The sequence below is a fragment of the Pagrus major genome, chromosome 24 (assembly GCF_040436345.1).
Source record: "Pagrus major chromosome 24, Pma_NU_1.0".
NCBI classification, from domain to species: Eukaryota; Metazoa; Chordata; class Actinopteri; order Spariformes; family Sparidae; genus Pagrus; species Pagrus major.
The window spans coordinates 1191757-1263845 of NC_133238.1; the positions used below are offsets into that span (position 1 = coordinate 1191757).

General features: G+C 41.7%; 1 protein-coding gene and 1 long non-coding RNA gene across 3 annotated transcripts; one reads left to right on the top strand and one right to left on the bottom strand.

Moving 5' to 3' along the window:
- Positions 1-19569: 19569 nt before the first annotated feature.
- prmt1 (protein arginine methyltransferase 1) lies at positions 19570-27716 on the bottom strand. Of its 2 annotated transcripts, none has more exons than XM_073462496.1 (10): positions 27643-27716; positions 25916-26011; positions 25665-25820; positions 24820-24883; positions 24551-24693; positions 24031-24118; positions 23617-23732; positions 23308-23458; positions 21150-21271; positions 19570-21026 (listed from the first exon to the last, which is right to left on the bottom strand). In XM_073462496.1, exons 1-10 carry the CDS (start codon positions 27667-27669, stop codon positions 20943-20945), a joined length of 1047 nt encoding a protein of 348 aa, XP_073318597.1. In that variant the 5' UTR covers positions 27670-27716; the 3' UTR covers positions 19570-20942. The 2 variants fall into 2 exon arrangements, with proteins under 2 accessions (XP_073318597.1, XP_073318598.1); XM_073462497.1 differs by having other exon boundaries at positions 20842-21026; positions 25916-26002; positions 27643-27693.
- A 9908-nt stretch (positions 27717-37624) lies between these two features.
- Positions 37625-39256, top strand: LOC140992323 (uncharacterized). Its single transcript, XR_012178018.1, has 2 exons — positions 37625-37709; positions 38058-39256. It is a non-coding gene; the product is annotated as an uncharacterized lncRNA (long non-coding RNA).
- Positions 39257-72089: the final 32833 nt, after the last annotated feature.

Sequence of the window (72089 nt, forward strand, 5' to 3'; positions counted from 1 at the left end):
ATCCCCTTCTTGTACACAGCCTCGGTATTAGATTTCCAGTCCAGTCTGTTGTCGATCACCACTCCCAGGTACTTGTAGTCATCCACCTCTTCCACCACCTCCCCCCTGATCCTTAGTGGCTGTGAAGGCATCTTCTTCCTCCTGAAGTCAATCACCATCTCTCTGGTCTTGTTGACATTCAGCCTCAGGTGATTCTGTTCGGACCACTCAACAAAGTTGTCTACCAGTGTCCTGTACTCCCCCTCCTCTCCCTCTCTTACACACCCGACAACAGCTGAGTCGTCAGAAAACTTCTGCAGGTAACACGACTCAGAGTTGTACTGAAAGTCAGTGGTGTATAAGGTGAAGAGGAAGGGAGAAAGCACAGTTCCCTGTGGAGCTCCTGTATCACTGACCACCACATCGGACAGGACACTGCCCAGACGGACAAACTGTGGCCTGCCTATCAAGTAGTCAGTAATCCAGGAGATCCATGCGTCGTCAACACCCATCACCTGCAGCTTCTCACCCAGTAGCAGAGGTTGAATGGTGTTGAAAGCACTGGAGAAATCAAAGAATGTGATCCTCACAGTGCCTCCTCCACCATCCAGGTGCATATGGGCTCGTTGCAGCAGGTAGATGACAGCATCATCGACTCCTAAATGGGGCTGATAGGCAAATTGCAAAGGGTCCAGATACGTCATCACCTGTGGCCTCAGCTGGGCTAAGACCAGTCTCTCCAGGACCTTCATCACATGAGATGTGAGGGCGACTGGTCTGTAGTCTGCCGGGTCGGATGGTCTCGACTTCTTGGGGACTGGAACCAAGCAGGATGTCTTCCACAGCATAGGGACTTTCTCCAGACTCAGGCTCAGGTTGTACAGATGTGCCAGTACAGGAGACAGCTGGCTGGCACAGGTCTTCAGGATCCTGGGTGTGATGCCATCAGGACCTGCAGCCTTTCGCTGGTGTAGTCTTTCCAGCTGCCTCTTTACCTGGCCTGTAGTCACCGTTGGGCGGGGGTTGGTGCAAAATTTAAGTAATGGGTTTATATTCGGTTTTTACTCATTTGAACATCCAACGCCAGATATGTTAAACTTCAAGGGACTATAAAACGTCCAAATTTCAACTTTCAGTTAAAATACGTGACGCTGGTAATGCTATGGTAAATGTAGTTGTTATTCACCAATGGGTTAAGGCTTATTTTGTAATGTTGATAATTTAGATTTGACACTTTGTACACACACAAATAAATGTACACATTTGATAGATTTGAACCAAAACAGACTTTAATGCATGAACACCTGGTAACGCAACCAGGAAATACTCCGAAGGCTAGACCGTCCCATTTAACAATGGTGGACACGGCCTTCAAGGTCTCTCCGAAGGACCCAGCCTTCGTGGGCCGCAAAGGCTGCGTCCTTGAAGGATGCAGCCCCTGAATTTGGACACAGCCACAGTCTGTAGGCGAGCAGTGGGCAGCGCCGTAATAACAAGGAGGCAAAGCAGCTAGGCGAAGCAAAGCGAAGCCAAGCAGCAGCAATGAGAAGCAACAGTTGAAGCCAAGCAAAGCAAAGCAGCAGTGATTTCCTGCAGACGGGTTAGCGGTTGCTGCTACACAGGTATCTTTACCCTACAATAAAACAACAAATATTAGCAACTTACTGATGGCTGGAGGAGGAAGCTAAGGTCACTGTGCTACATACCGGTCAGGCAATCCCGATCGGCACGGTGCGGAGCGAAGCGCTCGGCTACCTGAGGGCGACCAGCAGCGGACAGCGAGCAGCACACAGCGAGCAGTGAGCAGCGAGCAGCCTGCAGCTAGCGGTGAGCAGCGTGCAGCCAGCAGCAACACCCAAGCAAGCCTCTGAAATAAAATAACCAGAATGAACAACTGGATGGACAGCATGATAACAGACTGCAGTCGCCGCCGCCAGCCTACCTGCCACCAAATGAATGCGGAAGTGGAGGGTGTCAGGAAGTGACGTGACCCAGGATCCGTCAGGCAAGAGGACAACCAGGTGCCTTGGTCTACGTGAGGCTGGGCAAGATGGCAGCCAGCACACAATCTTTGCTGTAAACTCCTCCAAGTTTTGGGCACCATTTGCTCTATAAACTAAGGTAAACTTAACGGAACATCACTTTCAAGAACTGGTATGTGAGGAAAAGGACAATATAAGAACTAAAGTCTAACTTGTTATCGATTTTGGGAAGATACACGGACTTTCTTTTCTCCCTCTTCTTTGAGCTAACGCAAACGGGCTAACTAGCCAAACGCTAAGACAACAACATGACAAAACGAGTGAAAGAAAAAAAGGGGAACATTTTGATGGACTTGAATGATGATTCTCCGCTCAGCTTATGCTCTCCTTTACCTGATACTCCTCTCTCAAGCCCTAACTCCAAGAAAACATGCTCAAGAGATAACGATGAGGTATCCAATGCAGACATACTAAAAGCTGTCCAACACTTAACGAGCAGGTTCATATCTCTTGAACAAAAGATAAGCCAAAACACTGAAGAGATTGTGGCTATCAAAGAAAACATCATATCAAACAAGGTATTGAACACATGGTGAAGACAAACAATGACAAGATGCAAGTGATGAGTCGCCGGCTCAGTGAACAGGATGGAAAAATTGAAGAAGCAGAGCGTTACAGCCGACGCTGGAATCTGAAACTTTTCAACCTACCAGAATCCACCAATGAGTCCACGGAAGATCTAAGAAAACAGATCTTTGAGATTTTTGGACAAATGGCTCCAGATGAAAAAACAAGCTTGGCTTTCTCGTCGACACGATTCACCGAGTTGGACGCCCCAGAGATGACAGGAGCCCTCGTCCTGTGATAATCCAATTCACCATGCGCACCTTCAGGCAGAAAATATGGAAAACTTCGATGACCGCCACCGTGATGAGGGAGAAAAAGCTTCGACTTGCGGAGGATCTGACATATGGGGAAAGACAATGCCGAAAGAAACTTTGGCCGCTGGTTGAAAAAGCCCGCAAAGATGGAAGAAAGACTGCATGGCGTGGTCCAGATGTGATCATCGAAGGAAAGAGAATCACCGCTGACTCAGTGAAAGATGTCTTTTGAGACACCCATAGGTTTGTCCCTATCTCCCCAGCTTCAGAGCTGAATGTTCTCTTTTTTCCATTAAGAAAAACTCGTTCACACTTTTGAGGCATTTGCACAAGCAAGCCTATTTTTTAAGGCTTACATTATCTTATTTCTTTCTGTTCTCCAGACATTGTGCTCTTATATATATTTTTTTTTCATTGAAAATGAATGATTTTAAGTTTAACTCATTGAAAATGGTCTCACTTAATGTTAGGGGATTGAGAAACAATATAAAAGAAAAGCAACGTTCCTCTTTCTTCGAAAAATAAATGCCAATATTATCCTCTTACAAGAAACACACTCTTGCGACTCAGACAATAAGTTTTGGAAAAGTCAATGGGGCGATCAAGCTTACTGTTGTCATGCTACACATAATTCTGCAGGTGTTGCACTACTATTTAATAAATTTACAGCTGATATCTTAGAAACCTACAACTCTGATAGTGGTAGATGATGTATTGTGTTATGCAAACTGGATAATGTTTTTTTCATAATATGTAATGTATATGGCCACAATGGAACCACACAAGCCCGAACTATGTTTACAGAAATCTTGTCCAAAATAAGGGAATTACAAAGTAAAAATAAAGAGGCATTCCTGAATATAGGAGGAGACTTTAATGATGCTCCAAATGATACGATAGAGAGAATTCCAGGGAGAGTTTCTCAAAATTCACTTTTCAAAGCCACACAATTTATGAGCCAAGAATTATCAGTAATAGATGCATGGCGTTTTTTTTAGTCCAGATTGTAAAGAGTTGACCTGGTCTAATACAAGAGGAACATTACAATCCAGAATTGATTTATGGTTAACCTCCTCTTCATGTTTACAATATATTTCAGAAATGAATCACTCATACGCTCCTTTATCTGACCATAATCTTATCTCAATTCATGTAACTGGTTCTAAAGAAAGTAACAAGAAATTAAGGGGATATTGGAAGCTAAATAATAACCTACTTAAAAATAAAACTTTTCAAGACTCAGTTAAATTAATAGCTTTAGATATCTTTCCTAAAAATGATATGAACCATATCCAGAAATGGGAATACTTTCAATTCAAAGTTAGAGAAATGGCCATCCTCTGCAGTAAAAATATCAAAAAAGCTAAAGACAAAAAAGAAAAGGAAATTATGGATGAATTAAAAACTTTTCGAAATAAGGAAAATCTTTCAGAAGAAAAATGAAAATCGATAATTTATATACTGAAGCTGCTAAAGGCGCATTTATTCGTTCTAGGGCAAAATGGTTAGAACATGGTGAAAGAAACTCGAGTTACTTTTTCGCTCTTGAAAAACGTAATCGAAAAAGATCTAACATTTCGGCACTGAGAATAAACAATAATCTAAATACTAATCCCAAAGAAATAGCAGAACATATTTGTGCCTTTTATGAAAAACTGTATAAATCTAAATATGAACCTGAACACTGTGAAAAATTCTTAGACAGTATTAAGGATTATATCCCAATGATCTCAGAAGAATTTAAACAACATTGTGAAAATCCAATCTTGAATCTGGAACTCATTGAAGCTTTAAAACACATGAAAACTGGGAAATCTCCGGGGATTGACGGTTTATCTGCTGAATTTTATAATTTTTTTGGGATATTATTGAAACTCCACTTTTGAATATGTTTAAAGATTGTAATACAAACAAGGAAATGACATCAACTATGAAACAAGGTTTAATTAGCCTTATTCCAAAACCAAACAAAGACCCTTTATGTATAGATAATTGGAGACCCATCACACATTTGAATGTGGATTATAAATTATTTGCATTTGTCTATTCCAGACAATTAAAATCTAATCTTGGAGATATAATAAATGAATGCCAAACAGGTTTTATGTCTAAGCGACACATTAGTAATAACATTAGATTTACTTGACTACTCAGAACATGTGGAGTCACAAGCAGTTATTGTATTTCTTGATTTCTACAAAGCTTTCGACACGTTGGAACACCCTTTTATTTTTTATACATTAAAATTAATGGGATTTGGAGAAAACTTTGTCTCAGTAGTTAAAATGTTATACAAAGATATCAACAGTAATTTAATTATCTATCCTAACACCTCCAAAAGATTTCCGATCAACCGTTCTGTCCGTCAAGGATGCCCAATTTCTCCATTTTTATTTTTAATTGCAGTAGAGCTCCTCTCCCGGCTTTACAATTAATTAATGATTTCTCTAAAGCTTCAGGTTTACATCTCAATATTAACAAATGTGAAATCTTGTGTATTTATGATACAGATTGTGCAAACATATGTAACATCCAAGTTTAAAAAAACAGTGAAATACTTAGGCATAGATATCACTAAAGATATGTCCTCTAGACAACAACTTAATTTCCTCCCCAGACTTAAAAAAACACAATTATCATGAATATGTGGCTTCAACGTGACCTATCTATTTTTGACAGAATTCTCTTATCTAAAGCGGAAGGTATCTCAAGACTGGTATATCCTGCTCTATCATTATTTGTCGAGGATTCATCATCCAAAGAAATTAATAAAATACTTAGCAATTTTACCTGGAAAAATAAGAAACACCATCTGAAGAATGAAATTCTCTCGGCATCCAGGAAACAAGGAGGCTTTGAATTATTAAATTTCAATGATTTAAATAACACTTTCAAAATAAAATGGATTAAGGAATGTCTCAAAACCCCAAACTCAATTTGGTTTTTTATTCCAAATAATATTTTTAAGAAATTAGGTGGTCTACATTTTTTACTCACCTGTAACTTCAATGTTACCAAATTACCTTTAAAATTATCAAAATTTTACCAACAGGCACTCTTAGCATGGAAATTGTGCTATTCCCACAACTTTTCCCCTCACAAAGCCATAATATGGAATAATGAAGATATTACTGTCAGGAAAAAATCCATATTTAAACAGAAGTGGATTGATAAGAACATTATTTTCGTATGTGACCTTTTTGATTGTCATGGTATAATGCTTAGTTATGAACGTTTTCTTCGTCTTAAATCCTTTCCCATTACTAGTAAAGAATTTAATTACGTAACTAAAGCAATCCCTAATGGCCTTTCTCTCCTGATGAGAAGCCATTATCAGTATCAACAAAACAGTAAGAATAAAACCCCTTCTAATGATAAATGGACTTGATGTAATGGATTCAAAGTGCAACAACAAACATATACGTAATACTTTTTATGAAAAGAGGAAAATAACTCCACGAGGGAAAGCATTTTGGGATAACATCTTTATGGACACTGACTGGAAGAAGGCCTGGACATTGCCTTATAAGTATTGTTTTTCCAATAAAATAAAAGAGGTTCACATCAAAATTTTACACACTATATATCCAACAAATTTATATTTCTCTAAATTTTTAAATATTGAAAACAAATGCAGTTTTTGCAATATGGAACCAGAAACCTTAACTCATTTATTCTACCACTGTGCCCAATCTATCAATTTCTGGACTCAACTTGAACAATATATAGTGTGTAAAATCAAGATAAACATCTTAATTGACTGTAGAAGTGTGATAATGTATTTTGTCCATGGAGAAAATGACATCACCGTTATTACAAACCTATTCATTTTGTATGGCAAATTTCACATACACAAATGCAAATACTCCAAAACTCGACCCAACTTTAGAAGTTTCTTGCATGAGTTTAAAGACTACATGAAATCCCTTACACTAATTGACACTAAACAAAGCACCACATCCACAGATATATACGAGAGGTTTTTCAAAGAAGAATAATGTATTTACATTCTGCTTCCTTGTTTTTTGTTTGTTTGTGGGTTTTTTTTGTTTTTTTCCCTTTTCCTGTCATTTTATTTATTCTTTTTTTTATTTATTATCCTCCCTACTTTTTAAGTTTACTGGCATTACTAACATTAACCTTAGTTTATTGTGATTTATTTATTATTTATTTATCTGTGATGTTACATATATATTGGAGCACCTGTCTGCTGTTCTATGTACATTTGTTTGTATGTTCTACCTTTTTAAGTAAAGTTCACTGGAAAAAAAAAAAAAAGACAACCAGGTGCCTTCTGCCTGCCTTTTATAAGGTGCTCTCTCACAGCCATTGGCTGGGAAGAGCCACACAGCTGAAATCCACCACACAACTTCATACTGCAACACATGCTTGTTTGTTATTTGTGTTTGAGTTTGTTTTAGTTTCATAGTTTAGCTGCTGTAGTTGAATGATGGATTTCTGTTGATTGAATTATTATTGATCTGATCAATTTGCTGACATCAATAAATTCTATTATATTATACAGAGCAGTTTTCTGTGATTATTTTGTGCATATGTTTTGTGATAATTACTGGTTGTGATGGTCAGTGCTCGGATTCATTTCCTTCAATGTTCCTTTAATTGTAAATACTTTACAAATATTTACATTTAAAGTGAGACTGTTTTGGTCTGGTTATTGGTCCCTGTTTCCAGGGTGGTGCCCCATTTAAATGATTTGGTTATTAATTTTAATTAATTGTGATTAATTAGAACTATATTAAACCTAAATGGGAAATCTGATTTACCACCTGGTTACAATATTTTAACGACTTGGCATTGCTGTTGTTAGATGAAGCTAAATTTGAGGCTGGGAAACTGCTATACATTTTTGAAGACATTACAAGGTTTATTACTTATGTCTCACTGTAGAAATGACACTGTTAGATATTGTGTACAGTTAGTAAATCATGAACTTCTTGCTCCAGGTATGAAGAAGGAGCAGCTCCGGCTTCTACCCCCATGAAAAAATGACCAGGCCTGCAGAGCTGGAAGATCCTGCTGTGTCAAACATTGGACAAAGTTACAGTGACTTATAGTGAGTTATAGTTATAGTGTCACTATGTGACAATATAAAATCATAAATTTTGTACACAACTGTTCCTTACTTTCTTCCTAAAAGAGGGCAGGTGGCACTGTGATGTGTGTATTATGAGTACTGACATCATCCGAGTGAAATACTGAATAAATCCTGTCTGTAATATTAAAATTAAAGATCCTACTAATCATATGTTACTTGTACAGAGGGCTTTACAAAAAACATTCCAAGCACAGAATTCACACTATATATTTCAGCCTGATCATATTACTATTCACACTATATAATAAACACAACCCTAACATGCTCTAATAAAAACAATGTGTCTGACCTAAACTAATTGCCCTGACTCACTTTTGTTTTTTAGGACCAGAATTCCAGTCCAGCCACCCCCAGAGATGAATTACCATCCTGCCCTTTATTCTCATTTGCAGCTGGTCTCACTTGCTAACACACTAACTTTTGCACATCCCACGATGAAGTGGTTTGCACAAAACTGTACAGCTTTGTGAGTCTAAAACATAAATACCTGCGATAGTATTTGTTATAGTAATTCCTTCATTTATATGTCCACTGTGGCTCTGATATTTTTGTAAATTTTGTAAACTTTGTCATAAATGGCGAAACATGAAACTGAACTTGTTTACACAGACCTGTGTTTGTTATGTATCAATGTACATATACCTCTGAAGGCTTTATTAGCACTTATTATGTAGCAAATGAATGCAACAATGCAACTGAGGAATGGTGAATATATGGGTGAATAAATACACAGGTAGAAGTAATTATTACAGTCTTAACAGTTTTAACAAATTGCAACAATGAATTTGCATAGAAATAAATGAAATATGTATAATAAATAACTAAAAGGGTTTGAACTAAACAATGAGAAGGGGGGAAATACTGCTAAAACTCAGCTGCCTGGCATGCTTGACACCCATAAGTACCTGGATTTGATCATTTGTGTGAAACAATGCATCATTTTTAAATCAGTTTATTTGATCAGCAATTGGATAAAAAAAAAAACACTCATGTAAATGTATGTTTAATTTAATTTTACTTGTACTTTTGATACTAAAGTACATTTATTGCCACAAAATGTATTTTGATACTAAGTTCATTTAATATCAGATAGACTACTCAAGTTCTATATATACAATATGGCTGTCACTCTTCAGTAGTATTTTAACAAATTATCTTTACTTTTACTCAAGTATGACTTTTGGATACTTTATACAAGACTGATTACTGGGTAGCCCATAGTTAGTGTGCAGGCTTTTTGTTAAACAAATGTTGTTGCTGCCAGGCCCTTACAGCAAGGTGGCAAGCCTTGTTCGACAGCATCCATTTTGGTGCTGTAATATATCAACGGCTGCTTTCTGTCTTGGGAATGGCTGGTTATAGACGACAGTGGACTTGTGATTATGCTCTCAAACCAGTAGGCCAAGCTCTGCCCAATTACAATGCGACAAGGAGGCGGAGGATGCATTTCCGCATTGAAAGGGGACTTGCGATCAGCAGGCCCGTATTAACCCCATTTGGTGCCCCTGGGCATTATACCTCAAGAACTATGTGAATCAATGTATTACAGTATTCTGAATACATTCAAAATCTCATTTTTTCCCCAGAAAATTTTCCCATTTTAACATTTTAAAACAGAGACCCTTGGTAAGTGCCAATGGAACAGGCTATTAGAAACAATAAATCCATCATACATGTAGGCATATGAGCGGTGAGCACTACATTCAAATGTCTCAATTCAAAATGTCTATCAATTCAACAAGCACTCAATTCAAAATGTCAAATCAATACACATCAGTGTACACATCAGCCCAGCAGACAAGCCAAAAATTAAACAAAAAACTAAACATTTACATTTTGCATTATCATGACCCAGGGCATCAAAATTTCAAACAGCAGCAGAGCCTAAACAGATCATATCTTGAGTGCAACAAAAACGCTTGGGAATGTGGTTTGGAGGCCATGTCTCTGAAGTTGAAGTTGTAGCATTATCCTGGGAGAACGTGTTTTTTCTTCCTGGACAAAAAGAAATTGGATGAGCTCTTCTCCAAAGTCTTTGTCAAGATCATCTGGGTATTTGGAGGAGAGTGCAGCAGCGCATTTAAGGACACTAACACAGTCTGTGTTAGTGTTAAACAAAACACTAAACAGTTCATTCAGGCCTTGTAGGGCATCGCTTTCTCCTGACTCATCTTGAAAACATTTTCGTTTTTTGACCCTTTTGGTCTCCTCCTCATATAAGCGAGTAACTCCTTTAATATCTTGAGCGGCATTTTCGTACAAACTGATCCCTCTGCGATGCCACATAAGAATGCAGTGACTCCAAAAGACATTCTGCGTCGTCCAAGGTTATGTCATGCTTTTGCAAAGTCTCAGTAGTGGCCTTGAACCTGGTTAGTTTGCTATCACATTTGCCATAATAGCAATCTCCAACTTGTCAAGTTGTGGGCAGAGTTATGTGGCCTCACGTCTGACGTCACCCTTCTCCTCCGGATCGGTGGAAAATCTTCCCAAAGCCTCTCCGGTGGCCTTGTAGTTTTCCCTCAATGCCTTGGTCGAGTCCGCTCTGCATGTCCACCTGGTATTGGATAGGGGTTTAAGAGTCCTGATCACATCTGTGTTGCAAAATATTTTATCCCAGCGGTGTGTGGAATTAGCACAAAACACATAAAGAGACTGAAGCAAGTCAAAAAAATTTCTTGCATCTGGGCAACTGTCCTCTATGCTGTTCACCCCCACAAGATTCAGTGTGCAGCACAGGGCACATAATGAATCAGGGGATTTATTTTTTTTAGATGAACCTGAAGGACATTGTATTTACCGGACATGTTACTGGCGTTGTCATAACTTTGGCCTCTGCAATTTGACAGGTCTAACTCAAGATCACTTGTCATTTTCACGACACAATCAGCAGGGCTTGCTCCCGTGTGACTATATATAGGCTCGAAACCAACAAACTGCTCTACTATTTCGCCTTCATCACTGACACATCTGAAAATAAATGTCAGCTGGTCAGTATGCGACATGTCGGGCGTTGAATCAACGCTAATTGAAAAATATTTGGCATGCTGTAGTTCGGATGCAATCCTCCTCTTTACTTTCTCACCCATTAAACAAATGAGCTCATCACACACGGTAGACGACAGGTAAGATGTAGTGCCTCTTCCCTTTTGACCGTACTTCTCCAAGTGCTCTTTTAAGATGGGATCAAACTCGGCAATGAGTTCTAACAGTCCGAGATAATGCCATTACTCGATGAGCCCAGAAGTTCATCATCGCCTCTTAATGCTAAACCTCTCACACTCAAGAATTTGATGACAGCCACAACACGCCGCAAAACCTCTCTCCAATACTTTCCCACATCATCTCTCTGTTGCCTGAGAAAGGTATCCACTGTGCACACATTCCTTGATCTCCTTAGAGAGGCTAGCATACTTCCACGATGGCTTGCACTCTTTTCATGAACCGAAATTCGCTCAGGATGTTTCCAGTCAGAATAGCCAGATGTAAAAGCATTTTGCTGCAAGCACAGCAATTTGCAAGCAAAGCAATAAACCACGCCTGTTGAAGGCGAGTAAATTAGCCAATCTCTAGACACCACCTGTTTGTTTGGGAGGTAGCATTGCAAAAGATCATTTGAAAGAAATCGCTTTTTACCTCCAATACCAGTGTCCCGTGCAGATGCTGGGTATTTAGGTGCCCGATTATGAAAAGCGGCGGAACCTTTAGCAATAGCCAGTTCTCTCTTTAGCTCTGTTAGATCTCCCCATAGTGCAGATCAGTTGAGATGGTAAAATGATCCCCTGGCTTCGGCTGCACATCTGGCCTGGAGGTGATATCTCCAGCATCCTCTTCCCCCGAGTCTTCCTCGCCACCGTCTCCTTGGAGGGCACTCTCATAAGTGACTTCGACCATATCTCCAATGTCCTCTTCCTCCCCCGAGTCTTCCTCGCTGCTATCTCCCCAATGGAGTGTACCCTTGTCCTGGTGGTCATCGCTGACGCCTTGGCTAACATTAGCAGTAGCGCTAAGGGCTGCAGCATCTCCCCCGCTAGCAGTACCGTCTCCACAGTTAGCTTCGGCTTCGTCAGCACTGCACCTGCTGCTAGTGACCGCTATTCCTCCTCCTAATGTTCTCCTCACAAAAAAATGTTCAATTCCTGGAACATTTTGAATGGTAGCTATACGTCTTTGTTCCTTGTCTTTTTTTATCTTTCTTTTCGCAGAACTGCTCAACTGATGTCTCTCCATTTTGGAATTATCCGTAGGCTAATAAATGATACATTTGCTTGGTGGACCAACTCAACTCTGATCGATTGGGGACGGGGAGTGATAGGGGTCATGTAATCATAATTTATTATTATTGTTGTTATTTTTGTGAAATTAATATTCATAAACGAGTAATGTATGGTCTTTCAACAATTTCCAGTGAATAATATATTGTATCATGAGGTGCCCCCCCCCCCTCCCCGGTTGTCAATGGTTGGTACCCCTGGGCACTTGCCCGATACAGTCTATGGATAATCTGGCCTTGGCGATCAGCACCTGCATTAGGCACCAAACTACAGCAAACCATTTAATTTTTATGTGGCAGAACGTGCAGGGTTTGCTAGTGCTGTGTTGAGGCAGGAAACATACACACAGTTTCCTTCCCAGGTACTCTACCTCCCTTTGGCATAACTGCAACTTCTTACTTATTCACTTTTTGACCTTCTTGTGGTAGAGCCTGCAGGATGGCCACTGTGTCATTTTTTACATTGTCCTTTTGTGGGGCTGCAAATGAGCAGGTCATCTCCATATTGGATCAAATCTACTTATCTACTGTCAATTTTTAAATGATGACTGTTGAACATCGAAAGGCTTTCTTGGGCCAGTCTTGTGTATGTGTATTGTTCGCCTTGATAGGTGAATGCTAAGAGGTATCGGGAGTCTGGGTGCAACGGCACACTGGAAAATGCTGAACACAAATCAAACACTGTACCATTGAGTTTCTCGTGGAATGTTTGACAACAGTGTATGTGGATCTGGCACAATTGGTGGATGACACCAATCAGATCATGAACCAGCCTGTAGTCTTTTCAGAGAAGTTTTCTGGATGGGAAAGATTGTAATGCACGGACTTTTTTTTATCAGAACTCCAGCATACAATAAACCTTCTAGAGTGGGTTTTATCCCCTCAATTGCCTGCGGTGTAAGAGGGCTTTTTGTAGGGTAGGTTTATCCCTGGCTTCAGTTTAATGCACATTGATTGCGCTTATTTCACTAGGCCTAAATCAGTTTTGTGTTTTGACCATAGGCTGTCTGGTACTTGCTGCAATAACTGTGTGTTCAGTTGTGAGTACGATCTGTGTAGTTTCTCTGTCATCTAACTACACCTTTTCAGCTGTGTACTGATCATAGGTCTCCCTTCCTGCACCTGTAGAGCCTTCTTTATCACTGGCCCTAGTTCATGTGATTATATCCATCTACAATCATCAAGGTCACATGTGGTGTGGAATCTTTGACTTTGAGCCATTGCTGTAGCTGGGCTGGCAGTGTGACAACTGCTGCACCTACTGGTGCTGGGATAACGGGGAAAGCACAACCAGGTCTGTTTGGAGCCTCACAAGGAGGCCTGTTCCACACTTTGAAAATATCTTATCGAAACTGTGCAGATAACTTTACTATGCAATTGTTCATAATATAGAATTGACAACTGACATGGTCGACAGTATCTTTAGTGACACTGTGAATTACACTGTACTCGTTCAGGTGTACCTGTTGAGAATGTAGGATGATGCCCACAGGGCATGAGAATGTCTGCTGCAAAGAGCTTAATGCTGTATTTAAAGATAAAACATAAGCATCTTCTAAAAATGATCATAAACATTATGAATCTACAACCAATACGGTACTAGATATAGTTGCTTGAACAAGTTCACAATTGATGTGACTCTTCATCCCGGCTTCGAGTCTTTCTGCCTGCCTGAAACCCTACTCCCTGCAGAATGCCCTAAACATATACTAGCCACTGGAGATGAAGGAAAGAGCTGTGTAAGTTTGATAAGAGAATATCTTTTATTAAGCCTCCATTTTGACAGTGCAGAAACAATATGGTAGCCACTCCCAGTTCACAGTCTTTCTCTATTGCAGCTAGAAAGTAAGTTTAGTTAAAGTAAAGTTTAGCTACTACTATAAAGTAGTAGCTAAAATATGTATATAATGTAATATCGAATCAAAAGAGAGAGAAAGAGAGCAGTGGCTCTCTCTTGAGGTCTCTTTGTGACCATGACATTCATCTGCATTTACTACCAAAATTATAGTGATACAAAGTTCAAGTGTCACGTGGGTCATTCTATGGACATTTTCTGTCCCTAACCATAACAGAAAATTACACCCGAAAAACAACATTTGTAAAAATATTTGATAAGAAAACAATAGGTTATTTGAACAATTACTGCCCCTATGGCCATCAGTTTGGCAATATTATTTTTTTAATCAGTCATTTAACATTCCATATATAGAAGGAAAATGCTGTTTTTTAAGTTCAAAACCATTTCTACCATTTAAAATTAAATAATGTATACATAACTATCAAATATATGATAGAAATTAAATAAATCATAAAATTCCAAATATATATTAGGAAATTATTTAATAAAAGTAATCGTCCCCTGGTGTCGCGTCACTGGTGTTACTGTGTGGAAAAAAGTCTATTATGTTGAAATAAAAATCACACCGATGACATCACTTTACTTCCTTTGACCTATTTCCTGAGGTCCTCCATCCCTCCTATGCAGACAGGATATGGTTATGTCCACAGACACTTAAGCAGGTGAGGCAGATTTTAAAAATAGCGAGCCGACACTCCTCATACACCTGTACCTGCAGTCTTTTGGTTGGTGCTCTGTTGAAATAGAAAACCACAGGCAACGAAAAAAGAACCTTGAAAATACATATGCACATAAGGATAGTAATAAGAGTTCTTTGTATACAACATTTATACACATACACATCAGCCACAACATTAAAACCACTGACAGGTGACGTGAATAACATTGATCATCTCATCACAATGCGATATTCTGCTGGGAAACCTTGGGTGCTGACATTCATGTGAATGCCACTTGACACGCACCACCCATCCAAACACTGTTGTGGACCAAGTACACCCCCTCATCACAACAACACTACCCGATGGCAGTGGCCCCCCAGCAGGACAATGTGCCCTGACACACCGCAAACACTGCTCAGGAACAGCTCGAGGAACACAATAAAGAGCCCAAGGTGTTGACTGGGCCTCCAAATTCCCCAGATCCCAATCTGATCGAGCATCTGTAAGACGTGCTGGAGCAGGTCTGATCCATGGAGGCCCCACCCCCCAACATACAAGACCCAGAGGATCCACTATAAAACGCCCTGGTGCCAGACACCACAGGACACCCTGTGGGGGTGAGAGGTCTTAAGTCCATGTCTTGACAGGTTAGAGGTGTTTTGGCTGCACAAGAGGAACCTTCACAATATTAGGCAGGTGGTCACAATGTTATGCCTGATCGGTGTATGTGTATGAGAGGTGGACTTATGTACATAGAACAGACTTGTTGTATTTATTTCCATCTTTCAATTATTAAATTTATATGATTTCGTACACCCTGTATGTACATCTTGCACTTTCAAAACATTTGCATCCTGGAAATCTATAAACTGCGTTACTTTACTTTACTATTTATGTTCAGTATGTACTGAATGCATTTTTACCCACCTGCCTCTGCTGCAGGACACCAAACATTTCTACAGGCCATGCATTTATGTAGTCTGCCACTTCTGAAATCTATGTAGAACACTTTAGAATTAAAAACACTGATTCACTAGCACATGACAATTATAAATTTTGACCTGCCACAGCTGACATTTATCCTGTATTTGACAGGTGCAAATTTCAGGAGTGTTTATTCAAGAACTGTATTTTGTATACCTAAAATCTGCCTGTGAATAGACATTCACAAATACATAGCTAAACATCCCTGTATTCTTTCTGGTGCTTAGTGTCCTTTTAGACAGTTGTGTGGCCACAGTCCTTTTCCCAACAGAGTTGTCTGTCTTCGGCATGATGTCACACAGGCACTCTGTCTCTCTTGTGGTTGGGTCTATTTTCTGAAAACATACTGTTCACAGAGCACAGCTTTTGCACACCTGAGGATTGACAGGTGTGTAGGAGAAGACCATGGGCTGACAAAATCAGGAAAAAAAACCTCCACTTCACTTGCAAATAAGTTTAATGACAACTTTTAGGTACGGAGACCTTCACCAGGTTATCTCAAGATAACAGCACACATTGTAGATAAGGAATATTTTTCCAAACTGTGCAGTAGTTCCTCAAGTGTGCCTTTTATTTTTTATGGAACCTTGCTAAAAAGTGCCTGCCAATGTGGCTGGAGGGATTAGTAATTCTTGTTGCTGAAGCAAAACATTTGCGATATTTGGTGGATGATGGCTGCGGCCTCCAAAGGAAGGTGATGTTGGCCTCGGCCCTTCTTTGCCAATGCCCACAAATGTAAAATCCAGACCAAGTTAGACACGTATTTTCATAGCTATATCAATGCACATGGATTACCCATAGTTTAGCTGCATATTTCCCTATGGAAACAGTTAGATTATATCATGTACTATCATTAGCTAACCTTACATGAAATGATGCTAATCTACACAATGTAAAATCACATTAGGGGTAACTACACCTTATACGAAATGCAGTAACATTTAATTTAACTGTGGACTAAGTTAACTATTGTTATTATAATAGAAGCAGACAACAAAACTTACACTCATTGTAAGTATGGTAGGTAACTGGACTTAGTTCAGTTTCTTGAAGACTTTCACCTCTCATCCAAGAGGCTTCTTCAGTTCTAACTAACTGGAGAGGAGTTGGCAGGCTTTTAAACTCTGTTTGGGAGTGTCCTTACAGAGTCGTTAAGGACGTGTGAGCTCTGAGTGTCAGAGTTGTTAGGGCCACTTGTGGGTCGTTGGTCAAACCGGCCTTTTGAAGGCGTGTCCTTAACGACTCTGTAAGAACACTCCCCCACAGAGTTTAAAAGCCTGCCAACTCCCCTCCAGTTAGTTAGAACACGCCCTGGCGTACCAGATGGCCAGTCCACCACCATTCCCAAGTATAACAATGGAGCTGGATGTTGATTTTTTGGGAATATCGTTGGCAACACAAATACAATAATGCCGGGCAGACATTTCAGTTTTCATTTGATTCTTAACACATTTTGTTTTAACATTTCACCATGAGGTGACAGTTATCCAGTATAGCATTATCTGACTAAAGTTTGTCATACCCTTAATAAAAGGTGTTTTTATAACAAAATAATTTCATAATAAAAGTCATGTTAGATCAACTAATCTTTTCTCATTAATGTAACTTAAATATATGTTTTATTGATTACATTAAAAAAAGTCTTTATTTTCAGACCACTTCAGAAATTATAAACATGTGTTCCAACTTGAAGTCCTTTGACTTGAAATGATGAGTTGGATGAATATACTATACAATCAAGTCATTAAAATTTTCTAAAGAAACATGGAACTTACCATATTAGCAGACCTCCCAACATGCATTGTTTGAGATTTGAGATAACTCTTCAAAGACTCTTCCTTTTCACAGTTTGAAGGAAGTATATGTGATGGAACTCGTGTCTTCCACACATTTTGAGATAAGTCATGGTTATTTATTTTTACAATAATGAAAACAGTGATATTGGTGAAGTGACATGTCTGCCCAGAACCCATACTAAAATCAAATCAAATCAATTTTATTTATATAGCCCAAAATCACAATCACATTGCCTCAAAGGGCTTTACAATCTGTACAGTGAACGACATCCTCTGTCCTTAGACCCTCGATTCGAAAGACAGCATCTCGTCCAGCCACAGTCTATTCATCCTGCTGCCATCTCACAAAAGATACAGAGGTGTCCGCTGTACCACCATACTAGAGAGCAGCTTCTTTCCTCAGGCTGTCAGACTCCTCATTTTATCCTTCCCATGCCACTCTATAAAGTAGTTTGTTTTTCTTATATAGCATAAAGGGACTTCAACTGAAATTTAGTTCTACAAACCTAGTGTTGTAAAATGACAATTAAATTATCCTTTAACATTGAAAATGCAAACCACACAAACCACATACTTTTAAGGAATTAACCAGGAGTGTTTTCTTCTTTGTACCAATGCTGAAACGAAATGAGATCTCCAAAAGGAGCAGCTACTGCAAAGTCAGGTAAAGTATGTATTTTTGGTAGACTGAAACAGCTTTTTAATTCCAGTTGAAAGAAATTCATTCAACTTAAAATTTTTAGGCAGCCCAAACACTTTTTATAAAGACAAATTGTTTTTTGTTTTTTATTTTACAGTGAAGGGTTTTGGACATTTGGACACAAATTACACACCACCTCATTCGACCATTTACATAGAAATTCACTATAGGGGACCTGTATGTATGAGATGCTGAGGGACTTGACAAAAAGTTGGTATTCGAAGCCCTGGGAATGAGATCGGACTGGAAATAAACCATGCTGCTCAAAGTGTAGTTGTGTCAGAAGTAGGGGTTTTGGCTGCATTACACATGGCCATTGGAGCAGGAGTAGTCCAGGTCACCGGCCACCAGTAAACCTCAAACTAACTTAACTACTTGAAATAACTTTTGTGTGATGAAGCTAAAATCAATTGCACACAGTAATTAAAAATACATATGAATGTAATGGACTGTTCTGCTTTCTTCTTTCTTATTCTAATGATATTTCAGATTAGCCATTTTTTGAATAATAATATTGACTTGAGAGGGGAGAAACGTATGCAGTCTGTTCATTTATTGCTCTTTTTGTTGAGATGTCTTAATGATATATGTATACAGTTTACCTCAGTGTCACATCCTAATTAGATCTGCAGTGATTCAGTTTTGATTTTTGATAAAACCCTGAGGGGGGAGGGCTACTTTTATAGGTACTGTGACAACTCCTTGCTCCCATGTTGGACCATGTTATGTTTGTTAGTCTCTTGTCAAGTTGATAGTATGCATTAGTGTTGCTAAATGTTAGGGTGGGTAAAAAACTCAATGAGGCAATGAAAATGGTATGGCTGCAAGGATACAAGATTTGAACACTGATTGGGATAATCATGAATATATTCACATCAATGACTTGAAAAAGTATTCTAGCTCAAAATTCAGTCATATTGATTTGTGGATTTAATTTGAATTGCCACAAGGATACGCCTGCATTAGTTATTCCAAAAATCCAAAGCTTGTCACCATGGCTGAGATGGGAGATGTGTGGAAATTCTGTGGATAACAATAATTTGTTTTATGCAGGGGGACCCTAATGATTTACAGCTACCTTTTTTAAGATCGCTTTTCACTATAAAAAGGGTGCTCACTAAATCTGCAATTCAATCAAATGTTTGTTATTCCAATAGACTCCAGCATGTTTAAATGTACATTTTGATTATCAGGATAATATTGTGAATGACAATTTAGCCAGGATAATTGTGACATGAAAATTTCATAATGTCCCCACGACTAGTATGTGGTGAGAATCCTTAGAGAAAAATGCTGCTTGGTAAACACCGCACAGCTCAGAACACTTTGAAGACCAGCCAAGAAGTTACATTTAGTTTATTTATTAAAAAAGAAAAATCAGACAAATAAAAAAAATTGAAGTGTGGTGAGTCAAAGCCATCTCTACGCAGTGCCAACATGGTTACTACTGTTCAGATTGACTCAAACCTCTTCAGACACATTGTATCAAGACAAACGCACAGATCCCAGGACAGTGACAGAAACAAAGAAAATGGAGACACTGCTCACAGCTGAAAAACATTACGATGAATTGGTCGTGAGACGGCTCCAAAAAAATCTTGGGAAACAAAATGTGTTTAATATTTGGAAAAACACTTTGTATTTAACATTCTATCATTTCCTGTTGGTATAAAATGATAAAATACATTGATATTTTGTGCACCACATGCTTAGACATTTCTGGGCAAAAAAAAAAATGACTTCATAGTTTAGTTTACTTGTATTTATTGCAATCCAAAATTTCATATCGAGAGGATAACTTTTTTTATCCCTCGCTTTAACAACCCTGTCAACTGGAGCACTGGTTATAGTTAAGTAAGCAGTGGGGGTGTCACTGCTGACAGCTCCAGCAAAACCCCAGTTATTGAGCAAAAAATAAAAGATACAGTCCTAGTTTTTGATTCAGCACAGTCTATTGCTATTCAGCAACACTGTCTGCCTGGTCTAAGACCACTGAGTGCATACTGTGCATTATTTTACCAATTATACTGTGTACCTCACAAGCACCAAGATTCTGCTGTGATAACTTCAGAGAATTACCTGCTGTGCCTCAGAGTCTTTTTATGCCTACAAGTGAACTTCCCCTCACTGGAACAAACAGAAAAACACATATATAGGGCTATGTTTTGTCTGAACAGAGCAGTTTGGTGAGCAGCTCTCTTGTCAGTTACATATGGTTTCTATCAACTTGTATACAAATGGAGGAAAGAGGGTCTCGTGACAGAAACCCAAATACATACATACTTCAACAACTGTCAACAGAATCAAAAATAAGGGGAGACCAGTATAGCTTGGTCATGTAATGACCGTACAGAGGACCAGGTGACTGAACAGTAATACTATGCAGACATGTCAGCAGAACCATTGTGTAAATGCCTATATGGACCTCGCCCATGCAAAAGACAAGAACCCAAAATCAAAACCCAAGAAGATGTTGGACACTATCAGGCATTTGTCAAACACATTTTGCTGAGTGACTACAGCACAATGAATCACCATGCCAATGCACTTTAACCCATGACATGGAAGCCTTTTAAATACAGTTAATGTTTGAATGAGGGAGAAAACCAAAAAGAAAAAAGGAGTCTTAAAATGTTGCTGCAGAGGAGCATCAAACTATTGTACAGACACAGTATAATCTGTCCTCTACTAAAGACAAACAGAAGAGACTTCTAACGCATCCTGTACTCTGACGTCTTAGACATCTCACACAGCTGACCCTTGAAGTCGATGTCTACAGTGAAGTCCAGGTCTCTCTGCAAACCAACAGCAACAAGTCAGACACAAAAGGCAACGGAATGCAGTGATGAAGCAACACATACATAAATCAAGCACAGCAAGTAGGAAAGTTTGTCTCTTTGGAATAGAGCTCTGCTTACATTGTTCTTGACGTTTGGCTTCATGCTGATGGTGCCGAAGATCTCCTCGCCAGTCTTGACAGTCAGGTAGTCATCCAGGTAGAAGACAGTCTGCTTCCAATGAGTGTAGGGAGACTCTGGGCCTGAAAGCAGAAAAAGTGTGCATTAAAACAGTACCGCTAAAACAACTTCTAAAAAAGGTGTTTAATCAAATCATTTCAGTTTGCGGGTGCAACCTGGGGGGGGGGGGGGGGGGGGGGGAGACAGACAGACAGAAAGGAAGAAAGAATTACTGGGTCGAAACCTAGTATATGGCTGGACCATGTATGGTCAATTGTGGCCAAATTGTTACATAGATAGTAGAACCTATAATGTTAAATCACGGCTATGAATTAATCTGCCATTTTAGGTAATGGTTCCGCTCAAGCAAGCAAAAAGTTCTGGCACGGCAACAGCAGGTAAGTTGAGATCAATTAAATTTATTGTAACTCCAGGTACAATAATTAAAGTCATAGCTCTTTAAAATTGGGCGCCAACAGTTCCTTTAACCGACTGAACTAAAATTACCCCATCGGGTCATATGCCTCCGCGCACCAGTCAAAGTTGCTGTTCTAGAGCTGCAGCGTGGGATAATGACAGAACATTTTTTGCATAATATTATGCATTATGCACATCACAGTGCATTTAACCTATGACCTTTTGGATATCAGATGTCATAACTATCATTTTATGCTGTGAGGCATTTGTATGTTTTTTTGTAATAATCATTAACTCTTGAACTGTGGCCAAAAATGTGTTTTATGAGGTCAGTGACATCTGACCACCAAATTCTAATTGTCCATTATTGAGTCATAATGGTTATTTGTACTAAATTTGAAGAAATTCCCTTCAATGCATTCACGAGCTATGGCGTTTTAACAAGAATGGGATGCTATGAGGTCATAGTGAGCTTGACAAAATCTTATCGTTGAGTCCAAGTGAACAGTGAACAAATTTCAAATAAATTCCCATAAGACGTTTCCAAGATATCGCCATTACAAGAATGGGGTGTCATGAGGTCAGAATGACCTTGACCTTTGGCAACCATAAAGTGGTGTACTCAAACCACCAGCCTATAAACACAGCTGGACCCAAACTAGTCAACCGACACCAGACTCAACAAGCAATCAACAACTGTTCCTATAACATGTGCTGGAATCGAACTGGTCATTGAAACTGGACTCGGACCTGCGAAAATCAACAGGACATGAGCCTGAGCCAAGCTAATTTTAATCAAATGCACCCAAACCAAACCATTTCATCACTAATCATCCATCCATTGTTTGTGTTAAAGCAGTCTCAATTGACTTACCATGTCCATTACTGAAAGTCTAACTGCTTATTTTTCTCCCTTAAGTTAATGATTCAAGCCAATAATTTTTCTTTCAGCACTGACAGCTATACCATTGTTAGACTATCGCGTCTTGATTGGTCAATTTCAATAGATGATTGGTTGTATGCCCTGACAAATGACATTTACACATTCTTTAAAAAAAAGATATGTTTAAAAAATATGGTTATGACGTCACACTAAGTATATAGTCAAATTTAAATAACATTTAGAATTGAATAAATCATGTCAATTTAATGTATATAGTACCAATTCACAACAATAAGTCACTTTGGAAGAAACCGTTTAATACAAAATCAAATCAGTCATTAGATGGCAGAGATGTACTGCAACAGATTCTCCTGTTTATTAGACACGTTTCTGTATTTGAGCTAGCATATCCTCTTGTGGTTGCCATTAGGCAGATATGTTGGGAGTTTTGCTTTTGACACATGAGAAAATTAAGTAGCTACAGCAACACCAACAATAAATGCCTTATCTTAAAGCTGCCATGTGAAAACAATATTTTTGTGGATTACACTGCAGATGGATAAATGTTTTGTTTTTGTAATGTTTATGTATTGAAAAGATGCAGCTTTTATACTGTAGACTGCTGTAGTCTGATTATTGGAAGGAATTTCAGAATAAAAAGGGGAATTTAAATGATGAAAAGTAGCCATGTGCAGTAATATAGCTCATTGAGGATGGAGACAAGTTAACAATGCTTGATGGGTCAAATCCACCCTACACACTCGTCTATCTACTGTGTAAAGACCACAGGTATATTTGTGTGTGTGAAGGCAGACTGACTGGTAGAGAAGCCGGTCCTCTTGTGACAGCGTGTGAACTCAATGTTGAAGTAAGTGACCAGAGCATGGATGTAGTCATTCCTCTTCACCTGCAGGCAGAATGGTGAGGTGAAGGACAGGTCCTCCAACTTTACCGTGTAGATGTCCACCTCCTAAACAACAACAACCAAATAAGAGCATCAGACCAAAGTTGTTAAATTTCAGAATTTCTATTTCAGGAAACAGAGCCAGCACCTCCGTAGATACCATCAGATACACCTCTGTTTTAGAACACTTGAAAAGCATAACAATATCAAACAAGTCCACCCACCTTGATGAGACATGCACTGCTGACTAGCTGCTTGGGATCCACAACATCAACCAGAGGTTCCTTAATTGCCACCTCCTTGATGCACGACATATCAAAACCATACACATTCTCCCACCCTGACAGAGGCACAAACACAGGCACACAGACCAGTGTAACTTCACTCAGAACAATGCATACAATACATGTGGATAACAGCCAGTGGTGTTCATGTTAACATTCCTAACCAACAGTCATTGAACTCAATTAGTTCCCCCCTTTGAATGCATCTAGAACAAAAATACACCTCTGCTCTTCCACAGAATGTAGCCGGACACAACTGGACTACTTCAGGTTTCCTCAAATCCCAGTATCACAGATGACCTCCAACCTATTGGAATCTCAGCCTTAGGTTGGCTCAGATGACAGACTACTCACAGTGGATTTTGTAGTCCTTGTACTGCCGGTCTTCAATGGCAGTGACATAAAGTGTTGCCCTGTCCGGAAAAATTAGTCCATCTGGCTTCTGTAGGAAAAAAAAAAGACTCAGACTCACAGGTGTATGAAGGAGACTCCCCAGTCTGTACAACAGCCATCAACTACCAAATACTCAGAACCAAAGTATTGTGTTAGTATCTGGACTCCTCAAATTGAGATTCTGTTAACTTCAAAGTAAAACCAAAGACAAAACCTTGTAGCTGAACATATGGCTGGTAAAATCAGTTCAGTCTTAAGATTGTGGCTGTTTTGGATTATTCAGTTACAAAAGATGGAATCATTCAAATGAATAGCCACACTGCTATTGAACAGCATATTTGTCTCCCTTATGTTTCCGTTTAAGACCATTGAGGGACTATTAGAAATTGGAAACCAGAGGATAGAAAAAATATTTCAGGAACCAGCAGTTCCTCCTACTTCCCAAACCTATCAAGGGAGACAAACAAACACTCATACATACCAGCCATTTGTCTCTGGCATATATGACTGTATTGAGCATAGACTCATAGAAGAGGCAGTAGCCCATCCACTCTGATATGATGATGTCTACTCCCTCTACAGGCAGCTCCACCTCTTCCACCTTTCCCTTGATGATTGTCACAACTGGAGACACAAGAAGGGGTCATTTGGTACATCAGGAATTCCACTCCATCCTCACATGACCCAGATATATTGTAAAGTCATGAAGCTCTTGATGCATCACCACATGATTGGATTCTATTTACTTACCATCATCCAGCTTGTTGGCCTTGACAATCTTTACAGCATAGTCCGAGATGCTACTGCACTCTATCTATGAAGACAATGCAAAAAAAAAAAAATCACAAATGTCCAATTTATGCTGCCGATAGAAAGACGCCATTACTGGTTATCTGTTCCTCATAGCCGAAACCAATAAGATAACTGATATTTTCACTTTATGTTAAAAAGAAGTTCATAACCTGTAGTTTATGCACACCTGATGTTAATAAATGCTATAATGAGCAATGGTGGAAGATTTGATTTGACATAGCTTTAATAAGATATGTTGTTTTATTAAAAAATAAAATGGAGCACAGCAGCAGTGTGCTGCACTTGTTAGGCCCAATGCACCAAGAGAGCAAATAACCTTAATGTTTTATTCTCCTGGGAAAACCATTTTTAAGAGGCTTGGGATACTTGAAAAAACATGAACACTGGCACAGACATCACACATGGTGAAATCCATTATCTTATCTGTCACAGAATATGGGTGGCAGATTGGCTAGATAGGACCCCCAAAATATCAACCAAGTAGCCTGATTGTAGTTTATCTAGGTCTACCACGTCTCTCTCGGTGTGACAAGACGTTGTTGATCCGTGCTCTGCACAAGTTTTATTCAGTCCTATTCAAATTCTTATTCGACATAATACCTTATAATCTCAATGAAAAGCACTTAAACAGTATTTGACAAATATTCTCTTGTACCTGTCCCTTATTTGATGAGTTTAAAAAAGTAATTTTGGACATTGCCATTGGTCAAACCCTACCAACTAATGTTCCAAGTCCAGCCAATCTACAAAATGAAATTGTTATGAAATAGCCGAACACATACCCCTATAACCTTCTTGGCTCCTGCTTTGGCAGCAAACATGCAGAGGATGCCTGTCCCACTGCCCACGTCCAGCACCACCTTATCCTTAAAAAGATGCTTGTTGTGGAACATGGAATTGCGGTAGGTGAGAGTGCGAACCTCATCTTTCAGCATCTCCTACAGTGGCAGTAAAAAGGGCCAATACAAGCAGAAGGGTTAAGATCTTGTGAGACAGGGACAAAACTTGATACTGCAGTGTGTAAACAAATTACCTCATGGATGCCAAAGTGGGCATACGAGTCAAAGTAGTAATCCTTTGATGTCATATCCTCCGCTGCTGGCTTGGCTGAGCTCTCCCCCTGAGAAACCTCAACAAAGACACACACACTTACAACCTGGAGTAGGTTTGGGCTTCATTCCCCTGTTTGTATATTAAGTCTTATCAAAGTACAAAACTAAGTGCGTGTAGGTATAGAGTAACTAATTGTATTCTCAACTCAGAAATGTGACAAACACCCCCTACCGCATAAAATCTAGTAGATCCCAACTAATACTGAGCTGTGTTTGTGATTAAAGGCTTATCAAACACTGCACTGGTGACAATTTATTGTTTGACACAATGATGTCAGGTGAACACTAGAAATATAGCAATCGTGTTAGAAAGTAATGAGTTATCCAAGTGTGGCAATTTTCTTAGTCAATATGTGGTAATGCAACCAGGGATTCTCACAACAGTGATTCTCTACAGTTGAATCAGCCATCACATTTTTATTGGCGCTTCCTTGGACAAACGCAAAAGAATAGGTGCATTGACAAAGCCCCTTTAACAATACTGAAGAGTCATTTGTGGTTGATTACCCATTACAAGAAACTGAGGGCAGTCTGGAATGTGTGAAATCTATACAGGTTTGGAATACGTTAAAAAATGGTCATCTAAACAATGCAAAACCGTCACATTCACAGCAACCTCCACTGCGTACACATAGGTACTAGTTTTACCCATAACTAATTACAACATGAAAAGATAAATGCAAACTTAATATAAACTATGTAATAGTTTGATAATGCTTTTGCGCAAATACCTGCCTTAATATGCACAGCGTTTTACACTGCCGGGTTTAGACTGCCCTGGTTAACAGAGACTGGGCCAGCCTTCCCCGGAATAAAATAGATGCGAGCACATGGTTTATAGTACTCCGTGTGATACGACCATGGCCTTCCTCCAGTATTGCCAAACACTATTTCTTAAAACGCACCCTGGTCAACTACCGATTCAAACAGGGTTTCAAAATTACAGTTAATCACCGGATGTAATTGCCAGGCCTTTACATTCAGTTTAGCCAACTGTGGGATTACAGTTGGCGTGACAAGCCGCTTCGCTTCAACGAGCTTTGTTAGCTTACTATTTAGCCGATCAGCAAGAAATCCTATCGTTACAAGGTCAAAACTGGATGTGGATGCCACTAATAAACTAATATATCAAGGGAACTATTTCTACAAAACGATGTCGTTCTTTTAAAAACAAGCTCATAGTAGCGCAGAGAAATATGCAGCATCCATGCCTGAAGTAGCTAGCTCGCTAGCTAGCTAATTAGCTGAGAAGCTAAATTCCCATGCGGTCCCACAGGGTCTTCGACTCACAACCGGCCGGCTGTCGCACCAATTAAAACTTTCATGCAGTCACTTAAATGTAAAATGTTGGCCATCAACTTCGATTTTCATATAAATATAACATATTTCAATAGCTTAAATTAAATATAAGGTTTGCCAGATAGTGTATCCTCCGTTGCCGCTGAATGAATGAGCGGCAACGGCAGATACACCACACGAGTTATCGCTAAAATGGATGCATCATTATCTGTTTCAGAGCTAAGTAATGAGAAAACACGTATTTTTAGATAGTGTAAATATCTGGAGCATCTTTCCTTGCTTAACAAAAATATGCATCTGTAGTTTACCACGTTGAGTAAAAGGAGTTTACTGCATTGTAAGATCTTACCTCCATCCTCTCTGCAGGCGCGGCCATTTCGATCTGCTGCCTGGCTCTTCTCTTCTCTTCTTCTTCTTCTTCTTCTTCTTCCGCTTCGTCTACTTCTTCTTCTTCTTTTGTTTTTATGGCGGATTACGACCATGACTTTTAAGGTGCATACCGCCATCTACTGTACCGGAGTATGTAGCATGGGGCTATGTGAAACTACATCAATGAGTAAATAAAGTAAATTAATTATTTCAAACAAGCAAACTAACCAACTAAACAAAAGGGGAAAAAAATCCCCAAATTCTATGAATTATCCCTATCTCCTTCAAATATTCTACAACGGTTTTCTGTCTGTCCTTTAACCTCTCTCCTGCTGTTGCCAGGATACCTTACAAGGTTGCATTGTCTTCCTGCCTTACCTGTCCTTTGAGATAGTCTCATCCATTGTTCACTATATTTTCTACGGTGCATTAGTATATGTTCTGCATTCTCTGTAATTCTACATTCCAGACATTTATTTGATATACTTTTCCCTATCAAAAACAATGTTTTATTTATTCCTGTGTGGTCTAATCTGAGTCTTTATAGAACCATCATCTCCTGTCCGTTTCTTTTGGACACAGCCTGGGCATTAACAGTTTTACCTAAATGTGGGGAAAACAAAGGAGTTGGTCAGTGACTTACGGAAAGCACATGCCTAACACCCCCCACTGACCATCAATGGTTCTGCTGAGGAGAGAGTGAGCAGCACCAAATGTCTGGGCGTGCACATCACAGAGGACTAACAACACAATCCCTTTGATATCAAACATTTGTTAGAGCCCAGACCAGCTCTGTGAGGAGTCACATCAGAATCTCAGCCACTCTTCCTCATCATTACTCGTCATGCTCTCATCTGCATGCAACCCCAACAGCATGTACTTTATTAACAATTTCAGCCTCTTCTGGAACATGGACATCTTTTCAGTGGTTACTAACTGGTAAGCCTTCAACAATTGTCAAATTACCCATTTAGACATGAAACCTGAAAAACCTGAAAATCCAAACCAATAATCTCATTTCCTTGTTATGAGCCTGTAGAACATTGAATAAAAGTCAAGGAATGTTGATGATAAATGTGCTTGCTACCAAAGTGTAAATGTCATAAGGTTACAGGAGTGGTCAAATGTGCAACTAGTGATACTTTTTACAATTTTAAACCTTTTCTAAGTGAATTTAACTAGCTATTTTAATGTATACCTACACAATAACAGGCTAATCATTAGCATTGTAATAACCCCATCAATATCCATCACAGCAAGAACAATAAACAGCATCACAATAGGTTCACATACCTCCTTAGAAATGAAGATGTCAAATAATATGTCAAAATTGGTGAATTGCCCTTTTAAGTCCTTTATCCTTTAGGTTGTCACGTTAATTTGCCCTGTCTTTTTTTTCCCTTTTGAATAGTGTAGTCCTCACACCTCTTACCCAACTATTCATTGGACAGATCAAGACTGGAAAATGGCCTTCATCAGGGGAGCTCCAGACAGCGTGAAAGTGGTCGGCATCGAGGTGTGTCGCAGCTCATAAATTGACATCGTGGGAGCCATCTGCACATACTTAGTCATCGATATTGCATATCCATGACATCTACAGAACACTCTGATATTTCTCTCAAAGGTACATAGCCAAAATAGATGAGGATGATGCCAGTGACTAGCCCCATTCACACTGCCCCTTGAAGTGCGGCGATCATGCGCCGATTCTCCGCATCGTCCTCTGTGTGAAAGTTTCAGATGCAGAGAGGGGGAACAGTTTCACTCTGGCTCTGATGTGCCTCCGGAGGTAGTATCACAGCCGCAGCAGAGGCCAGCTGGCGTCTGTGTGAATGGATAAGCTGGAGGTGCGGATCGGGGGCGGTTCGGTCTGATGGTGTTCACAGTCCGACAACTAAACAGATCCTTCACTCAACAAATAAAAGAGAAATGTCCCACAAAGCAACGTTACAGGACCAAACAACAGTAACATGGTAACTGGTAGTGTCTTTGGCAACTTATATGAGGGAAAAATAACGCAGTTACACGTGGAGAAGTGTCTGTCATCCTGTCTGTCCTCCTGTCTGTCCTACCAACTCTTTGTCACATTTCTACATAAAAAACAGCGTCTGTCCCCAGCAAAAAACTTTAACTCACCATGTGTTTGTCTCCTTCACTATCGTGTTGTTGTATTTTGTTGACCGAGACTTCAGTGAACTTTCCCCCAGAAAACAGCATCCTTCCCCACGAGTGAGAGTCAGACAGGGTCCTGTTTACTGATGGAGATTATGTAATTATGTAATTTAGCAAAAAACTTAACTTTGTCACTTTCCAGGATTCATGGTGGGTCAGGATCTCAATCACATTGATGGGTGAAAAAAAAAAGATGTCCTTTTTGCAAGATCTCGCAAAGTTTTTTGCGAGATCCTGCAAAAGCTGCGGTCGCTTGGCCATTTGGGAATCAGCAAAAAGTATGAGTCATGGAGGAGGATTTGGAGCATTTCCTGCAGTCAAGAGAGGTCCCAAAAGAGGACATTATGCATATACAAATGTCACACGGCAGTTGGGACTGGGTTTATTGATTATTTTATTGTGTATATTGTTGGTTTTATTGTATATTATTGTATATTTTTAGAGTTTTTGCATGGTTTTATTCACCAGCGTGTTTTTAGTTTTTACTGCATGTTTTAGAAATGTCCCACTGCCTGTGAACGCACCATAGAATGATGGAAAGAGCAAATATAAGGTTTGTTGGGTACACAAGAGTTAACTGAAGCTAGAAAAGTTGATATTGTCTTGGGTGCATTAGCTGGGGAAGCTAAACGCCAGATCAGTGTTTTAGAGGAAGATGAAAGGGACCACACCCGCAAAGTCTTTTTGTATTTGGATTCACTATATGGTGATAGAACTCCTACACCTGTGCTAAGGTCTCAGTTCTTTAGTTGTGTACAAAGACTTGATGAAACAGTGCCCTCATATATACTTAGGCTGCGAGAACTACATTGCAGGCTGCAGCGACACGATCCAGACAGTGCCCCCTCCGATGCTGCTTTGAGAGACCAGCTGCTACTGGGGCTGCAGGAGGGATCCCTGTCCCAAGCTCTCAAGGTTTATGCTTGTCGTAATCCTGATGAAACCTTTGCTGCCATTCGACAAGAGGCACTGCTGCTAGATTCAGAGTGTGGGAATCCAAAGCCAGAGGTAACATGTGCGTCTGTGAGTAACCCTTGTGTGTCTGCTCCAACTCAGGATGCCAGCTGGAAAGAGACTTTGAAAAGAGAGATAATGGAAGATGTAAGACTGCAGATGTCTGGACTCACTCAGAAGCTGTTGAGAGAAATAAAACCACTTCTCCAACCAACCAGCAGGGTGACACAACCCCCTGTACAACCTGTGAGAGAGCGACAGCGGCCATCGACCTACACAAACAACTGGGATGAACAAGGTAGGCCCATTTGCCGTCGGTGCAAGCAAGCAGGCCACATCGCCAGGTTCTGCAGACAACCTGCATCCACTCAGCCGGCTTTAAACTAACTATCCCTGCCGCTGAGGTCCGAGGGGCAGGGGTTGAGTGTGCACCAAAAAAGACTAGGGCCACTAAAGCATTTATTGGAAACTGCCCAACAATCGCAGTAAAAATGGAAGGGATTGAACTGTTTGGACTGTTAGACACGGGGTCTCAAGTCACATTGATGCAAGAAAGTCTCTTTGAGCAACATTTCCCTCAGATGAAGAGTAGTGAGACCCCTGTCTTTTTTAAGCTGTGTGCAGCCAATGGACTTGAGCTTCCGTACACAAGCTACGCTGTGTTGGATATAGAAGTAGAAGGTATTACTATATGTGATCGCCAAAGATGAACATTGTACACACCCACTCGTCATTGGAATGAATGTTGTGACATCTTGTTGGGATACTTTTTTTTAAATAGCCCGAGAAGTCTGATTGTCCCCCACAGAAGTTGCAGAGCCACCAAGCCTGGAGAGATGCTTTTGCCACCTGTCGCCACATCGAGGCCACCATGACAGAGGATGAGTTGCTGGGTTATGTGCGACCAGCTAGTCGATGCATAATCAAAGTCCCTCCCAAAAGTGAGCTGCTAGTGTGGGGCCGGACCTGGAAGGGCCCCAGAGGAAAAGACTATTGTGCTATTATGGAAGCACTACCTGAAAACAGCAGTGTGGGAGTGGCTCGGACATTAACGATGGTAAGAGATGGCAGAGTCCCTGTGAGGATTTGTAACCGCCACTCTTATTGTCTGACCATAGGCCGATACCAGAAGCTTGGCAAACTGCATTATGTAGAGGAGGCTGACGTGCATGGCCCGCGTGACCTGAACCTGTCCCTGAGAGATGATTGCGTCATAGAAGTGGCATTAGTGAGCACAGCAGCTGATGAACCAGAACAGGAACTGCCAAAAGAGGTGAGCAGTCTTGCTGACCGACCAGATTTATCCGAGCAGCAACAAGAGGAGCTACGTGCGCTTCTACTTAAGTAGAGACATGTTTTTGCACAACATGATGAAGATTTTGGGTGTACAAACCTAGTACAGCACCAAATACACACCGGTGATGCACCACCTGTCCGAGAGCGGTACCGCCCCCTACCACCAGCCATGTATAAGGAAATGAAGACACTATTTTCAGGTATGCTTGAATCAGGAGTCATCAGAGAGCTGTAGTCCTTGGGCAGCGCCCATAGTACTGGTGAGGAAGAAAAATGGCAGCTGGAGGTTTTGTGTAGATTATAGAAAGTTGAATGCAGTGACTCATAAAGATGCCTTTCCCTTACCCAGGATTGAAAAGACTCTCACCAGTTTGACCCAAGCAGAGTGATTTTCCACTCTTGACCTGGCCAGTGGCTAATGGCAGGTTGAGATGGATGCCCTGGATCGAGAGAAGACAGCCTTTACAATGCCACTGGGCCTGTTCGAGTTTGAACGCATGCTATTCGGCCTCTGCAATGCGCCGGCTATGTTTTTACGACTGATGCAGCGGTGCTTAAGTGGTCAGCTGTCCGACTATGTGCTTGTGTATTTAGATGACATCATCCTGTATTCACCTGACTTCACCTCCCACCTGCAACATCTGGACAAGGTGCTGGAAAGACTGGGACAACACGGTCTGAAACTGCAGCTGGACACGTACAAACTGCTACAACATGAAGTGAAGTTTTTGGGCCATGTTGTGGACTCAACCAGTGTGAAACCTGACCCAGACAAAATTTCTGCTGTACTTGACTGGCCTGTCCCCAACACCATAAAACAGGTACGAGCCTTCCTTGGATTAGCTGGATATTACAGACGATTTCTGTCAGGTTTTGCTAAGGTTGCACGCCTATTGAACCAGCTATGGACTGGAATCCCAGCTAACAAAAAGTCTGAAGCCCAGAAGGCAAATTGGTCCCCAGATTGTCAGACATCTTTTGTTGAACTCAAAACAGCCCTAACACAAGCACCTGTCCTGGCACATGCTGATTATTCTCTCCCATTCATCGTTTATACAGATGCGAGCAACCAGGGACTGGAAGCAGTTTTGGCCCAGGTCCAGGAGGGACGAGAGCGAGTAATAGCTTATGCAAGCCGTAGCCTACATCCTACCGAACAAAATGATACCAATTACAGCTCTTTTAAACTGGAACTTTTGGCCCTCAAGTGGGCCGTGGCCGAAAAATGAGACACCAGATTGTGTGTCCGAGCGCCAGGAGCCAAGAGGTGTGGAGGAGTGTACATGAAGCCACCGCCCATGCTGGAGTAGAGAGGACTCTTTCATGCATCCGCCAGCGCTTGGCATGGAGGAGGAGGTACGTCAGTTCCAACAGGGATGTGTCGCCTGCAGCCTGCGAAGGGAGAGAGCAGAGCCTCGAGCCCCATTAAAACCTATTGAAGTAACATACCCCCTTGAAGTTGTAGGCTTAGACTTCCTCTCACTAGGCCGCCACACAGACACCCACCCAAATATCCTGGTAGCCACTGATTTATTCACCCGCTATGCTTGGGCTGTACCTACACGAGACCAAACAGCTGAGACCACAGTTAAAGCCTTATGGACCCAAATAATCCAGCCCTTTGGCTGCCCTGCTCGATTCCATTCGGACCAGGGACCAAATTTTGAGTCTGGGCTAATGAAACAGTTGTGTAATACCTATGGTATAGCTAAGAGTTGTACTACCCCATACCACCCTGCTGGTAATGGGAGTGCAGAACGCTTTAATCAGACCCTTTTGAACATGCTCCGCTCCCTTGAAACTGATAAGCAAAACCATTGGCCAGAGTACTTGGTCGAATTGGTACATGCCTATAACAACACAACCCACAGCGCCACAGGGTATGCCCCTTCCTTTCTCATGTTTGGACGATACTTGCGCCTCCCGGTTGATGTTGAGTTGGGCGCTGGGCCCCAGCAGAGGAGGCATGATTTAGATGGGTGGGTTAAACATCATCAGGAGAGGTTATCTGTAGCATACAACCTTGCTAAGCAAAAGATTGACAATGCAGCCTCTCAGAATAAACAGCGCTATGACAGTAAGGCTAGAGCTTTACCTTTGATACCTGGGGAGAGAGTGTGGCTTCGGAGCAGGAACAGACAAGGACAAGGGAAATTGTGTACTTGGTGGAATCCAGAGACTTATGTTGTTGTTGAACAGGTTGGAGACACTGAGCTGGTGTACCGTGTTCAGCCAGAGAGGGGAGGCCGTGTACAGACTGTTCACTGAAACGCACTTAAGGTGTGTACGGCCCCCCCAACAGAGACTGCTCCACCAGCTGCCCAGGCGGCTGCAGAGACTCAGGAGGTTCCTTTGCCGTTGATCTATGGGTTTCCCCCAAGGCCTGCAGGAATACCTCCTGTGAGAGAAGAACCTGAAATTGCTCCACGACGTTCCGCGAGGGAAAACTTGGGACAGCCTCCAGTGAGATATAGAGACTAATGATGTTGCAGGGACTGGCAACATTAAAGTGTGGGAAAATGTCACATGGCAGTTGGGACTGGGTTTATTGATTATTATATTATTATTATTGTGTATATTGTTGGTTTTATTGTATATTATTGTATATTTTTAGAGTTTTTGCATGGTTTTATTCACCAGCGTGTTTTTAGTTTTTACTGCATGTTTTAGAAATGTCCCACTGCCTGTGAACGCACCATAGAATGATGAATGCACTGCACCTGGAGGTTCTGCCCTTGTCCCCAACGGGAACCAATCGATGGCGGAGGAACGGGGTTTGAACCGGAAAGAGAAACGAACAAAAGCGTAGAGGAAGAGTAGCAATGGGGAGCGTGTCCAGAGAAGACGGAGAGACCGGGAAACAAGGCAGAGAGAGGAAGACGAAGGCGAAAGACACCTAGTTCGAGACGGCGATGGAAAATCCAGAGTGTTACGACGCGTCACAATTGCAGCGGCAGAGCTTAATCGCTCTGCCTGGCGTGTGAGTATCCCTTCGGACCATTAGTAACACTCTGGTGTACGCATCCCTATGTTAGGGCATTGTGCTTTACTGGACGTCCGTACTGGCAGTGATTTTGTGTTCTTCAGGTGGCTTCCAGGACGCTGGAACAGCCGAGGCACCGGAGAAACCTGACGCTGCAGCAAGTCTCCTCCTCTGGACCCCATGTGACGCAACTGTCCCGGTCTGACAGTCTTTTAAGACTTTTCCTTTTAAGAAACAGACTTCTCTTTTAATGGACATTTACGCAGTTACTTTTTAACCCTCATTTAGAGAGTTTTTATCATTGTATTGTTGACTCCTGTAAAGAAGAACCTTGTAATAAATTATTGTATGCACTGGCATCTGTCGCTTTTGCCCTCTGTTCATAAACGTCACCGACAGCGTGCTCTCCCCCGATATCACTCAGAACTTGCACCTATTCAATAATTACCTTCCTTCATTATTGTTTACACTCCCCACTCCTTACACAAAAAGACAAGGTGGGCATAAAATTCATTCAATAAATTGATGTAACAACACAGAGCCTGGGATAGTGACTAATATAGGGGGAAATGGAGTTAGCATTAATGTTACGCTAGCTGAAACTAATGTCAGCGCTTCCCTGCTCTAACATTAAGTTATGCCAGTCATAAAACAAAATCATAACGTTACGTCGTTAGGGTTATAGGTGATGAATTGTACTTTGCTTTATGTCAAGCTATGTGTCTTTTATCTCCATCAAAAGTGGTTACCATGGTAACTTTGGATGCCATGGCAAGAAACTACTGTAGAGGCTAGTTTAATTAAATATCGTTACTTCTATCACGAAACTGTTCTTTTGTGACCAGGTTTACAAATATTCCCTGCCAGTTATTTATCGTGACATACTAAAGAGAAAATAATATCGTCCAGTAAGTAACATTTTCTTAATGACAAAATATCACCTATATATACTGTATGTATATGTTTGCTGCCAATGTATCATACAGACTGAGGGAAGATGGAAGAAAATCTAAAAAAAAATCGCTCAAGTTGTCCTTTCTTCTTAATAGACTTTAGTGGAGCTTCTCTCAGCCATATGTATTTTTTGCACGCCATTTAATATTAAATGTGGAACGTGTTTCTCCTTGCCATGATTTTAAATTACTGCTGACAACAACATTGAAAACATGTGTCTTATTTGTTGCAGAATCTGCATTTCCAGATGCAACCAAGATCCAAAAAACAAAGAGCAATGTCTGAAACTGTGACAGCACAAGGTCCAGGAAAATCATATCCCTCTCATTCAACCCCAGAAGACATTAAAAAAACTCTCATTGGCCAGGGGCAGGACACCAACACAAGTGATGATGATGATGATAAAGTTTGGAATCATTTCCAGCCTTCAAATGATTTCCCGGATTCCTGCTTTGAAATCATTGATCTGACCAGTGCAGTTCCTAATGACTTCCCACAAACAGAGCCTGAGCACATCTGTCATGAAACTTTTGAAGATGTTCCAGAAGTAGACGAGGCAGATACAATTGAATGGGATCCGGAAGATGACCTTGGCGGAGCAGACGGTGACGAGACAGTTGTGATAACATTGAATTACGTCAACAATGAGGATGTCACACAAGTAATATGACAAGATCAGTAATGTTTTGGGGTAAGGAGGTAGAAATACTAATACAGGTATTAAAACCAGTAAAAATAGACAAAATACAGAAATGTAGTTCTATATTAATAGTAAATTTGATTCTATGAATTCAAAAATTCAATTGTGCATTCATACTTTGAAAAAATTGACCATATTTTATATTTTTATGGCATATGCACTGTTCTGTTTCCCAAGTATTATATTGGCACATGAATGAAATAACCTACAGTGCTGTGGAACACTTAGTTCACCCCATGTTTATTTAGAACTTCATTTTGCCGCAGCAATAATTGATTAATGTTTAATTGCTTATGCTACTTTAAAACATTTAAATAGCAAAAAATCAATTAAGAGCTGATGGAAAACCTGTGGAATTCCACTGTATGATCTTAGTGTAAGATTTTACTCTCTTCAGCCAGGCATGTTTGCTTTCACAACTTCAAAATTCTCACATTTTGTATCAAATTTCTTTTCCCCTGAACTTCCATTTCTAATGTATAGTGGTATGTCATGCACAACTTGTATCAAAAACAAATACCAATTGTTACATTCAGCAAGCTGCAGAATAGTTGTAGTAGTGGAAGTCAACAGAGTCCTTTTGACCTAATTCCTGGAATTGTGCAGCAACTTTTGTAACACTGATTTGTGACTTTATTATAATTCTCTGTCTCTGAAATTTAAGAGGTTTAACTTCTTTCCATTTCTCAAAATCTAAGTGGAATTTTTACGGACTATCTCTTGAGTGTTCCTGGTTTTAATTAGAAGTTAGTCTGATGTAGAAGACTCATTTAGAAAGACTTATAAATAACAGTCTGCAATCACATCATAGACTTGTAGGGTCAAAGTGTCTGCTGACAACTAATATGTTTATACTTATTTTATCCTTCAGAGTGCTGAGGTGATTGGAGTACCTATGCAGGATTTACAACTCCCATTGCCTTCAGCTAATGGGCTGCCTACACTAGATGTGCAGTCCATACATGAGGAGGCAGTGCAAACTGCACAGGTAAGCAAAACTGAACACATCTTTTAAACTACTGTATGATTTTACATAACTGTAAAGATGTGATGCAATGGAGCTTTTTATATCATTTATATCATGTCCTGCGAGGCTCTGGAGGAGCTCTGTCAGGTCTGAAAAAGTAACTGTGATGATGTCATACTGATGTTGTCAGGGTTAACTTGTCTTGGGATAGGAGATAATAAATTTTGAATAGAAAGCCTGTTATAAACTGGTGCACTGGTATGCAGTTTGTAAGAGATGCTTTTGAGTTGCATTATGGGAAACATAGGATCCAGTATTATGACACAAACATACTTTATTATACATTATGTGTATGTTTTGTTCTTCTAGCAGGACAGTGGACTGAATTTCTTACCACAAGATTTGCCTTTAAACTCAAGCAGCCAGCTTTCCCAATCAGCCTCAGCCAGCAACCCAGGAAATCCACAGAGCCCACGACGTGCATCAATTTGGAGGATAAAGGTTGTTGAAGATCTTCTGGCTGTATTTATGGACAGCAGCATAATGAATTTGACTCTAATGATGGACTTTGTAAATGAAAAAGCTATTGATGATGCTGGAGTGTCAAGGGAGGTTTACACTGCATTCTGGGAGCAATTTTTTGAACAGTGTGAAGAGGAAACAGAGTGAGTTCCAAGGCTGAGACCAGATTTCTGTAAGGCTGAATGGCAAGCAGTTGACGTATCTGGAACTCTGAGGACTTGCTCGACCTTTTTACAAGGATGGGTTCCCATTTCTTACCTCCAAAGAACAGCATGAAGCCTGCCATAGAAACAATGGCTCATAAAGCCATTCTCCAAGAGCCAAAATATATAGTCGATTGCTTCTCCACACCCATGTCACTTGTACAGCTGAAACTGTCAAACAAGGAAAGTGTGTTATCTCTGTATGAGTCAAAGAAGGCCACAGGCAAAAGAGTGTTGCAACTGTTTGAAACAACAGAGGTGGTGCTGTCTCAGAGAGAACAGGCAACCTTTAACCATCTCCAACGTTATGTGAAAAATGCTGACCAAACCAAAGCTGAAAAAATCCTGCGCTTCTGCTCTGGTTCCTCTGTCATATGTGTTGACAAAATTATGATATGCTTTAATGCTGAAACTGGGCTCAACAGAAGGCCTGTTGCTCATACCTGTGGAGCTACACTTGAAGTGCCGTGTACGTACAGTTCTGTTTGTCTGTTTTTGTTGTTTGTTTTGTCATTGATGCACTGAACCGTGTGGTGAGCAGTCTGCAATTCTATTTTCTGTTGGTGCAATAGTACACCACGATAGTTTTCACATTGGTTTAATTTTTTAAATTATGCTTTGAAAATGACTGCAGCTTTCATTTCCATCAATTTGAGCCTAACTCAGCTGAAGGCTAAACTTGTTGCTGAATTGTTGATGTTAAGGTGTTAGAGAAGTTACATTACAGTGCTTTGGCTAGTGGCTACACAGAGTGTTCATGCACAATATTTTCACCGTGCTTTTCTGTCACTTGATGTCTGTACTACTTGGTTCTAGAAGAAATAAAAATCCTATTAATTTTCACAGAGGCGATTTTTGTGTCCAAGTTCTAAAACACATGCTGTCACTGACAAAAGTGAGGAGTGATGTCGACACAGGAGCATGTTTGTTCCGAACACCAATACTGCTTTGAATAGGGCTGCTAATAAAAAGGCACATCAGAAGTTCCTGGAGCCCAAAGATATTCATAAATCATCATAAAAGACTACAAAAAACAGAACATATTCACATTCAGCACTAACTTTATTGCCCTTTTGCTTAAGCAGTTACAATTTAATAGTTATCAGACTTTTAACATTAATTTTCAATCAATTGATGGAGTTATAAGTGGATAGTATGTTTTAGTATTAGTTCTGAATTTTACACAGGTTTGATTCCACTTTTGATAGGCTTTATCTCTAAAGCAACACCAGCTCATTGGTGTTGTACTTTGATCCCATGCTATATGTTTATGTTCCATTAGTTTAAATTATTGGATTGATGTATGAATCCAATAATTTAAACTAATGGAACATAAACATATAGCATGGGATGGCATGGTTACATTTTACAGGAGACCCAGTGTTTCTGTGTTGAGCAACACTGAGAATATCATTAAAAGCAAACTTTAAAAAGGGAAATGACAGCAAGGAAAAATACTTGTGGAACCAACAGCTCCTTCCACTTCACAGGCCAACTCACTGGCCCCTACAGGACACCACTAAATACTTCTGACTTACAGAGATGCACTGATGGCTTGTCTTAGGTGCATATACAAGTTCACAGCCTGATACGGATCTGTTGGTACAGTCAGATGGGACTCGGCCGTAAAGATATTGCATAGTTCATATACATCTGAATCGCACGGAATCGTCCGGCGAAAGACACATTCATCTTTGCACAGTTGGGTTCATCATCAACTGGGGACAGGAAGTCTCTTGTTCCGTAGAGTTCAAGCAATGCACACATCAGATTGGGCCGACCGCTGGGGACGTTTATGTTTTTCGATGGCCTGATGGTGTGTGCGTTCCAAACATGTGCAGTGTCATCCAACTCATCCTGTTAAAAAGGATATATAAATACTTTTAGGAAGAACTATACATAGGCCTATGTAGCAGGTAGAAAGCGGCAGTCTGGTAAAATGTCCCTCACAAGTAGCCACACCTTACTTCCAGGTCTTAATTGACCAGCTGGCCCATCATACATAAGCCGTGGCATGTCGATGTTCTCTCTCTCTCTCTGCTCCTTGGTGCGTGACTGTGTCAGCATGTGTGTGTCTGCTGTCCCGGTCCAGCTTTGTGCCAGTTTCTCCCCTCGTCTCCGTGACCGTGTCAGCGTGTGTGAGTCTGCGGTCCTGGTCCAGCTTGGTGCTGGCTTCTCCCCGCTTCTCCGCGACCGTGTCAGCGTGTGTGTGTCTGCGGTCCTGGTCCAGCTTGGTACACAAACTTTGCAGATGCTGCGCAACGGTGTATGGAGGTAAAAGGCGGACTTTGTTTTATATTGTGTTTTTTTTATTTTTCACAATGGTTTGAATTGTTTGTTCTGTTTTATTGCAGATTGCAACTGCTGTTTTGTTTTGCTTAGGTTTTGCTTTTGTTTTACTTAGATTTTGTTTAACCTGTTTTGTTTTGTTTTGTTTTGTTTGAGTAGTTTTCTTGTATAGGTTTTTGTTTTCTCTTGCTTAAAGTTAACTTCTTTTGGTTTTCCCACCAAGAAGTAAGAACTAATAGAGCTGCATTGTTCTTTTAATATTGAGAGTAACGTGTTTTCTCTCTCCCTTTTGAGTATGAGTGCTGTAGGGGCAGCGGCAAGCGTGGCCGGCCTGACGGAGGGTTTGGTGGCAGAGTCACTCACCTATACTTCACCCCCCCTGATTTCGTGTGCTTGGTAATTTTTTGCACTTCCCTCACAATTTATAGTTGATTCCCTTCTTTTGGTTTGGTTTTGCTGTGTGTATGTGTGTAGGGCACTGGAGTGGGATGAGTACTCTGTCCCAGTGTGAATTGTCCCTTTACTGTCTGCGGCCTCGGCCGCCCATCCTCAGCACTCTTTTACAGTTATTTTAACAATAGCTGAGATATAGATGTTGGAAGCTCTTTAATAAAGTTGTGGTCTCGGTGGGAAACATCCTTGTCTATATCCATCATTTAGTTAACTGTATCAGAAAAAGAATCTGTGGCATCTGTACTGGATTGACTGAAGTATTTAAAGGACCAGTAAGATCCAAAGTTGTTAGTGAGATCACAGGCCTTGCCACGGTCTGGTCACACATACATATGAACTTAAATAGAGCACTAAATTACAGCATTCACCCCCCTCCCTCCCCCCTTCCTATCTGCCTCTTTCTCTCCCCTCTTCTCTGCTTCTTTTTCTCCCCCGGCCTCTTTCTCTCCTCTCCCTCTCTTTCCCCTCTCCCTGCCTTTCTCTCCTCTCCCCCCCCCCCCCCCCCCCCCCCCCCGCCCCTTTCTCTCCCCTCCTCTCTGCCTCTTTCTCTTCTCTCCCTCCCCTCCTCTCACCTGAATGAGTCCCATGCAACAAAACTGAAGGAGGCCTTTGTCTAGAAACCCATCATCAAAGAACCCGTCATCTGAGGTCTGCAAACAAGGATAACCAGAACTCCACACACTGGCTGCGAAGAAAACCCCACCAATATTCAATTCTTTGATTGGCGGTGCTGACTCCCTCCAAGTAACTATCAAGGGTGCTGTCTGAGTGAACGGGGACGAGGAAACGCTGAAAGCCTCTAACATAGCCATTTTCGGTTCCAAGATCGCCTCTCACAATTCTAGGGCAGCCCCCTAAATGCTGCACTGCCTCTATGTAATAACCTCCGATCAACTTTGGGTCACTACTAGTTGTGTACGCATTAAGCCAGATTATTTTTCTTGAAAACCCATCAATACTTCCATTGACACAAATGCCATATGGCTTCAGTTTATCATACGAGTCCAAGTGCCAGATGAAGTTTGGCCCTTTTGAGAAGTAGCTCCGTCATCTGAGACGTCCTGCTTGCGTTAATGACCCTCCTCTTGAATCCAGCTCCTTCAACACCAAGCGCACATCCTCTTTCCTCACTGGTAGTCCATATTCTCTGCATTTGGCGTACATCCAACGGTACCCATGAAGCTGTCCAGAGTATTGCAGTTGGTTGCTAATGAATTCACCCAGGACCGCAAGGTCAGAGTACGCTTTGTGACGAAAGAGTCCCCTTGCGTTAAGTAGTCTCTTCAGATGTCTCTTACTTATGAGAAAACCGTGTCTACTGCCAAGCACTGATTTAATGTCTTTATATTTGAGGCCAATCTCAAAATAAAACTCTATAAACCTCTCCCACGGGTGTGTGTGCTCCATTTTTGTATTTGTTTGTTTTTGTTTTCGGTTTCCCTGACCCAGAAATACATTGACCTAAATTAAAACATTTTTGCGAGATCTCGCAAAAGTACATGTCCCTTACGGGGCTCCGTACCTTGTCAATACCAATGCACCAAATGCTCTGGGAGAACCTTCCCCTTGACAAGGCAAATTCAACACAGAGGAATTCAACATGCCCATGAAGCCAATTTTACTATTACATGTGGACTTTGATGAGCCTAGGATAGAAACAGTTGTTGAAAATCCTCCTCATATGGATAAACTATTGCTCAATTGTGTGCCACATAATTAGAAATATTGGCATGTTTTTTTCCGATACAAGGAGAGATTACTGGCATTATAATGGCTCCTAAGGTGAGAAAAAGAAATGTTGTGTTAAATTCACTTTTTCCTGACAGAAATGTTGGTATTCGGGGATGTTATAACACCCAAGTGTCAGTACTGAACGTCTAATGGAAGTGCTTGTTTTCATCACTGACAGGCTGAGGTTATTATTGCAAGTGTTTGACAAAATAATGAAAATGAATACTACAGTGAGATACCTTTTTGTAACCAGAAACACGTCTCGTTCAAGGAGAAGCCTGGCTCTGAGGTCATGAGCTCATGAGGTGAAACAGGTTTAGGTGTATTTATGTCAGAGATTGAAATTGTGAAATATATGTGTATTGAGCTGAGGAACTGAGATTAATATTTTGTCCGGATATATGGAACAGGATGACATCGCCTATATGCAACGACCAAAGCCATTTCAAGCTTTACCTTTTTTAAAACTATGATAACTACATTGATACTACACAGAACCAAAATTTGGTTGCAAGAAAGTTAATACTAGTGGAGATATGATTCGGTTTGATAAAAAATGACTTCCTGTTATTTATTTAATTACTGCAAACCTTCAGGAACAACTATTTCAATTAATTAATGATGACAAGTTTTCTCGGGGTCTCTTGGATGTTCAGGGCAAATTTCAGCCCAAACCAGTGAAAAATTAACAATTGGTGAAGCTTCGAATACACATACAAGAAATCACAAAAATTCTGAAATTTAGCTCAGGGGGCCAAACGTAAAACATTCATAACTTAAAAATTCCTAAAGAGTACAGCTATACAATTTTCAAGTAAAAAGGAAGTTTCATCATTAGTGTTTTTTGAGAAAATCCATGACATGAACTCAGAAAAGTTCTGGATTTTGGGTGAGTTGGCATGGAAAGACCCATTATGTGCACTGAAGAGGAATGTCATCATGTCCGTATATTATCTGGACTGGGTCCAAGGCATTTGCTGCGGGAAAGCAAGCGTTTCATTTTGTGAATTTCTGTTCTGTCTAGCACAAAGTCACAGAACACAGAGAGTAGATGCTCTGCCCAGCCCAGCTAACATTAGCAAGACAGACAGACTACAGAGAGATGCACTGGCACTGCAAGCTAGTGCACATAAACTTAATATTGCTGTTATCTGCTGATCACGCTCCATGGTTGGTGGGACAAGTCATGTTTTCTCGAGGTAAAACTACTGTTTTTAGCAATATTGTATATATTATAGTCACTGTTTGTTTATTGTTTATTGTCTTCAATGTATGCACCTTATTCACCTAGACAAATTCCTCGTTGGTGTAAAATCCTTCTTGGCAATAAATCTGTTTCTGATTCTGATTCTGATTCTGATTCTACAGTAGTCTGGTGGATTTGAAGACAGCTTAAAAGGATATTACAGATTCAGTTCTAGTTTAGTTTTTTTAGTTTAGTTTAGTTTAGTTTATTTCAAACATGTAAATAAAATAAATTAAAAAAGAGAAAAGCATTATCAAACAAAATAAAAAGACATTCACCAGTCAAAGAAAAAAAATTAAGGAATGAAGGAAATGCGAAAAAAGGAAAACAAACAAAAACTTGATTCCTCCATTCCCATTCATCATCCCAATTTTTAGACATGATTATGGTAGCCATGATACACACATCCTAATACCCAAAATAATAATAATGCTGAAATTAAATTAAATAACATGTCCAAAAAGGAGTAGGAAGAAGTGTAAAACTTATTTACTCCTACCCTACTTTCACCCACATTAAATACTCATATCAAAGTGCTTCCCTATTCATCATGTGCATCTTGAGAGTAACCTACCAACGAGAAAACAAAGAAAATTTCAACCAATGAAACTTGAAGAATACATCCATGCACACATACATACCCACATACAACACACGTATATACAAGCATAAATACACACACATATGTATATATATATATGTATATATATACATATATATGTATATACATATATATGTATATACACACATATATGTATATACACACACATATGTATATATACACACACACACACACACACACATATATATATATATATATATATATATATATATATATATATATATATATATATATATATATATATATATATATATATACATGTACGCCTACATACACACATGATTCATCCATACATGAACATACTTCCATGTACAGAGGTAACATAAATATCCGTAACAAATAAAGTCGATGACTAAACAATGAACAGCTGGTCATATTTAAAACACCTTCCTCACTCCTGTATTGTATAAAAATGTTTTCCTTATATTTCTTTTTGAACTGTTTTATGGTTGTGCATTCTTTTAACTCCACATTCATACCGGTCCATAGTCTTACACCAGAAACAGGAACACAAAAACTTCTCATTGTGGTGCGCACCCTCAAAGTTTCGTATTGCTCTCTTTTGAAGTATGAACAGTGAGTGTAACCTGCTTTTGTAGTTATTGCCCCAGATTTCAGCACAGTAGATGAGATATGGAAGGACTAGGGAACAGTTTAAAGTGTGAAGTGCTTTATGATCCAAAACCTGTCTTGCTCTGATTAAAACTGCAGTGGTCTTTGAGACTGTTTGTTGTACGTGCTTGATGTGGGATTTCCAGTTAATTTTTTCATCTATTGTCACCCCAAGAAATTTAATTTCATTTACCCTTTCAATCACATCACCATCTAATAAAACTTTTATCTGTATATCATTCTTCCTGCTACCAAAATGCATTATTTTTGTTTTGTTCAAGTTTAATGATAATTTATTTTCATTAAACCATAGTTTTAGTTTATCCAATTCTGTGGTGACATTAAGCATTAATCGCTGTAAATCATTTCCAGAGCAAAACAAATTTGTATAATCTGCAAATAGTACAGGTTTTAATATTTTAACACATGGCATAAATCATTAATATAAAGTATTTGGGTATATAAAGTATATAGTATATAGTATATAGTAGTAGTATAGTATATAAAATATAAAGTATAATTTGGGTCCCAACACTGACCCCTGGGGGACACCACAAGTAATTTGCAAGGATCTGGAACAAAAATCACCCAGTTTTACAAATTGACTTGACTGGTTGATGCCTTCATTCACTGTGCAGAAGCTTTAGATTAGCACATGTGCATTACATATACCAAAGTTAAACAGTCCTGTGCTTAGCCATGCTATGCTTGGCTCACCTTTGAAGAAAAGGTGCTAATGCCAAGCTGGGGAAAGTTGTGGTCCCAATTTTGAACAGTGCCATCCTGCTGTGTGGTGTGGAAGAAACTGGTTGTTCCATGTTAAATTAGTAGCTCTGTACCAACTTGCTTCATGTTCCACTGCTTATGGAGTTGTGTCACAGCTGCTGGTGCTAACTGAACTTAGGTACTAGCAGGACCTTGCATCACTGCTGTGGGGAGCAGATCACTGGCAGCTCTGAGTAGCTGTTGAGCCCAGGAGGGTCCAGGAGAAGAACTGGGGGGTAATGCTGCCCAATGGGAGAAGAGATAGAACAAAGGAGGGAGCTGGAGTTTTGATAACCTGGTCATTTGATAACCCAGTTTTGAGCTACTATTGGTCAGGGTGACAGACAGGGGGTCTGACCAATAGTAGCTCAAAACTGGGTCTTTGGGCAGTCTCTGCACCTAAGTGTGAAGAGTTCTGGGGAATTGAGTTCTGTGTTGCCTCAAAGGCATTTCTGTTGTTCATTGTAATGTGTGCTTTAAGATAAGTCATTCTTACTTGTTGTAGTCAAATAATAAGAGCAAAAGGGTTAAAAAGTTTATTAAGAAGATTTTATTTTGACAGTCGCGTCACTGCTGACATCACTTCCTGACAGGTCACGTGTGTTAGTTGATTTCCTGTTTAGTTCCTTTTCTCCTTGGACTTAGAGTGAGGCAGACATGCTCTGAAGCTATCCTAGCCATCCGCTGACAAATATTGTACAGGCAACGCCGTAAGTGCATACATTTCATGTGTAAGATGTTAAAAAACAATAAATAGCCATAGCTGCTAGAATATATATTTCATTTGTTGGTAAAAAAACATTTTGTCTATCTTATTTACACATTTAAAAACGTTCTGCTGATGATGATTACAGTAATTCATTGTGCCTGTAACTATGTTAATTCATGCTTTATGTTGTTTAAAGTGCAATATTTGTTGTATTTACAGTTTTCACCGAATGTCATTGAAGACTGCCGAGTAAACAGTCAACTTCACCACGACTCATGTTTTCATTGGACTCGGTTTAACTCGGTGTTGAAACAGAGTTGCTACACTCTGAGTGAGAACACTACAGTGAAAAGGTGGCACTCAATGTTTCCAAGTGGTCGAGATGGCAGCTAGCAACAAATCAGGAGCAACAAGTGCTAAGAGTAACGCATCGTCGTCATCAAGTGTAGCTCGTGCTAGAGCTAAAGCAGAAGCTGCTAAGGTAAGAGCTTCATATGCTAGCCAGGAGGCTAAATTAAAACTGGAAAAGGCTGCTAAAGAAGCAGAAAGGAAAACAAGAGAGGCTCAAAGTGAGTTAGAGACTGCTAGAATCGATACGGAGCTGGAAGTGCTAACGCTACATCGTGAAGCAGATGCAGCCATCGCGGAAGCACAAGTGTTGGAGGATGTGGACGCCATATTGGAAAATAAGAAATCTGAGTCAGAAGAAAGGTTTAGACAGCAACGCACCAGTGATTATGTTCAATCTCAAAGGGAGATGACACATACTTACCTGTACCGAACCTGTCTGAACTGAACAGAGCTGAGCCAAAAACTGACACTAAAAGAATAAACTCTTCCACTCACGTACATGCTCAGTCATACACACCCCCACATATGCTTCCAGCTACCACACCACTCCCTTCAGACCCTCTGGCACAGTATTTGGCACGACGAGATCTTGTTGTGTCAGGTCTGTACCAATTTGATGATAAGCCGGAGAACTTCCGTGCATGGCAGTCCTCATTCACCAATGCAGTGGCTGAAGTCCAACTCACAGCAACACAAGAACTATACCTCATGACCAAGTGGTTAGGGAAGGAGTCTGGTGAACAAGTGAGACGCATACGCTCAGTGCATGTAAACAACGCCAATCTAGCTCTACGCAAGTCATGGGAGAGGCTGCGTGACTGCTATGCTGCCCCTGAAATAATTGAACAGTCACTCTTCCACAGGCTAGACAGCTTTCCAAGGATTTCGGCCAAGAATCACACCAAATTACGTGAACTTGGAGATTTGCTCATGGAGATACAAGGAGCCAAGGAGGATGGATATCTCTCTGGGCTGTCGTATCTAGATACCTCCCGAGGCATCGGACCAATTGTGGATAAGCTTCCATATGGACTTCAGGAGAAGTGGGTCTCATCCGGGTCATGGTACAAGGAAGAGAACAACGGTCGCTTCCCTCCCTTCATTTATTTTTGTGACTTTGTGTGCCACGAGGCAAAGAAGCGAAACGACCCCAGCTTTATTCATCAAAGCAGCGGCCCAAATCCTACAAAACCAGAACGGCTACCCGTGAAGAGCTTTAACACCAACAAATCTATCACAGTTCACAAAACAGAGGTCTCTACAATCAATAATCACCCTAACAAGAACTGCCCACTGCACAATAAACCACATCCACTCAAAAAATGCAGGACATTCAGATACAAATCTATCGACGACAGAAAGGCTTTTCTAAAACAGAAAGGAATATGCTTCAAGTGTTGTTCTTCAACCTCACATGTAGCCAAAGACTGCAAATCTTCTGTGAAGTGCTTAGAGTGTGAGAGCACCAATCATGACGCAGCCATGCACCCTGGCCCATTGCTTCAACCCACCAAGGCTCCTCCACTGCCACAAGAGAATGGCGGGGAGGGAGAAGATTCTAACGTGACTGATGTTAGGACAAGTTGCACAGAAGTTTGTGGCCTAGGTCAGTGGGGACGTTCCTGCTCCAAGATTTGTCTGGTGAAGGTTTATCCCGAACATTCAAGGCACAAAGCTATTAAAGCTTATGTGATCCTGGACGACCAGAGCAATCGCTCTTTAGCCAGACCAGAGCTCTTCGAGCTGTTCAATGTGGAGAACAAACCACTTTCATACCACCTCAGAACATGCTCAGGCATCGTGGAAACTTATGGCAGGAAGGCTGAAGGATTCCAGATAGAGTCACTGGATGGAGAAGTGCTCATCTCTCTCCCACCGCTCCTTGAGTGTCTTGAAATCCCAAACAATCAAGTTGAGATCCCAACGCCAAGTGCAGTCTTGCACCAGCCTCATCTCCATCACATCGCCAAACGCATTCCTGAGCTGGACCCAGAGGCGGAGATACTCCTGCTACTCGGAAGAGATGTGCTTAGAGCACACAAGGTCAGGCAACAAGTAAACGGACCACACAACGCTCCCTTTGCACAACGTCTCGATCTAGGCTGGGTGGTGATAGGAGAAGTGTGTTTAGGTAACATGCATAAGCCAACAGTCGACACATTCAAGACCCATGTGTTAGATGGTGGTCGCCATTCCATTTTTCAGCCTTGTACAAGTTTCATGCACGTCAAGGAAACACAACCAAGCATCAGCAAGCCTAGCAAATGACCGGAGAGGATGTTAGGACACACAGTGTTCGACCAAACCGAACATGATAACAAACCTGCTCCATCAATCGAAGACGTCTCCTTTCTGAAGATCATGGACACCAATGTCTACAGAGACGACGCTCACAATTGGGTTGCCCCGTTACCCTTTAAGGAGCCACGTCAGCGCTTGCCAAATAACAGAGAGCATGCAGTCAAGCCGTTTGGATCTCTGCAGCGGCAATTCAAGAGGAATCCTGAGACGCAGGAACAATATGTTGCATTCATGAAGAAGATCTTTGCCAACGGTCATGCAGAAGTAGCGCCGCCATTGGAGGAAGACGAGGAGTGCTGGTATCTTCCATCGTTCGGAGTATACCATCCACAAAAGCCCAACCAAATCAGGGTAGTTTTCGATTCCAGCGCCCAGTACGCCGGCGTCTCCCTCAATGACGTGCTTCTGACAGGTCCCGACCTTAACAATTCTCTGCTAGGCGTCCTTCTACGCTTTCGGAAGGAGAGAGCAGCCGTCCTAGCCGACATCCAACAAATGTTTCATTGCTTTTTGGTGCATGAGAACCATCGCAACTTCCTTCGTTTTTTGTGGCACGAGGATAACAACCTCAGTAAGCCGGTTGTCGACTACCGCATGAGAGTTCATGTTTTTGGCAATTCGCCGTCTCCTGCCATAGCCATTTATGGCCTGCGAAGAGCCATTACAGAAGGCGCCCAGAAGTATGGACCTGACACAGTGAAGTTCGTGGAGAGACACTTCTACGTGGATGTTGGCTTGGTGTCTCTGCCATCGGAAGCAGAAGCAATCGACCTCCTCCGACGAACACAGGCGTCACTTGCTGAATCAAACCTCCGCTTACACAAGTTCGTGTCGAACAGTCCAGCAGTCATTGGAGCTTTCCCACCTGAGGATTGTGTTCCAGTCGTCAAGCATCTAGACCTGAGTGGAGAAACGGCACCCATGCAGCGTAGCTTAGGCTTACTATGGGAGATCAGGTCAGATACATTCACCTTTTCTGCATCTACTGTTGTCAAACCCTTCACCCGACGCGGAGTCCTCTCCATTGTCAACAGCGTTTTTGATCCCCTGGGTCTGTTGGCACCCGTCACGATCCAGGGAAGAGCCCTCCTTAGGGAACTTACTTCAGAGCTATCCGACTGGGATACACCCCTCCCAGAAGACAAGCTGAAGAAATGGGAAACCTGGAGAGATTCTCTTCAGGTCTTAAAGGAGCTACATGTGCCACGCACATACACACTAACTTCACTCATCAAAGCTGTGCACACAGAACTCTGTGTGTTCTCAGATGCCTCGACCAAGGCGATTGGAGCCGTCGCTTATCTGAGAGTGGTTCAGGAGGACGAAAAAACAGAAGTAGGACTCGTTATGGGAAAGGCCAAATTAGCGCCACAGTCTGAACCCACTATCCCACGGCTTGAACTCTGCGCTGCCGTCCTTGCTGTAGAGATGGCAGATCTCATCCGAGACGAGCTGGATCTGAAATTGGATGCAATCAGGTTCTACACCGACAGCAAGGTGGTGCTCGGGTACATTTATAATGTGACGAAGCGCTTTTACACATATGTCCACAACAGAGTTCAACGCATCCGACAATCCTCTGCACCAGAACAATGGCATTATGTGCGCACAGAAGAGAACCCTGCGGACCACGCATCGAGATCTTTACCCGCATCCCATCTTGCGCAAAGTTCTTGGTTCACTGGACCTCCATTCCTGCGTCATCCATCCGCAGAGACAACACAAACCAGTGAGACATTTGAGCTCATCGAACCGGAAAACGACTCAGAGATCCGACCACAGGTTCGTACCTGCGCCACTTACCTGGAGGAACCTGGACTTACCTCTGACCGGTTCCAGCGGTTTTCTACTTTCAACTCTCTACTACGAGCAGTGGCATTCCTCATCCACATGGCAAGATCCCACAAACACAACAACAAAAACAGTGGGTGCACAGGATGGCACAAAAGTCACTTACCTCGTACCGTGGATGAGATGACTCAAGCAAAAGATGTTATTCTTAAAGCTGCGCAAAGGTCATCCTTTGAAAAAGAGCTTTCAGCCCTTCGAGCAAACAAAGTGGTGCCTGCAAACAGCCCTTTGCATAAGCTCAGTCCAACCTTGGAAGATGACCTCATCTGCGTTGGAGGCAGATTGAAACATTCTCAGCTTGCATGTGAAGTGAAGAACCCAGTGATACTAGCCAAAGACAGTCACATCTCAGTACTGCTTGTACGACATCATCATGAACAGGTGAGACATCAGGGTCGTCATCTCACAGAGGGAGCAGTAAGGGAAGCTGGACTGTGGATTTTGGGTGGTAAGCGACTAATCAATTCAGTCCTCCACAAATGCATAACCTGCCGGAAGCTGCGTGGGAGACTGGAAGAACAATGTATGGCTGACCTACCACCTGAGCGCCTCAAAGTCTGCCCTCCCTTCACGTATGTGGGCCTCGATGTCTTCGGGCCTTGGTCCATCCTAACCAGATGCACTAGGGGCGGACAGGCAGAGAGTAAACGGTGGGCCATGATGTTCAGTTGTTTGAGTTCAAGAGCCGTTCACATTGAACTGATTGAGTCTATGGACACGTCCAGCTGTATAAACGCTCTCAGGCGTTTCTTCGCAATCAGAGGCCCTACTAAACAGCTCCAGTCTGACTGCGGCACCAATTTCGTTGGAGCTAGCAAGGAGTTGGAGATGGACAAGACACTGCAGAAATACGTCAGTGAACAAGGATGCAGCTGGAACTTCAGACTGCCACATGCTTCTCACATGGGAGGCTCCTGGGAGCGAATGATTGGAGTAGCTAGGAGAATCCTAGATTCGATGCTCTTGCAGCAGAAAAGTCGCCTAACCCATGAGGTGCTTTCAACGCTAATGGCGGAAGTCACAGCTATCATCAATGCACGTCCACTCCTACCTGTGTTTACAGACCCACAGCAGCCTTTCATTCTTTCACCGGCGATGCTCCTCATGCAGAAATCAGGAGTTCCACCCCCTCCTGGGGACTTCACGGACAGGGACCTCTACGCAAAACAATGGAGACAAGTTCAAGCTCTAGCAAACCAGTTTTGGACTCGTTGGAGCCAAGAATACTTACCATCCTTACAACGAAGACAAAAATGGACTGTGTCACGCAGAAACCTTCAAGTTGGGGATCTGGTTCTCCTCAGGGACAAACAGACTGTCCGTAACTGCTGGCCCATGGCCATAGTCACTGCAACCTTCCCTGGGAAGGATGGACATGTGAGAAAAGTTGAGATAAAAACTACTGACCAAGGTGATGCAAGAACCTTCCTAAGGCCAGTTGCAGAGGTAGTTTTACTTCTGCCTAAGGACTGATTTAAAGACTGATGTTTCAGACTCCCTCAAGTTCATAGTGGCCTCACATAGGCCAGGCGGGGAGTGTGTTGCCTCAAAGGCATTTCTGTTGTTCATTGTAATGTGTGCTTTAAGATAAGTCATTCTTACTTGTTGTAGTCAAATAATAAGAGCAAAAGGGTTAAAAAGTTTATTAAGAAGATTTTATTTTGACAGTCGCGTCACTGCTGACATCACTTCCTGACAGGTCACGTGTGTTAGTTGATTTCCTGTTTAGTTCCTTTTCTCCTTGGACTGAGAGTGAGGCAGACATGCTCTGAAGCTATCCTAGCCATCCGCTGAGAAATATTGTACAGGCAACGCCGTAAGTGCATACATTTCATGTGTAAGATGTTAAAAAACAATAAATAGCCATAGCTGCTAGAATATATATTTCATTTGTTAGTATAAAAAGGACATTTTGTCTATGTTATTTACACATTTAAAAACGTTCTGCTGATGATGATTACAGTAATTCATTGTGCCTGTAACTATGTTAATTCATGCTTTATGTTGTTTAAAGTGCAATATTTGTTGTATTTACAGTTTTCACCGAATGTCATTGAAGACTGCCGAGTAAACGGTCAACTTCACCACGACTCATGTTTTCATTGGACTCGGTTTAACTCGGTGTTGAAACAGAGTTGCTACACTCTGAGTGAGAACACTACAAGTTCAGTTCTGAGTCCATTTTGAAATCCACAATGTTATAAAGCCTGAGGTCCTGCTGTAAGACTTTCTTTTTACATCAAATGATTACGTACTTTGTCTTTGCTACTGAAATTTTAAAACCCCATTCTTCTGCCCATACCACTACTCTATCCAATGCCTGCTGTAGTAGCTTATGAATGTGGTCTACTTCAACCTCTTTCCCATACAGCCCCATCATCATCGTGTTACGACCCCAGAGGTCGTATAAACATTTCTATTGTATGTGTTTTAATTGCCTCTGTGCTTAAATACCCCTCTCTGTTATCTCTGTGTGTGTGTGTGTGAGATTGGTTGCAGGTGTGTTTGAGTGAGTGTAGGTTGTCCAGGGAACTGATTGGTTCCTGCCTTGAAACCAGAAATTTAAAGGCCAGCACTTCCCAGTTCCTGTGGGCTCTCCTCTCTCAGCCAGACTGCCAGCATGTATGTTTGTGGTCTAGATGTGTTTTTAAATAAAACCTTTAAAAATGCTTTGCTGCTTGGGGGATCAGAAGAGGGGAGTCTTATTTTCATGTTGTGCCAGTGTTACAGGTCTCAGACTGAAGACCCATAAACAGATGAGATTCCTGTAAAACAGGAGAAAGAATGAGACAGGCGACAAGTGCTTCTGTTTAGTGCAGCTTCACTCAGAATAATCTTATTTGCCAATATGCAAAATGTATTTTTCTTTTCCTTTTTCAGTATTTTGTTTTCCATATTGCAATATTATCTTCACAATACAAAGATCCACAATATCAAAATTAAACAAAATACCTAGGCTAGTTGCAATCTCTTTTGCTTTCAAATAAAACACATTTTCCATTTACCATTAAAATGATATGTACTACTACATTAATGTATTCTCATTCAGTCCACTAACTGAACTAGTGCTTCCATTTAGTTCACAAACACCTAACAGAAAACATTACTTAGAAATGTAGCATTTCTAGGTTCTCATATGTTCCCTTATTTAACCTCACTCCTTCTGCAAAATAAAAATAAAACACACATAGCACATTGCTAATAATGACTGTCAGTTCTGTACAAATGAGTGAGTTGAAGGCTTGCAAAGTTCAACTTTTCAAAGTGCTTATAACTTTCAAGAATATATACATCAAACTACAACACCAATAATATATTCACTTAGAAGAAGCTGTTATATCATGAAAAATAGTATTTTAAACCAAAAGGAAATATGCTGAAGCCAAAAACTAAAACATGCTTGGATCTTACTTTGATCTCAAAGAAAAGTTTACAGCAGGCGCCATCTTGGGTCAGCCGCAACACAAAGGAAAACAGTATTTTCTCTGCTTGTTCACAAACCATATAAATGTACTAATTTCCCCTTACAAAATCGATTAACAGTTAATTAAAATGTTAAACAACATGTGTATATCATTATACAAGTTTTAAACCATCACAAACCTGTAAAACAGGCGAAAGAATGAGACAGGCAACAAGTGCTTCTGTTTAGTGCAGCTACACTCGGAAGAATGAGGAGGCAACGCGAGTTCGCTCGCAAAGAGAGTCCATGAGAGAGAAGCAAAGCGCCACATTGCCTCCTGCTGGCAACACTGAAATGCTGTATTATAAAGAAACTTTGTACTCTGGTACTCTGGTAACTGGTACTTGTACTTACCAGTAAGCAATAATTCACCATTATGGCTCATATTAGAATATTTCTCTCATAGAAATAATATTACCAAAATAAAAACATAAGCAAAATTACATAAAATGTGACCATACATTTCGTGTGCGTCACACACTCCCTGACAAAATAAAAAATGGCTCCAGACATTTCCAAACCCTAAACCTTTTACATTCCATGAACACTTTCAATACCCAAAGGAACGTTCCAGGTAAGTATGTATATGGGTGTGTGTGTGTGTGTGTGTGTGTGTGTATGTCTCTGTGTGCCAATCAGTATACAAGTGGTGTTGCAGTGTATTGTAGGGTTGAAGTGTAAGGTAGGATTTGGTATGATGTGGGGTATGGTAGCGTCTTGAAAGGTGTGTGGTAAGTCATAGGGGATGCCTGCATTTCCCAGATCGCCATTAAGGGTGATCTATAAGCCCCCACTGTGTTGCAAACTGTTTGGGGTTGGAAAGAGGGTTGGCCTAATGATTCATATGTGAACATCTGGGTCGGCTTTCTTTCACGAGTGGACCTCCGAGTTTGTGGATGACTAGCCTGATCATCATAGGGCTGCCCACTGATTGTCTGGGGGGCTACTGGTCTATCCTCTTGCTGTATCACGTCTTCCTGTTCACATTCTGCAGGTATTGGACCAACAGGTAAGTACTCCTCTTCGGTCCATTCCTCCTCATGTGTTCTGTGTCTAGTGTCTCTGCTCTCTACAACAGGCATGCTCCCTCTTCTTTCACTGACATGTACACTCCTTCTGGTTTCTCTTTCAGATTCAGTGGTCGGTTTTGTTCAGATCTCTCAGTGGTTGGTACATGAATAGAGTTTCTTTGAGGCTCACGCACAGGCTGTAATTGTGTGCTCTCAAGTCCTCTTCTTACTGGTATTCTCAGCCAGTATTGTGGTTCAACATCATCTGCAGAATCACTGCTTGGGTTCCATTCACTCTATTCCTTTGTATTTAACTGACTGTTCCTTGCTCTTTGTCGAAGTTGTGGTTCTATTGATGGAGCAGGTAGGTGTCTTGTTGAGTCTCTCTTTCTTCCAGTTGGTGATTTCTGTGACTGCTGGGGTAACTCTACAGGTAAGTCATTGACCAAGTGGAGCAGGTTGCGGTGTAGTGTTCGTACCCTGTTTCCCCCTGTCTCCGGGGTGACTTTGTAAACAGGCACATCAGCAATCCTCTCCTTCACAACATGAACCGTGTCTTCCCAGTATGATCTTAGCTTACCGGGACCTCCTCTCTCACTCAGGTTACGCACCAAGACACGGTCACCTGGTTCAAGGACAACACCCTTCATGAGGCAGTCATAGTATCTCTTCCCCCAAGAACTTGACTGTTGACTATTCTCAGAGGCAAGTCTGTAAGCTTCCTTCATTCTAGAGGCCCGCTTCTCTGCATAGCCTCTTGGAGAAGTGGCTTCTTCATCAGTAGCCAAGCCAAATATCATATCCACAGGCAGACGTGGGTGTTGGCCATACATTTAAAAAAAGGGTGAAAACCCAGTCGCCTCATGCCTGGTACAGTTATAGGCGTGGATGACTTGTGGTAGGTGTTCTCTCCATCTTTGCTTTTCTTTTTCCTCCAGGGTTCTGAGCATTTGAAGCAAGGTATGGTTAAACCTCTCTGCAGGATTCCCCTGAGGGTGGTAGGGGGTGGTCCTTGAGCGACCCACTCCACTCAGTTGTTGCAGGGTTTTGAAAAGTTCATTCTCAAATTCTCTCCCTTGGTCATGATGTAGTTTCCATGGGTAGCCAAACCGTGGGATGAAATCATCAAAGAGTTTCTCCGCAGCCGTCTTTCCTTTGTCAGCTGGCCTGTGCAAACCTGGTAAAATGGTCTACAACTACCAGAATGTACTCAAAGTCCCCCTTGCTAGATTCCAAGTGAAGGTAGTCAATAGACACAAGCTCGAGGGGTGAGCTGGTGGTAATGCTCCCCATGGGCACTCTGATGTGTGAGACAGGTTTTTTCTGCTTGATGCAGGGATACTTTCTTGTCACATATGCCTCAACATCCTGATTCATGTATGGCCAATAAAATCGGTCTCTAGCTAGGCCCAGGACTCTTTCTGTCCCCATATGACCCATATCATCATGGAGGTGTTTCAGAACCATAGATCGATACTGGTCAGGCAAGACTAGTTGACTCCTCTGGCTGGTTTTCCTGTATAGCAGCCCGTCTTCGCGGTGAAGTTTCCCCCACTCATGCAGGAGTTTCCTTGCAAGACCATTTACTCCCCTTCTCATGTCACCAGTCAGAGTGTTGCTAGTCTCTTTCAGTCTGATGATTTGACTGATGGCAGGATCATCTCGCTGAAATTTCATGAGCTCGTCACAGCTTATGGCTGGGAGCAGCTCTGGCAACTGTAAAGTCGAACTATCTTGCGACAGGTTCAGGACAGCGACATAAGCAACATCTTGTTGCTTAGCAGCTCTGCTGCCTTCCCATGTTGCCAGAATGGTGTCTCAGGGCAGCTCCTCCTTGCATGAGTCAACATAGCTGTCAATGTCTAATGGCAACCTGGACAGTGTATCAGCATCCACATCTACGTTTCCTGGCCGATACTTCACCTCAAACCGAAAGTCAGCAAGGGGTCACCAACCCATCGGTGGCTGACAGCATTGAGCTTGGCGGTGCTCATCACATAGGTTAACGGGTTGTTATCCGTATACACAATGAAGTGGGGCACGTAGAAGAGGTAATCTCGAAATTTCTCACTTATGGCCCACTTTAACGCCAGAAATTTGAGTTTGCCTGAGTGAAGGTTGTAATTTCGTTCTGCAGGCGTCGGTGTTCTGGACCCATAGGCAATTACTCTCAGCTTCCCTCCCTGGCGTTGGTATAGCACAGCACCAAGCCCTTGTTCTGATGCGTCTGTGTGTAGCACAAAAGGGAGGTCGAAGTCAGGATAACCAAGCACTGGCAGGTTGGACAGGATGTGTACAAGATGGTCTAGGGCTCTTTGGTGCTTTTCCATCCACTGTATTGGGGTCCTGGATGACAGCTGTACCCCTTTTCCCTTCTTTTGCCTGGGCTGAGACACCACAGTGGCAGTGTTTTTCGCTTGCAAGAGCTCATACATTGGCTTGGAAATTTTCAAGAAGTCTTGTACGTACGTCCTATAATAGCTGAGGAATCTTACAAGCTTACGGACTTCTCCAACAGTGCTAGGGGTTTTACCTCTCAAAGCCTGGATGGCTTCCAGGTCCTTGGGGTCGATCTGAACTCAATCAGCAGAGACCAGCCTTCCCACATAAAGGACCTCTTTCTTGAAGAGCTCGCACTTGGTTGGCCTGAGCTTTACACCGTGTTGTTGGAGGGCCCTCAGGACGCGTCTCAGTACCTCAACATGATTTTCAAATGTCTTAGCATAGCAGAGGACGTAATCCAAGTATGGGATGCAGAATTCATTGCGCAAGGAGTTGAACATTTTCTCCATGCTCCCCTGAAATGCGGCTGGGGCATTTGAAAGTCCAAAGGGGATGCCCACCCACTCATACAAGCCCCATGGAGTGATGAATGCTGTCATGTGTTGTGATCCCTCTGCAATGAAGCCTTGATGATATGCTTTTCCCTGATGCAAAATTGAGAACCAGCTATATCCACCAAGCCTGTCAATTAAATCTTGAATACATGGCAGGGGGTGTCTGTCTGGGACTGTCTTTTGGTTCAGAAGCCTATAATCAATGCACAAGCTCCCATCCTTCTTTCGAACACAAACCACTGGAGCCGAGTATGGGGACTTTGATCTTACTATCCACTTCTTTGCCAATAAGTCCTGGATATACTCCTTGACTTCTTTGTAGAGGGGCTTGGGGACCGCTGTGTAGGACCGCTGCACTGGGATGTCATCCTTCAGAGTTATGCTCATTTGGAGGCTTGGAACACACCCTATGTCGTTATCATCCCGAGCAAATGCACTTGACTCCTCATATAGCATTTTTTTCACTACTACTTGTTGTTCATCATTCAAATGGCTTACATCAATGGGGGATGCCACAGCTGGGACAGTTGCTCTGTTTGACCTTTGTCATCCTCCCCAACAGACACAGGTGAGTTGACATTGTTGACCTCAATGCTGTCTGTCTGGTCTGTTTCCACTATCTTGTCAATTGGCTGGATACTGCCTAACACTGTAAAGTTGTCCAATGTAATGTTGTGTTGAGTGTGGTTGCACACTGGGATTTCAACATAAGGCCGCTTGGTGTAGTGGACCTCAACCAGGCCATCGCCCAGATCTAGCTGCTCCAGTCTCAGGTCTGTATGGTTGACCTCGAACAGTGCCGCTGGTAGGGTGAAATCAGCTGGCACCTTACATTTGATGCGGACAACCTGACCAGGGTGGACAACAACGTCATGCCGACCAACTCTCACCAGTGCATGGCCATGAAACGGCTCCTGGGTCTGTACAAAGTTCACAATTGCCTCAGCTTTGTCATTTTCAATCTACATGGCCTCTCTCAGCAATTTAGCAATAATAGCGACAACTTCAATTACACTCTCCTGTCCTAGGATGAGCTCTTGGATCACGTTGAAGCCCAATATCGGTCTCACAAGGCTCACACGACTGACCAGGAAGGGTACTCTGATGGCGAGATTTGGACCATTGTTGCCAGGTAAGTTAAAGGTGAGTTCTACCCATCCATCATATGGTATTGGTTCTCCATTAGCTGCTGTGAGATCCAAGTATTTTTGTTTCCATGGGCGGTCTATGATGCTAACTTGGGCGCCAGAATCTAGAAAAGCAGTCACAGGATACCCACTCAGATTACATTTCAATAAACATTTCTCTCAAATTAGCTTAGCTACTCGCTGTGATGTTGACTTGACATCAGTTGGTGAATGAGGAGGGATGACGAGGTTGTGGTTAACCTGTGCTGGTACTGACTTGCTTGTATCTGGGTGGGACTGAATACTACAGTCGGTCATGGGTTGTCCCTCTGCCATGACCGGGGGTCGTTTCCCAGTGGCTTAGGTCTTTTTAAGCATCCCACAGCACGGTGCCCCTCTTCCCCACAAGCAAAACAGTGATTGCAGTTAGTCCGGCTACTGGCAATGCAGTTAGGGCAGCCATATGGTCTCTCTTTTCTTAACTGTCTGCTCTGTTTATTGGGACATTGGCAGGTACACTGGGGTTGAGGCCTAGATGTTGATGGCTTTGCTGCTGCTGTAACATTTGACTGTAGGGAGCCTACTGCCTGAGTCAGAGCCTGTACTTGAGCGCTCAGCTGATGGATTAGCTCATCTTTAACATTAGTGTCAGCGTTACACTTTCCTTTGTTCACCTTACTCGTGTTGACTTCACTACTCTGAGCATGAGCCAATTTTGGGCGAGTGCTGCACCCCAAGCGTCATTTCCTCTCACTCTCCTCACTTGTTGTTTTGGTTACTTGTCTCAGAAGTGCCTCATCAGTAACTGTAGGGTCTGAGAGGAGGGGCCTCAACTCCCGCCTGATATCATCATGCTTCTCACTTAAGCCCTGATTGACTGTGCGGAGGAATACATTCTGGGCCGTTCGTGCCTCATACTTAATATCTGAATCCGTCTGCCTGGACGTGAATATCACTTTTTGTTTAAGCTCCATCATTCTGTAAAGAAACTGCTGCGGTGTTTCGTGCTCATGCTGTTTGACATTCATCAGTTCCTGAAACAGTTCAGTGCTACTTTTCTCTCCCAAGTGTGATTGTAGGAAGCTCTTTAGCTCTACTATTGTCATTTCATCCTTGCTGGTGAGCATATCTTAGAAGTTGCCGGGCTTATGATACGAAACACTGCTCTGGTGATTTCGTCCTCAGTGTGCTTTTCTTTCAATCCTTGATCAATCTGTTCACTGATATTGCCGTAGCTTATATCAGATGTGTTATCCCCAATTTGTCCACCATGGATTTTGTATTCTTTCCTCTGCAGGAGGGGAAGGTCTTTGAGAGCAATCATGCTTTCAGTGGTGTTGGTGGAATGTTGGTCAGCGGTTGAGCGAGGTGACTGCATGACATGTGAACTGTACGACTGGTTACAGTCATTGTCAGTGGGTTGAGTGTCAGCCATGTGTGGCATGAGTGAGGCACTACCCAGTTTAAGCTTTTGAAACAACTCATCATAACTAGAGAGCAGTTTATTTAGCTGTGATTCAAGAGCATTAGGTTGAGAAGCTAAATCTGTTGTTGTAGTTTAAGTGTGTGTTCCTGTTACATGTGTGTTAATGTCAACAACATTAGATGGTAAGGATGGTGAAACATTAGCATCAGACACCGTAACATCTTCCACACCCTCTGTAGGAAATTCACCCTGCTTACGGTTGTGAATAATCTCACCAATCATATGTTTTAGAAAAAGTAACTGCAACATGCTCTCATCCGATGAACACACATAATCAATACAGCCCTCTTTGTCATGTTTGTTTAACTTAGCTGGGTCTTGGTCAGGTGTCCGTGGGATGGTGGTTATAATCTGGAACAACTCATCGGCAGAAAGGCGGAACAGTCCCTTCTTTACTGTCCAAACCAGCTTCTTCCTCTTGTTATCCGCCACTGTGAACACTCATCAGATGCCCTCGGCCCTCGAAGTCCCTCGCTCTGGCAGCAGTCAGACGCCCTGGATTCTTGCAGCCCCTTGCTCTGATGACATGTCACACACTGGTCCACAGATTCAGAAATCACTGGATCAACGACATTCTCCAACCAAGGGTGTCGCCGATCCCGGACGAGCCCCCACAAATCTGTTACAGGTCTCAGACTGAGGACCCATAAACAGATGAGATTCCTGTAAAACAGGAGAAAGAATGAGACAGGCGACAAGTGCTTCTGTTTAGTGCAGCTTCACTCAGAAGAATGAGGAAGCAACGGGAGTTCTCTTGCAATGAGAGTCCATGACAGAGAAGCCAGAGGAAAGCGCCACACTGCCTCCTGCTGGCAACACTGAAATGCTGTATTATAAAGAAACCTTGTACTCTGGTTCTCTGGTAACTGGTACTTGTACTTACCAGGAAGCAATAATTCACCATTATGGCTCATATTAGAATATTTCTCTCATAGAAATGATACTACCAAAATAAAAACAAATAATAATAAATATATGAATATAAATAAAAATAAACAAAATTACATAAAATGTGACCATACATTTCGTATGCGTCACACCAGGGTTTCCCCTAGGTATTGATGGGCAAATGAAGCTTTTGTGAAGCACTGAACCACTTGAGCCAATTGTTTCGAAAATGGGTTCATTACTCGAAGCTTCAGTTACAGTGACCTCTCCTGGCGAAGTGCAAGGCTGCAGTGGATTTAAAGTATCTTTGCTTTGAAAATTCTTTGATGCACACACACACACACCAAGACCGAATATCATGTTCTATGTACAAATAAAGATTGATGAATGTGTGTATTGTGTTATTGAGGAGAGAGTGCTGGGAAAATATGGCATAGGTTGGGTATGCTTGTGTAACTATGGCAGGGGGTGATTATGTGGGATGGGGAACACTGAAAGATTTTTATTGAGGTACATTACTTTTTCAACAGTTTTTGGATTGAGCCGGTTTCTTTTTTTGCTCACAACTTCAACACATTTGGAAAATACTCGCCCACAAGGATCAGATGATGCTGGCGTGCATAACGATTGTTTTGCTGGTTTAAACAGATGAGGGTACACATTTTGATGGTTCAGCCAGTAAGCCAGTGGGTCTTCTGATCTTTCCAGCGGTGGATCAGTCATGTACCGCTTCACCTCCACTGTAGCATTCGCTGTGGCATTCCTTGCCCTCCTTGCTTCAGAAGCATCTCTGTCCAGAGTTACATATTAAACAGCCAGCACGCCTACCTTATCAGGAGTGATCAGATTGAAGTGTTCCAACATGTCAGAACGACCTCTCTTCCTGGCTGGCTCCATAATGATCCAATACAAACGCAATACCAACAACTCAACAGCAACAACGCACCTACTACGACAACCCACAAATTGTGCATTGTTTAGAGTGGTTATAAAGTGTTGAGGCGCTCAAATTCAAAACTGTCTCAACTGTCGGGTGATTCATTCAGGCAATGAAGCAATTGCTGCTTCGGATGTCATATGTCACATGACACATGATTTTTTTCGCACCAAAGCAAGCTTTGGGGACAGACGCTGTTTTTCGGGCAGAAATGTGACGAAGAGTCGGTCAGACAGACAGGAGGACAGGGGCTTTTCCTCATAGAAATTGCCAAAGACACTACCAGTTACTATGTTACTGTTGTATGATCATGTAACGTTGCTTTGTGGGACATTTCTCTATATTTTGTTGAGTGAAGGATCTGTACAGTTATCACACAGTGAACACCATTAGACTGACACACCCTCGCTCTGCGCCGCTGGCTTATCTGTTCACACTGGTTCGGTTCGCCAATACTGCGCCTCTGATACTACCTCTGATACTACCTCTGGAGGCGCATCAGAGGCACAGCGAAATTTCACCCCTCGCCGCATCTGAAACTTTCACACAGAGGCGGATGCGAAGAATTGGCGCAGGATCCCCACATGCAAACGGCAGTGTGAATGGGGATAATGCGGCGTCTGTGTGTGATTTCAGAGCTTCCCCGCTGGACACCCATTTCTCGCAACTTTTCTGAGATCTCTTGATATGTCACTCCATTCATAAACATTTCATTAATTGGAGACATGTATGGCTCGAGTGAGGCCATTAGAACGTGGGACTCCATTGATTATGAAATTATAATTATTATAAAATCTAATTAATCTTTTCATTGGAAATAATGGAGTAGATGTACAATAGAGGATAATTTCTCGTTATCGGCGAGGCAATCGTTCTTTATAATAATTTTCTCTTTAGATTTCTACATGGCGTATTATGTCCACTTTATTACATGTAGCAAATAGTCTGTAGCATACTGGCCTCAAAGACTGGTGATGTATATCAAAATATACTAAGCCTCCGATATTTGAGGTATATCTTTCTGTGAGGATCCTTCATTTTAGAACTATCAATATTTTATTAAACAATGTTACGCTTTACAATTTGAGTGAATCCTTGCAACATATTATATAATGTCTAATTTTTAAAACCAGGCCTTTTTTCAAATTAAAAAAACTGTTCTAAGGATTACTTAAGTTTCTGGGACAAGCCATTCATTTTATCACTGCCATTGGAAGTCTACGGTCACTATAATGTTTTTACTTTTTGGTACTATTAATTGATAAGTTATGCAGTGCATGTGACCTGCTTATCCCTGCTTCCCATATTTTGAGAGTGACCCACAGGATGTTGGTGTGACAAAGAGGAGGGCAACATCTGAAAACACACACAAGCCTCTTTTTCAGTGATCCCTTCTCCATTATGAGTGGTGCTTCAATGCATTTCCTGGATTCAAGGCATGCCATAAAAAGTAAATAAAACCTATTTCAACTAAGAATAGCAGAATTTCATATGATGGACTGTTTTGGTATGTTGATTATACTAAAGCCACATATCCTGACTGTTTTGATTGTAAATCTGTAAATATTAGTATCAGTGTCAGTTCCCAAGAGCTAGAGGAGCAATTTAGTGCTGTGAATTCTATCTATCTATAATAATGTAATGTCCTTTAGATAACAATGTTCATTTTTGATTGACACTGTCAGAGAGTTATTAATTAAACTACATGTTAATTATTGAGGTTTGTAGTGTTGCTCGACAGGACTGCACTATATTGAGAGGTGTTTCTAATATTTCGTCCACCCCATTTGAAGACATGAGAGGGACAGAATATTAGGAACAACTTTCAATATAATGCACTCCAGTACAACACCACCACCCACTGTGAGCTCAATAATAAACAAAATATATAAACGAAAATAATAAAAAAAAGTGTAATTCTTTCCTGTTGGACAGTGTTAACAAAAACTGAAAAATGATAAGCTTCCTAAGAGTTAAATTCATGGCAGAGCTGTTGTATTGGACTGTATTACATTGTACAGGTGTAATGAAATGGCTCATGATTGGTATTTCATACAATCTATGTCATACCATACATTTGCTTACATTATAATATTATGATAAAACCACATTATAACTACACTGAGAAACACTCACCCAATCAGTAGTGGGAGGCCCAGATCCTGGGGGCTTTGAGGCAGAGCACATTGCACAGTTGTTCTCCATGTCAAACACTGCCAAGAAAAGAATATTTTATGAACACATACTGTATATGTATACATTTTACAGTTTACCGGCAGCAGCACTGCAGTCAAATGCCATGCTGTTCAACTGGAAATTATAGCTTGTGATCTCCAAATGGTTCATAATGGCATCATCAAAAGTTTAATGAGTTTTTAAGGATGGATCCATCATGTGTTACTTGGTGGTTATTGTAATGACAATTACATTGTATCGTTGTAAATTATTTGTGTTTTGTATGTGTTATGTGTTTTCTTGTTCACTTTTGCACAGTTCCATATGCATTTCTTCTTGAATTTTAAGTATTTTAAAGTCCCATGTAGGGACAGGCATTGTAAGGTAGCTTCATTTTACTTCACTTCAATGGCCACATGACAAAAGTCATGTCAGTCTTTGTGTAGGAGCCAAAATGTGCATCTATTTTGAATTGTTTACTTTTGTTGAGGCAGTGCACATTATTATTATTTGTCTTGTTATCTTGTCATTTCTGGTAAGAGGAAGTGGGTGTGGTCTCCACATTATTTCACCTGCGCGGTTTGTTGGCGGGGTTGTGAGTAGACAAAGAAGGTTGAGCGAGGCCCTATATTTTTTCTTTGACCGTAATTTCCACTTAATTTTGACCATAACTTTTGTTAATAAAATCAACAAACACATCTGGAACTGGATTATGGTTTTTCGTTCAACGAGTCACAGTAAGGAGCCTGCTTTGCCTCTCAGTGGACTATTCATGGATTAAATAAGCTGCTACATCTTAGTCCAAGAAAAAATAGTACATTCTCAACACGGCACAGACAGGATTTGGATTGCATCGGCAAGCGCAGTGGAGTTTTGGAATGAATGAACACTGGATTATATTGACTTTTCCCTCTTCGGAAGGATGGAGGAGACGCACTGACTGATGCCGCGGCGAAGACTTTCAGCAGCAGCGCATCATGGCCATAGGAAGCGGTAGGCTGTTTTAAATTCCTCTGGGCATATTAAAAGTTTGAACACAGTCGGAGGAGCTGTCGCTTGTCCATTGGGGACTGTTGGTTGGCCTGCGTTGCGCGTCTTTGGAGATTTTGGAGCTGGTTTGACTGCTTGTTATGCGTTGACTGCCGTGCTGTGTTGAGATGGAAAATGCAATGGAAAATCATGTTGACGACTGTTGAGCAATTGTGAATGCGGTTTATCAGAGAAGTGTTTTGCTGTGTTTATGGATGAAACGCGCATTTTGGAAAATGCTAAATGAGTGACACTAAAGGAGTGGACGAAGTGGATGAGAGAAGACCAGTCAGGCTTACGGTTAAGGCTTTGGCTTGCAAAATTGAAAGTCTTCAGAAAGAACGACAAACAAATGTTTAAAAAATTAAAGAGATTATAAAGGAAATTAAAGAGCTCATGAAAAATGATGAAAATGCAAAGGATGTGCAATTCACATTGGAGAAATTGACTCACCTGTATGACAATGCAAAGGACGCACATGAGTCAGTTATTGTATTGCTTCCTCAAAAGGAACAGGAAACCCAGAGTGACTGGTTTAAACGCATAACAAAATACAAAACAGATATTATGGAAGATGCGAAACGATGGTTGTTTGAAACTGGAAGGCCGTTTCCTCAAACAAGTCATGTGACTGCAGACTTAACAATTGCTGCAGATACAGATATTTCTCCCACTTCACCTGCGGCACCTGTTGAATTAAAAGAAACAATTACCCACATTGACCAATACGACATTCCCTTATGTCAATCGAACATTAAGGCAACATCCGATGTACAAGATGAAATACAACTGAATGACAGCGTGTCAAATATTGGAAGCAGAAAAAGCAAGAAAAGTTCATCTGGCTCAAGCTCCAAAATTTCAAGTACAGCATCGTCTGCACATTTAAAGGCCGAAACTGAAGTGGCTGCTCTTATTGTACGACAAAACCTGTTGAAGGACAAGCACATCTTGGAGTAACAGGAGGAGCAGCTGAGGAGGAAAAAGGAACAACTGGAACTGGAAGCAAACATTGCTGCTACTATGGCCAAAATGAAAGTATTAAGCGCTGCAAAAGGATCCAGTGTACGAAGTAACCTCTCAAAAGTGTCCAATGGTATGGAGTCATATTTTGAGAGAGGACAACAACAAAAGAAACCAGTTGATGTTGAAACCGATACTTTTGTACCTCAGATACTTGGCATACATACACATGGACAAATACCCCCAAAGCACAGTGTATGTGATCCACAAGCAACAAAAATAACAGTTGCGGACAGAGCTGCAAGTCAAATCCAATCTTTCACCGCAGGTCCCTTGATGCTTCAACTAAGCAACAGGAATCCAAGTGAACATGCACATGTGATATCTCCAACTACATTACCTGTAGTTATCAAGTAATGGTGACCAGAACAATATATTCTCTGTCTTGGAAAAGCAAAATGAAATCACTGCATTATTAGTCCAACAACAGCGCCTGTCTTCCATGCCCAAGAAGGATATTGAAGTTTTTGATGGTGACCCGCTTCAGTACCAAACATTCATTAAATCCTTTGAACACAGTATTAAAAACAATAACAAAAATCCCAGACACTGTCTTTATTATCTGGAACAATACACAAGTGGACAGCCAAGAGAACTAGTAAGGAGTTGCTTACATATGACCTCTGACAGAGGATTCAGGAAAGCTAAATCTTTACTTCAGGAGCATTTTGGACATGAGCATAAAATTGCTACAGCTTACATGGAGAAGGCTCTATCTTGGTCATCAATAAAACCAGATGACACAAAGGCTCTACAAGTATACACTCTGTTTCTAAGAGGATGTTGCAACGCCATGGAGGATGTCAGCTACATGCATGAGCTTGACATGCCCGCTAATATGCTAGCCATCATAAAGAAAATGCCTTACCGGCTGAGGGATAAATAGAGAACTGTGGCCTGTGATCTCCAGGAGAAAAACAACCAAAGAGCTACCTTTAAAGACATGGTGGATTTCCTGGAAAGGCAAGTAAAAATTGTAACAGATCCACTATTTGGAGACATCAAGGATGCACAATGAGCCAAAATGGTAGGAGGTCCAAGACACAGCCTCATTCAAAGATATGGAAAAATCTTTGCCACGACTGCAACAGTTGCAGAAAAGACAATTGGAGGAACAAATGAAAACTTACCTGTGGACAGGAAGATAACTGCAAGCTCTCAATAGTGCCTGTACAAGTTAAAGCCAAAAAAGGAAACATGACTGTGTGTGGCAAGTGGAGGGTGGAAAAAGGTGTGTGTACCAACAACGTCACCTAGGGAGTTGCGCCCCAGGAAATAGTTATAATAATTTTAATATAATTTTTGTAAGGTCACGCAAGGTCCAAAATTACCACAGGGCAAGAGACTGTTGTAGAAAATATACAAAAAAACCTTTTTTTTTTTTTACACAAATTGACAGCTGTTTGCACGTCATGAAAACACTTGGGCCAAGGGAGGGGGAATGGATGGATGAGTGGATGGAGCTGAGGCTTACCACGGCGGCCCAGAACCAAAATCAAGGGAGGAGGAGAAACTAAATCAAAACACCCGTGGCACTGCACACACACGCAACTGGGGATCGGTGAGAAAAACCCACCACCAGGGGTTAGGTCGCCGCCTTGGGCCCACAGCGCCTGTCCACAAACAGAGAGGGAAAATGAAAACGGCCTCAGTGATCAACAGCTGACACACACACACACACACACACACAAACAACAATTAAGTAATAAAAGAAACAGAAACCAAAATACCAGTACACATAATAAACTACAAACATACAAAATAAATCACATTAACAACCTAATTAATAAATCAATAAAATTTAGTGGCAATTCCGAGTCCAGGCGCCAGCTCAATGAAGAGCACAATGGCCACGGGGAGTCAACCAGGCCACACAGCGCCGCACAAACCCAAGGGCTAAAACAGGGAGAGTCCAGAAGAGGCCACAACGGGTCAAAGAGAAGAGAGCAGAGCCAAAACAGCAGTGCCGTCCAGGAAGCTGCAGCAGTGGGTTAAACTACTTCGGCCTCACCGCACAGCATCACAGAGGACGAGAGGAGGGATACTCCAGGCTGCAGCATAAAATCATTACAATCAGCCGGGAGCGGAGAAACAGATTATAAAAGAAAAGGCGGACAACGCCAACTTACCACATGGAGGCACAATCACACCCAGAGGGGCTACCAGCGGGACGACCCGGCCCCATGCCACCACAGTCTGCATCAAGAGAAGACTGTCACCATTATGCATTTCGGCACATTGAATGGGAGAAAGAAGCAACTGTGCGCTTTACCTGTGCGCTGCGGGAGGAAACACGCACCGCAACAGCAGATGGGCCAACAGGCACGACAGCACCAAACCACAGCCACGCCACCCAAGCTCCACCACGGCAGGCCACAGCCACCACCAGGGACCAGCGGATCCGGAAAAGGAGAGAGAGAGGCGCGCCAGGTATGGACACTCTATATAGCGGCGCGGTGCCGCCCATCAATCAGTGCTCCCGATAACACAACACAGTGCCCTGCTGCGAGAGGGGGTACACAGTGCTCCGGCCACATGTGCATACTTATGCTTTTCTCGATCCAGGTAGCACTGCATCATTTTGCACAGTCGGATTGATGAATAAGCTTAATCTTCAGGGAAAGAGATCAAGTATTCTATTGCAAATTATGGGACAAAGGAAAGTTGTTGAAACTAGCATCGTTTCTGGCCTTGAAGTCGGTGGACTGGACAGCAATGATTTTTGTGGTCTGCCAAGCATATACACTCAGAAAATTATGCCTGTGAACAAAGGAAACATCCCACATCAGAATGATATTGATAAGTGGCCTCATATAAGTGATGTTCACTGTTCAATGTTCAACTCTGAGATAGAGTTGCTGATTGGATCAGATGTACCAAAGGTTCTGGAACCTCTTGATGTAATACGCAGACGGACCTTATGCTGTCAAAACCATGCTTGGTTGGATGGTGAATGGCCCTTTAGGAGGAAGAAATGATGTTCAAGAGAAGTCTGTGATAAACTTGAACAGGATAGCAGTCATGAAGCTTGATGAGCTGTGGGAACAACAATTCAACACCGACTTTCCTGAATGCATCAGAGATGCCCAAGAAGAAGATCAACAATTCTTGGACTTAGTTTCAAAATCTGCCCAACTAATCAATGGTCATTATTGCATTGCATTACCTTTAAAGGAGAGGAAAATCCACATGCCTGACAATAGAAGTGTTGCAGAACAACAGACACTAAACCTAAAGAAAAGATTCAGGAGAGATTCTACCTTTCATTTGGACTACAACCAGTAGGCGATTTGAGGGGGGATGAGGGGGGATGCTGTCCCCCTTGTTAGCAAAATTACCAAAAAGCATCCCCCTTGTTAACCTGCCATCACTCTCCATCCCCTAGTAGTGTGTTACAAATCACAAGCGGCTGCGATCAGCTCCGGCACACAGTGGGGTCAAGCCGTGCACGGCTGCTTTACGTTCCGGCTGCCTGGTCGATTTTTGACGGAAGCTGCAACAAGCTGCACAGAGCAGATCGTGCCGGCAGGAAGTCAGAGACACAGGAACGACATAGAGCATCCGGTCAATTTTTAAAATAAAACACCCTGTGCAGACTCCTGATTGTATAAAAACGAAAAATGACCAGATCAACAAAATCTGAGCAAGTCAACAAAATCGGGCAGGCCAAAGGCTCGGCTTCTGAAACGTTCCCGCTGGGTTCTCTTTATACATTCATGGTATGATGCTGTGTGGAGGGCGGAACAAAACCTGGAGCAGACGCGACGTCATAGAGCAGCATCCGGTGGATTCCCAGCGCGTCTCTCATGTAGAGGAGGAGCACAACAAGTTTGCTTGTTTTAAAACTAAAACGTTACTTTTTGTAAGTGTTTTTAGCATGCGCGTCGCCAGACACTTTTTACCGGGGCATGTGCCCTGGTAAACATGTGCTGTGCCCCCCTGTAAAATTCCAGATGAAATTTCATGAATGAGTCTATTTTTCATCACAGACAGTTTATGATCACAGAATAATATCCGTACACCTGCGTTATGACTGACGCAGTAGATACTGAATGGAACGGGCGACACGTAGCGCGCGAAATTTAAATACAAACACTGCTGCGGAACATAGATATGGATACGCTGTCAGCGGACAGCCTGGCTGGCGTCATGGACATCAGACAGTTCTTTAAAAACAGAGGAGATTGAGACAAAGAAGCAGCAGGGAGGAGGAGAAATGTGAATGAGAGGGAGAGAGGTAGGTTTAGCTTTTTTTGCTTGTGCACTGAGCCAGATGTTAATGGGAATCATTTCGGGAGAGAGCTCAGCTAATGAAGGCTAGTTTATCCACAGGACGTTAACACACTGACCTACCGTACGTTGCTCTGTCGGCTGAGATCAGGCTGTTTTTAAATACTTAGAACAGAAGACATGCAGGTTCGATATTCAAATTAATTTATTAACACTCGAAAAGGAGTGGGAGTAAGATAATTTATTTAGTCCCACCCGTTTCTCACCAATAATTTAACACAGAGTTTTTGAATACTTCCTCCTGTCTTTTAACATCAAACCAGAACAATGAACAAAACGGCCTATACCAGATTATGATAAAATTATTCCACAGTATTTGCATTATCTAATTAACCAAATTGTGAGTGAAAATAGGAATAATGTACATTCATGGTGGTATTACCACGAGTGAACACAATCAAACAGGAAAACTCCCTTATTGTGAGACTGTGAGAGTGAATGAGGCTAAGCCTAGGCAAAAACTGTTGTGGTTTTTTTTATT

What these genes read in the sequence shown, in the direction of transcription:
- prmt1 (XM_073462496.1), bottom strand. Translation starts at nt 27,669, where the DNA reads ATGGCCGCGCCTGCAGAGAGGATGGAG. An exon ending in CCCACTTTGGCATCCATGAG is followed by an intron (nt 25,821 to 25,915) that starts GTAATTTGTTTA and finishes CTGCCACTGTAG; the next exon opens with GAGATGCTGAAAGATGAGGT. An exon ending in CAAGGACTACAAAATCCACT is followed by an intron (nt 23,733 to 24,030) that starts GTGAGTAGTCTG and finishes TGCCTCTGTCAG; the next exon opens with GGTGGGAGAATGTGTATGGT.